This window comes from Triturus cristatus, chromosome 9 (assembly GCF_964204655.1).
Source record: "Triturus cristatus chromosome 9, aTriCri1.1, whole genome shotgun sequence".
Taxonomy (NCBI): Eukaryota; Metazoa; Chordata; class Amphibia; order Caudata; family Salamandridae; genus Triturus; species Triturus cristatus.
Genome location: NC_140592.1, coordinates 1,255,078,245 through 1,255,150,333, shown reverse-complemented (window position 1 = coordinate 1,255,150,333; position 72,089 = coordinate 1,255,078,245).

Genomic DNA, 72,089 nt, shown 5'->3' with positions numbered 1-72,089 from the left:
AGAGAGTGAGTAGTAGAGAGTGAGTAGAGAGTAACAGAGAGTAGTAGAGAGTAGTAGAGAGTGAGTAGTAAAGAGTTAGTAGAGAGTGAGTAGAGAGTAGTAGTGAGTAGTAGAGAGTGAGTAGTAGAGAGTAGTAGAGAGTGAGTAGTAGAGAGTGAGTAGTAGAGAGAAGTAGAGAGTAGTAGAGAGTGAGTAGTAGAGATTGAGTAGTAGAGAGTAGTAGAGAGTGAGTAGTGGAGAGTGAGTAGTAGAGAGTAGAGAGTAGTAGAGAGTAGTAGAGAGTGAGCAGTAGAGAGTAGTAGAGAGTGAGTAATAGAGAGTAGTAGAGAGTAGTAGAGAGTGAGTAGTAGTGAGTCTCCCCAGACAGGCACAAGCACCTCTGCCCCACCCCCACCTCAGCCCCCAAGACCATGTGGGTACTCCGGCTGACACTTTTCAAAATGCCAGTGGTTTTAAAACTTCTCAGTTAAGCATCTGGTAACTCGAGGTCCGAGCAGTCATTCCCCATTTCGGCAGAAAAAAAAACTTGGAATAGCTGGACTTCCAGGGGAGATACCAGGTGGTAATATAGATTCCGGCACCTCGGTATATCCGCACCAAAGTCAGCCCCAGTCATAATGAGTGCTTTTGGGGCAGTCACTTGATCAGGCATTAATAATATCTGTGATCTACGAGATACACGTGGCCCAGCAGCACGTGCTGAGCCTCCTGGGCTGTCTTAAGTGCCTCTCGCATTTCTAAACAAGCGAGGGGCACGCATGCTGTACCCCTGGGATGCAAGCAGGCTGTCATCGCCTGCCAAAAACAAACAGCAGAACCTTCTATGTATGTCCGAATTTCACGCATTTCCTTTAAATTATGCCAAAGTTTACCTGAAAAGTTTTCCGTTCGGTAGCATCCGAAAGTCTGCAACATTATATATTATTATAATCAACCATGTCTTCTATGTACGTGCTGCCTTTGAGAGTCGGAGCACTGAGCACGAGGCCTTCTCATCACAGCTCCCAGTTTATGCCTCCTGCCTGTCATACCTTAGAGCCCTGCAGGAATCCTGCATGTGAGGGCTAAGCGTGCCTCCTGCTGCATGTCAACAGGACTGTAGCAGGTCAGTTCTTAGATCTCAGCATGACTTCTATACGCCATTCACCTGCACGTCACCAGGACTTTAGAATGAGGTGGCCAGATAATGCCTTCACTTACAGTAACGTATCTATGTAAAACCACAATAATATAACTCCACAAGACCCCAGTGGAGTCTTTGCAGTCTCTCATGTGTTATTTTAGACATCGCAGTAGTCCAAGAGGCCAATTCCCATAGATCTATGGAACTCCACCGTTCTACGAATGCTCAGTCCCGAACAGATATCTAAGGAAGCAGCAAAAACATTCAACTGTAAGACAAGTAAGTCACGTTGCAAACCTGGATAATACAACGTACAGACAGAATTCCCATGGATCTATGGAACTCCACCGTTCTACGAATGCTCAGTCCCGAAGAGATATCTACGGAAGCAGCAAAAACATTCAACTGCGAAACAAGTAAGTCACGTTGCAAACCTGGATAATACAACGTACAGACAGAATTCCCATGGATCTATGGAACTCCACCGTTCTACGAATGCTCAGTCCCGAAGAGATATCTACGGAAGCAGCAAAAACATTCAACTGCGAAACAAGTAAGTCATGTTGCAAACCTGGATTATACAATGTACAGACAGAACCTCAACAACGTGGACTCTAGATGGGGAAAAATACACAGAGGCAAGAAAGCGCAGCAATCTCATAAAGCGCTTAAAAAGCAGAAAAAGAATAGTTGTATGGGAGCGTAGAAGCCAGCCAGTCAAGAGATTGTTAAGCAGCAATACACAGACAGTAAACAAGCTGATCGCAGCAAAAACACAGAAGTGGATGCCTGCTTGTGCCCCGGGGGAACGGCAGGACAGCTGATCGCAACAAAAACACAGAAGTGGATGCCTGCTTGTGCTCCGGGGGAACTGACAGCAAAAATAAAAGCAAAGCACACGCAAAGCGGCATTTTCGTTTCTATAGCAACAAAATGGCGGGGGACTGTCCACAGTCCCTACGGACATGCGTATGCTGTCTGCTATAGACAAATAGCAAGAGCAGCCATGTTTGTCCATGCAGGTGCGTGCATAAAAACCCTCGGCAGAATCGATTCCAAAAGGTACTTGCAATAGCGAGAGCAGCGCATGCGCTGCTTTCGCTAGGCGAGACCTAAACACATGGGTGGCACATCTTTCTCTCCTCAAGCAGCCAAACTATGGAACTCTTTCCCCCCAACCTAAGATCCACCGACAACTACCTTATCTTCAGAAAACTACTCAAGAATTGGCTCTTCCCCACATGAGCACCATACGCAAACAGAAATTTCCAACATATTCCTCGGTATATAAGCACTTATTTTCAATATAGATATGTACCTATCTTTGTGTATTGCTTTGTATAAACATGTAGAATAATGATGTTGTTTAAAATAAAAAAAAAAATCATCTTTGGTCTACATGTACTTGCTTCCATTGTGCATCTATGTACCTCCATGTACTTGGATCTGTGTGTCTGTTACTTTTCTCCTGAAAAAGCATATCCAATGCACTACCCTATTTCTCATCCTGTGCCTCTACCAATATCTTTAATCTACATATTCTTACCTCCTTTATACATCTACATAATTTCAATGTACTTATGGATCTATATATTTATCACTGTCTTCTAATTTGGCATTTCCAATGCACTACCCTATTTCTCAGCCTATACTTCTCTCAACTTATCTTCTAGCCTAACTTTCTGACTCATCTCAAACTTCTTTCTACTACACTTTCCAATGCACTACCCTATCTTGCACCCTATACATCTATCAATATGTCCTCTACATCCACTCTTTCATGTATCCCAAACCGCATACCACTACTAAGATCTCCAAAATAACCCTTTCTAGACTCTCTCCTACTCTACCCCTCCTTGCATCATCTGACACCTCTTTTACTATACCGATCCCCCAAAACAAACATTTCTAAACTCTTCCCTCTGACTCTTACTCTCCAAAACCCCTTTTTACTCATCCAAAAACCTCCTCCTACTGCTATCACCTAAAAAAATAAATAAATAAAAAATCCTTCACTCTTCTATCCCTCCACTATCCTTTTCAATCGAAATAACAGACTAACATGTTCACTTCTCAAATTCCTTATTCCACTTTACTAATTCACCACTAATCCTTTATGGGTTCCAGAGTAGCATGCTACTCGCCAATAAAGCGTTTCAACACCCCGACAGGGTTACAAGCGCTATATAACTGCAAACCTTTTTCCCTTTTCTACCCCTCCCCAACCCTTCTCAATCCAAATAACTGACTAACATATCCACCACTCAAATTAATTTCATGTTTCACCATACTAATTCAACACTGATCCTTATGGGTTCCAGAGTAGCATGTTACTCGCCAAAAAAGCACTTCAAAACCCAATCAGGGGTAGCAAGCGCTATATAACTACAAACCTCTTTCCCTCTTCTATCCCGCCACCTACCCTTCTCTATCCAAATAACTGAATAACATCTCCACCACTCAAAGTACTTCATTTTTCACTATACTAATTTTGAAAACACTAATCCTTTATGCGTTCCGGAGTAGCGTGCTACTCGCCGAAAAAGCGCTTTGATGCCTCATCAGGGGTAGTAAGCGCTATACAAATGCAATTACAATGCATACAACACTGGAGCCCTCACTGGTGTCACACAGACCGTATATATAACATTGGAGCCCTCCTTGTTGTCACAAAGACAGTAAATATAACACTGCAGAACTCTCACTGGTGTCACACAGACAGTACATATATCACTGTAGAGCCCTCACTTGTGTCACACAGACAGTATATATAACACTGTAGAGCTCTCACTGGTGTCACAGACAGTATATACAGCACTGGAGCCCTCTCTGATGTCACACAGACAGTATCTATAACTCTGCAGAGCCCTCACTGGTGTCACACAGACAGTATATATGACACTGTAGATCCCTCACTGGTGTCACACAGACAGTATATATGACACTGTAGAGCCCTCACTGGTGTCACACAGACAGCATATATAACACTGCAGAGCCCTCACTGGTGACCCACAGACAGTATATATAACACTGCAGAGCCCTCACTGGTGTCTCACAGACACTACATATAACACTGCAGAGCCCTCACTGGTGTCACACAGACAGTATAAATAGCACTGGAGCCCTCACTGATGTCACACACAGAGTACATATATCACTGTAGAGACCTCACTGGTGTCACACAGACACTACATATAACACTGCAGAACCCTGACTGGTGTCACTGACAGTACACATAACACTGCAGAGCCCTCACTGGTGTCACACAGACAGTATATATAACACTGCAGAGCCCTCACTGGTGTCACACAGACACTACATATAACACTGCAGAGCCCTCACTGGTGTCACACAGACAGTATGTATAACACTGCAGAGCCCTCACTGGTGTCACACAGACAGTATATATGACACTGTAGAGCCCTCGCTGGTGTCACACAGACAGTATATATGACACTGTAGAGCCCTCACTGGTGTCACACAGACAGTATTCATAACACTGCAGAGCCCTCACTGGTGTCACACAGACAGTATATATAGCACTGGAGCCCTCACTGATGTCACACACAGAGTACATATATCACTGTAGAGACCTCACTGGTGTCACACAGACACTACATATAACACTGCAGAGCCCTGACTGGTGTCACTAACAGTACATATAACACTGCGGAGCCCTCACTGGTGTCACACAGACAGTATATATAACACTGCAGAGCCCTCACTGGTGTCACACAGACAGTATATATAACACTGCAGAGCCCTCACTGGTGTCACACAGACAGTATATATGACACTGTAGACCCCTCGCTGGTGTCACACAGACAGTATATATGACACTGTAGAGCCCTCACTGGTGTCAAACAGACAGTATACATAACACTGCAGAGCCCTCACTGGTGTCACACAGACAGTATATATAGCAACGGAGCCCTCACTGATGTCACACAGACAGTATATATAACACTGCAGAGCCCTCACTGGTGTCACACAGACGGTATATAACACTGCAGAGCCCCCACTGGTGTTACATAGACAGTATATATAACACTGCAGAGCCCTCGCTGGTGTCACACAGACAGTATATATAGCACTGGAGCCCTCACTGATGTCATACAGACAGTATATATAACACTGCAGAGCTCTCACTGGTGTCACACAGACAGTATATATAGCACTGGAGCCCTCACTGATGTCATACAGACAGTATATATAACACTGCAGAGCCCTCAATGGTGTCACACAGACAGTATATATAACACTGCAGTGCCCTCACTGGTGTCACACAGACAGTATATATAGCACTGGAGCCCTCACTGATGTCACACAGACAGTATATATAACACTGCAGAGCCCTCACTGGTGTCACACAGACAGTATATATAACACTGCAGAGCCCTCACTGGTGTCACACAGACAGTATATATAGCACTGGAGCCCTCACTGGTGTCACACAGACAGTATATATAACACTGCAGAGTCCTCACTAGTGTCACACAGACAGTATATATAGCACTGCAGAGCCCTCACTGGTGTCACACAGACAGTATATATAACACTGTAGAGCCCTCACTAGTGTCACACAGACAGTATATATAGCACTGGAGCCCTCACTGGTGTCACACAGACAGTATATATAACACTGCAGAGCCCTCGCTGGTGTCACACAGACAGTATATATAACACTGCAGAGCCCTCACTGGTGTCACACAGACAGTATATATGACACTGTAGACCCCTCGCTGGTGTCACACAGACAGTATATATGACACTGTAGAGCCCTCACTGGTGTCACACAGACAGTATACATAACACTGCAGAGCCCTCACTGGTGTCACACAGACAGTATATATGACACTGTAGAGCCCTCACTGGTGTCACACAGACAGTATACATAACACTGCAGAGCCCTCACTGGTGTCACACAGACAGTATATATAGCAACGGAGACCTCACTGATGTCACACAGACAGTATATATAACACTGCAGAACCCTCACTGGTGTCACACAGACGGTATATAACACTGAAGAGCCCTCACTGGTGTTACACAGACAGTATATATAACACTGCAGAGCCCTCGCTGGTGTCACACAGACAGTATATATAGCACTTGAGCCCTCACTGATGTCATACAGACAGTATATATAACACTGCAGAGCCCTCACTGGTGTCACACAGACAGTATATATAACACTGTAGTGCCCTCACTGGTGTCACACAGACAGTATATATAGAACTGGAGCCCTCACTGATGTCACACAGACAGTATATATAACACTGCAGAGCCCTCACTGGTGTCACACAGACAGTATATATAACACTGCAGAGCCCTCACTGGTGTCACACAGACAATATATATAGCACTGGAGCCCTCACTGGTGTCACACAGACAGTATATATAACACTGCAGAGCCCTCACTAGTGTTACACAGACAGTATATATAACACTGTAGAGCCCTCACTGGTGTCACACAGACAGTATATATAGCACTGGAGCCCTCACTGATGTCACACACAGAGTACATATATCACTGTAGAGACCTCACTGGTGTCACACAGACACCACATATAACACTGCAGAGCCCTGACTGGTGTCACTAACACTACATATAACACTGCAGAGCCCTCACTGGTGTCACACAGACAGTATATATAACACTGCAGAGCCCTCACTGGTGTCACACAGACAGTATATATAACACTGCAGAGCCCTCGCTGGTGTCACAGACAGTACATATAACACTGTAGCTCTCACTGGTGTCACAGACAGTACATATAACACTGCAGAGCCCTCACTGGTGTCACACAGACAGTATATAACACTGCAGAGCCCTCGCTGGTGTCACACAGACAGTATATAACACTGCAGAGCCCTTGCTGGTGTCACACAGACAGTATATAACACTGCAGAGCCCTCACTGGTGTCATAGACAGTACATATAACACTGGAGCCCTCACTTGTGTCACACAGATAGTACATATATCACTGTAGAGACCTCCCTGGTGTCACACAGACAGTATATATAACACTGTAGAGCCCTCACTGGTGTCACCGACAGTACATATAACACTGGAGCCCTCACTTGTGTCACACAGACAGTATATATAACACTGCAGAGACCTGACTGGTGTCACACAGACAGTATATATAACACTGCAGAGCCCTCACCGGTGTCACACAGACACTATGGAGCTCTCGAGCACTCTGGCTGTTCCATAATTAGTGCTCCTAACACTGAAAGACTCTCCCTGTCACCATCATTAAACCCAAAGTGCTTCTGCGGGCACTTCCCGGTTAAGCGCTTCAAGTCCTCGTTTAATTTCCCAGGCTGGGGTAATTGTGCATGGTGACCCCCACAGAAGAAAAGCCCCCTTTCCTGCCCCTGCCTCCTTCCTCTGCCCCCTGAAGCTAATTCCCAATGCTAGATAATGGGGGGATGGCTGAGAAAGTTGTCGACCGTGGAAAGAAGGCCTCTAATGGGTCAAGATGGCGGAGGCCGCGATGCATGACTGTGCTGTGGAGCCGGGCCTGGCACCGAGGCGGCCAATAGTGCAGCTCAGCGGGTCGTGGGGATGAGGCAGGGAGGGTGGGGGGGGGGGGGTGCTGGAGGGGTCAGTACAGCTCTGCTTATAGAGACTCCGCCATCTGCTGTTTATTTAACACACAATGAAGGTCAAACGGCGGCACAGCCTTCAGTGGCACTGCCAGAACGAGGGAGATCAATGGATTTATCAATATGTCTGCAAAGGCCTCACCATATGATCTGATTGAATCGATATCGCGGGAGCATCGCTCATTATTATTGCACGAGGAGGCCTGGCTGGGCCAGTCACAGCGCTCCTGAGCCGCCGGCTCGAACTCGGCGCTTGCTGTAAATCAAACAGCGCTTTGGTGTGCGCCGCTCCGGGTCCGCGGTGGGAGGAGGGACCAGGGGGCCTGAGCAAGAGAAGATATGTGTTTATGCATTATTTGTGTTCCATTGAGGTGTCCTAACAAGTGGTGCCCCTCCCACCCCCTTTGTTGGGCTGCGCGAATAATATGGAAACACCGGGGCAGATTTATGACGACTGGCGCATCCCTGCATATCAGCAGGGATGCGCCAGTTATTATGCGCCACAGCTGCGCCACCATGGATGCGCCGCATTTATAATGCGGCGCACCATGGGGCAAAAACGGCACAGATGCGTGACGCATCTGTGCCGAAAAGTGGCGCATTGCTGGAGTTGCGCCGCAAGCGCGACGCAGCTCCAGCAATGATCTGGGGGGCCCTATCTGTACAATGCTGCGTCAATCCTTACGCCTGCTTCAAGCAGGCGCAGGGTTTTGACGCATCATGGGCCTAAAAGTGACTGAGTGAAATCTTGTAGATTTCACTCAGCCACTTTTAGGAGGCGTTCCTACGCCGGAACGCCCCCACCTGCCCTGGAACGCCTACATGTGGCGCAGGGCTTTACAACGTGACGCATCTGGGAGATGCGTCACGTTTGTAAATGCCCCGCACCATGGCGCAGGATTTGCGCCACTGCTGCGTCACAAAAGTGACGCAACGGCGGCGTAAATGAGGCGCAAGTGCAACATAAATCTGCCCCACCGTCTTTTCAACTCCCATGAAATGTGGCCGATTGGGGGTCCTAGTTCGTGGTCTTATTCTGGATCACATGGCTGGAAAAGGTAGAAACTCAAAGAAAGATATGGAATTCCATCAGATTATGTAAAATCCATCCTTTGTTAAAAAAAATAAAATAATAATAATCTGTAAAAAAGTGGCAAATTATTTTTGATCTCGGAAGTTTCGCCCACGTTTTGCTTCTCACCCGATTTTTCCGCCCACCGCCACTATTCAAGGAACAGATGCAGTCAGTGAGGGAGTAGGGCGTATTTTTTATACTTCACCCTATACCGCAGTTTTGTCGTTTCTAAGCACTGTAAATAAATGTCAATGTTACTCAGTTTACCGACCATTGGAAGGATGGACGACTCACTCGGTCTTGTCGGGACTCGCCCCCCCTCAACCGGCAGATCACTGAGGGGCAGATCTGCGAGGAAGTGCCGCAGCGTGGCACCGCAAGCCCTTGGGCTGCGCCACGCTGCGGCACTCCCAAAGCACAGGAATGCAACATATTTACAAGAATATGTCGGATCTCTGTGCTTCCCCCTGTGCTGGCGCAGGCTGCTGCCATGCGCCGGCTCAGGCACCAGGCCCGGCTCCAGGAATTTTTATTTGGGTGGGCCAAGAGTGCATTAGGGTGGGCCACTGCGGGCCAGATTTGTCACTTATATGTCTAATCAGGCATGCTTCAGAGCCCTGCTTCAGGGCCCTCCTTTATCTCTCCTTAGTCTTACAAGGCCCAGTAAAACGCAATATTTTCAAAATCTCTTTCTAAATATTATCACTTTCAAAAAGTGTTTTTTTCCAAGTAATGTCCCTTTGATGGGAAGAGGAGGTTTCTGGGGTGGGATTATCAGGCAAGTGACATTTCTCAGGCTCCCTTTGTGCAAACCTTCAGGGAGACTCCCTCTTCATACCTACCTCCACTTCACCCCTGACTCTGCAGCGCACCCCCTTACAGGCTCCCTCTGTGCGAGCCTTCAGGGAGAATCCCTCTTCATACCTACCTCCACTTCACCCCTGACTCTGCCCCGCACTCCCTTCCACGCCTGATTATCCACTTTTCTACCACCCCTCTCCAGTACACCTTATCTCACAGCAGAGGCGCAACTAGAGCCAAATTTCGGGGGGGGGGGCTAAGAAAAAATTTCGGGGGGGGGGGCTGAATCTTTAAGCAATAGGCAGAGTGGAGCTGCAGGGGCTCTTAGAAGGGGTGAAACAACAGCGAGGCCTCATCAACATGCAAATGGTCTTTTAAAGACCTGTGAAGTGCTCGGGTGCGGCTGTGTGTGTGCCCGGGAAGCTGTCTCATCCCGGGCTGCCACACACGACGGGGGGGGGGGGGTTTCTGAAGCCCTTTGAGTCCAATGGTCATTATTCCCGTAAAAAACATTTGTAAAATCACCTTCAAACTTAAAACATTGAAGATAGCTGTAACTATAATTAGCACGCACTTTAAGATATGTTCCACAGTTGCCTTAATGACCCAACTGCTAATCAAATAAAAAAAAACAGAAAGGCCCTGACAGGGCCGGCTTTAGCGCTGGTGCGAAAGTCTTTTTTCGTGCCCCATCAATGACCTCTTTCTCCGTAGATACCCTTACTACCACCCTCCAACAGTGCCCTTCATACCTCCGTAGCCTCTCCCCCTCAGACTCCCTCACTAACACCCTCATCCCTCCGCAGCTTCCCGCCATGACCTACTCGGATTCCCTCACTGCCACCCTCCAACAGTGCCCCTCATCTCTCAATAGCCCCTTTTCCTCAGGACCTCTTCCTTGGATTCCCTCACTTCCACGCTCCACCAGTGTCCCTTATCATTCCATAGCCCCCACCCCTCATGACCTCCTCTTTGGATTCCCTCACTGCCACCCTCCAACAGTGCCCCTCATCTCTCCTTAACCACTCTCTCATATGCATTTCAGTTGTTGTATAGCGCTACTCATATCAGTGTAGGGTGTCACAGTACTTTACATCACACACACATTATACAGAGACAATGAATCATACAAGTATGTAAATCAGTCTACAGGGAATGTCACATAAGCCAATGAGGGTTACTATGTGTAGGAATTACATGTCATCCGTACTGGTGGGTAGTATTTTTTAAGAGGTTTTGGTCTGGAGAAGCACAAACTCAGGATTTAGAGAGTGCTCCAGTGGTTGGGGGTTGGCTTTACTGATTAAAATGCATATCTGCCCAAACAATCGTTTTTGCAACATTAGAATAATGAAAGACTGAGTAAATTCTAACTATATCACAACACAAACAAAAACCTGTGAGAAAGAGCCCAGGCCCAATCATGTTACTCCTAGACCAGGAAGAAAAACAACGTTCGGAGGACCGTTTAAAATGAAAGTGGCCATTTTCTATTGGCCTTCGTGCCGTCACTGTGAGGGCCAGGCTCATGTTTGGGTGGGCCAGGCTCATGTTTGGGTGGGCCTGGCCCACCCGGCCCACCCTCTAGAACCGGGCCTGTCAGGCACCCTTGCACTATGGTGCAAGGATGCCTGCGTCGTGGGGAGATTGTTTTTCTGCAGGAAGGGGCACCTTCCTGCACAAAAACAATCACTACAGGCATTTTCCTCTTTCGATGCGTGCTGTATAATGCAGCACGCATTGAAAGAGGAAAAAACGAGGAGAAATGAAAACATTTCTCCTCGTTGCGCCTCGCTATGCAACCTCTAGGGTGGCGTGGTATTCAGACACATCTCCAGATTTACGATTCCTCGTGAATCTGGAGATGTGTCATGTTCCATGGGTGTTGCGTGGGAACACCCACAGCAACACCCATGAAACGCCCCTTCAATGCAAGGTGCTGCGTGTGAAGGGGCCGTATTTACAAGGAGAGGAAAAATCATGCAGGATGGTGGCGCAGGGGGCTTGTAAATCTGCCCTTGCATGCTTCAGCGGTGAGTGTTTAACACTGAGCTATTGGCACTAGGCCTGGGTGGAACTCGCAAAGTTACCCAAAAACTCTGCAAGAATTTTGCAGAATTCGGCGAATAAGCTTAAATAGGCACATCAAGCAGCTTGCGCTGTAATTTAGTGCCGGGAGCTCGTTCAGTGCTGAGAAATCTGCGCTAATGGTACCGCGCGGCACGCCAGAGGGCGCAGCTCCTCAAGTTTATTTTGCTGCGGCTCGAGTAGATTCACTCCCCTTTACGCTGGTAACCGGGACTTCCAACAAAACTCTGCCAACCACTGCGCGGTGGAGGGACTTTTTTGCACAAGGCTCGTCAACGGTAAATTGTCGAGTGCAAGCGAGAATCGGCATCCCCTAGTGAGATTTTCAGGTTCTAGGACGTCACCGGTGATATTTTCTCAACACAGGTCACGACCGTTCGTGGTGAGAAAGCTGCTGCTGAAGTAGAAAATCCACTGGAGCAAAGAAGTAGCCCCCTGTGGCTCGCCGCGTGGTCCAGTTTGTGCTGATTTTGCAGCGCGGGACAAGCTCCCGGCGCTAAAAAGTGACCTGAGCAGCCCAACATGCCAAATCCGCCCTCTCGTAGACCTCTGCAGAATCCCACAGAGTTTTCATGTTGCTCTTCAGAATTACGTACAGAGAACCCCTGGGAGTTCCGCCCACCCCTGCTGGTAATATGCGGTGTGCGCCTGTTAATTCAACGGAGTCCGCCCTATTCCTTCGTGCGTCCTTGCCCTGGGACCCATGCAGGTGAGTGCCGGGTGCCTGATCCATGCTTATTTGTGGAATTTGAGTGGTGATGTTCAGGGCCGGCTTTAGGGCGGTGCGACCGGTGCCACCGCACCGGGTGCTGACTCTTCAAGGGGGCGCTGTCCTTGGAAGTATTTTATAGCTTTAGAAGCACCTGCTGCTGCATTGCTGGCCTCCGCAATTCTCATACAGCAATAAAAATGTCAAGATAACTACAGTGATTCATGTTCTTCTTGGAGAGAGAAGGAGTTTTGTCTAGTGCAAGTTTTAACTCATTTTATGGTAGCACAGAGGGTTTATATGCCTGCTGCCAATGTGTGTACTATGCAGATCAGAAAGTGCATATAGTTTAAATCAGTCAGTGCTTTTGACAGAGAGATCCTTTTGTTACTGGCAGTGTAGATGTTAAAATCCTAACATGGAACAGTGAGCTAATAACTATCAAAGAGCTGCGTGCAAGCGGCAAGGTATAGATTAGAGCATTATGATTTTTCCTCTGTCTTTCATTATTCAAATGTTTCAAAAAGGGTTCATTTTGGTAAGAATAAAAAATCTCTATTACTAAATGTAACCCCAAACCATGGGGATATGTTTTCAATTCTGAGTCTGTGCTTCTCCAGACCAAGCACTCTTAAACTAAAATGTCTACCTGTATGGATGACATGTGACTCCTACACCTTGTAGTCTTCTGGCTTATGTAACATTTTCTATACACTGATTTACACACCTATGATTGATTGTCTCCGTGTAGTGTGTGTGTGTGTGATGTAAAGTGCTCTGACACCCTACACTGGTATAGGAGGTGCCATACAACTAATTAAATACATGTGAGAGAGAGTGATTATGGAGACTTGAGAGGGCCCTGTGAAAGGGTGGTAGTGAGGGAGTCTGTGGGGGGCGCCACCAGTGCTAAAGCCGGCCCTGGTGATGTTTCCTGTGATGGAGGCTGCGCGTGGGGTAGGTGTGTGGGAACAGCCACGTCTTCAGTGTTTGCAAGGGGTAAGCGGTGCTGAAGAGTCTTACCTGTCCTGGGAGGAGAAGGCGGGGGACCCTCCAGCTCTCAGTTTATGCTACTCTGGGATTTTGATTCTAAGGTGCATGTGAGAGCATGGGGAATAACCAGAGAGAGCATGCGACTGGAAAGGGGCGCAGCCAGGGGCGACCAGTGTGTGAAAGGGGTGCGTAGTTTCCCCTGAGCTGTTCTGGTCGTTAACTGCACCAGGGACTCCACGAGTATCCATCACTGTGTAAGAACAGGAGCCCGCCGGGGATGGGAGACTTATGCCACCACCGCCCACGTCGCGGAGTCGGAACACACCGTCACGACTCGGCCTGGAAGCCGCAGCCGCCAAAGACGAAGTCTGCCAAAAATCACCCAGACTTCAGGTTGCAAGGGAGGCTGCAGCCGCGTTCTCAACAGTTCAAAAAAGTACAAACGCCGCCCATGCTGGAGCAGGGCCGGTGCTGGAGTTCATCCTTCAACACCCCGAACTGCAACAGAATGCAGGTGGCTGCGGGGCTTAAAAACTGTGGGTGGAACCAAAATCTGGGTAACAGACTCAGGTCTAAGGAATGAACTTAACACTTTCATCGGGAAAATGCAAGAGGTGAAAGTGAACCCAACTGCTGGGCACATCTGTGCCACGTGGGTGTTTGAGTGAACTGCACCCAGAGGTGCTGTCAACAATTTTGAGACCAGGGAGCTGTCATCAATGCTCCATCACTGGAGTCACAGGGATTGTGAACAATCCACGCGTCACACAAAGAACATGAGTAGCCCTAACGAGCCCCGCCCATTCAGCAGGAGAGTACCAAGGGTGTGATGTGTGGCTGTGGTGCATTTTGAAGCACACAATGTCGCAAATGTATTACTGAAGCATGGTGTGGTATCGCACAGTCATTTACAGACAGCAGGTTTTCCATTGAAATGGCCACTAAATATGCGCTGACGGACATTTTTACTTATACAACGATACGGCGCACAGGCAATAATGTGCGAAAATGGAGTTTCTGCGATTCTGCATCGCCAAGTAAAGGGTCTTCATTTGTTTTGCTCCCGTTAAAATCTTTGTTTCCATCACACTTTAGAATTTGAAAAAATGTGCTTCATGTCTGCTTTCTTAACTGCTGATGTATTCTGAAATATTTGTAAAGATCATTTACAGATATTTGAATGTTGTTGTGTGTTACACAAAATGACACCCTACACTTCAACTTCTCCTTGCACACTCATGGTATCACAGCAAGATTGGCAAACAGTTCTCTTTGCAAAATACCCCCACTTTGCAGTCAGAGACAGAAAAGACAGGTAAACACCAATCTCCATGTAAAAGAACAGGAGGTCATTTGACAGAGCCCATGACATAACCTTTGACCTCTGTCTTTAAATGCACTGCAAATGGGACAAGATAAGAACAACATTTGAAGCTTTTAAAGGCCTGCTTATTGTTCATTCACCTTCTGTTCTTCAGTAAGTTATTTTGGGGGTGCCGAAGCACTCCCAGCACCCCTTCTTCCACCACATATGACCACACCTGGGCTAAACAGTTCTTTGCCCCGAGCTGCATACCTGGGAATATAGACAGTCGGGAATAGTTCTAGTGCGACGGGTACTAAAGGGTGAAAGACTGGATCACAACCCACGCCCGTTCCCCTAAACGCTCTGTGTAGTGTAGTGTGAAGCTGAGTGATTAAAATACTTTCCTTTATTTCCAAAGATAGGCTGGACAATTCACTGTATATCTATTAGCTGACCCCCAAGCTGTTGCACTCACACTACTTCAGTGAAAAGTGTTTGACCAGTTTATTGAGATCCGAGCGCAGAAAGTTTGCAGAGCACTAGAAGGACAGACACCAGTGAGAGAAAATCGCACCCACCACCGTTGAGGTCCGGTAGCCCCTGTCTTCCCTGGGGTCACCCGAACAACAATTGGCGGCAAGGCATGTTGGATTCTGCAATTTCCTTTTCCACCTGTATGATCAATGCGTTTAGCTAAAAACCTGCATTACCTGCACATTACAATGGCAGGTACAAGCTTGGTGGCAGTAGACCATGACACTGTCCTTGAATCAGGTGAAGGACTTGTGTTAGGGCAGAGGTTGGACGGCTCCTGAGACAAGGATAGGAAGAACCTTGTAGGTTGTGTTAGGGGCCACTCAGAGAAACTGGGCAGAAGGGCAGAAATTGATGGACTCTGGGGAGCGTATCGTCATAGGAACCCGGAGATGAAGTGTGGATGTGTCAGGCTCTCTTGGCCTCTTAGCAAAGTTTTGTTCCCAGACATGCCTCAAATGTGTGTTCAGATTTGCTTTTCAGTTCTCCTCTCGCTCGCCCTCAGATTTCAAGGGTACCACTGTCACTGACGCGATGACTCACTACCTTGAGTGGGGTAAGTCTGATTAAGATGCTGAATTTGCAGTTGTCACTACAGAAAGCTAAGGCTGAATAAGAGGAGATGGCCAGAGAGTTCGAGATGGAGAAGTTGAGATTAGCTCACCTGGAAGAAGAGGAAAAGAGGTGGGAGAGACAGCAAGAATGGGTCCAACAGAAAAGGTGAAGGAAAAGAGGAGAGAAGAAAGTCTTAGAGAAAGAGAAGCTCAGGATGGTGGCAGAGAGAACTATACCTGGGAAAGGAGATTCCTCCTCCAACTCTACATGAGTCCCTGCCAAGGTTCCAAAAGAGCTTGGGCACATGTATGTGGAAGGAGGCCAAGAAATGTTGGAGTGGTTTGAGATCGCTTGTAGAGTACCCACCTTTATTGATGTTAGTCACATTAATAAGTCTCTCACTCTTAGAATGAACAACACTCGGAGAACACCAGTAGGTAACCAAACGAACGATACGTGAACGAAGGACGCTCTAGTTTGGGCTTGAGTCATCTCTGAACCTCCAGAGCTTGAAACAAAGCAAGGAAGAGGACGGTGCCACATTTTAAACTTGGAGTCGTGGTGCATCGCATGACTGGAATGAGTGGGCAAGGGACAACAGAGACTAAGGACTTTCGTGCCATTAACCTGTTAATAGTAACAGAACTATTCAAAGAGGAGTGTTCTACTCCACCCTGGTGATGCCTGTCTGCCTTGACAGAGATACACCAGAGAAGCTTGTGATTAGCTACAAGGGCCAGCAAAGGCCGCAGCAGCAGCAGGGCTTTGAGCTGATGGGAAGGAGTTTCCTGTCGCTGGTCCATGACGTGCCATTAGCAAGTCACTTGAGTATTAGGAAGACCCCGGTTGGACCCTTTGTTCTATTTACCAGGAATGCACTGAGTATTAGAGAGGTTCTGCAGAACCTGTCCTACTTGTCAATTGAGTGGTAAGTAGAAGGTAAAACAAAAGCACCATTTGGGCTCCTGACAGTAGTATGTATTCCATTTCCGGCAGTGGGTATTGACATTGTTGGTGAGTTTGATCCCTTCGGCATCAGAAAACACACGGATCTTGGTTGTGGTCGATCATGACACCAGGTTGTCAGAGTACGTACCTTTGAGGAGCACAACTCTGAAGGTAGGAGCTAGGACACCCCTAAGGGTCTTTTCTAGGGTTGTGTTTCATAAGACAGTGATTTCTGGCTCGGGACAACACTTTATCTCCTCTTATATGAGAGTGTTGTGGGACCAAGCTGGTGTAACCTGCTACTTCTCCACGGCATACCACCTGCAGAGCAGTGGATTGCAAGAATGTTTTAACACTCAGGGTATAGACCGCTCACCTTAGTCAGAGATGGATGGGAAGTGTTAGAATCTGGGTTCTCTGGTTGGCACAGGGAGGTACTTGTGTCAAGCAGGGAACCTTTCCTCTAGTCAGGGTAAGGGGGTACACTCCCAAAATAACCCCTGCTCACCCCCTTGGTAGCTTGGCACGAGCAGACAGGCTTATCTCAGAGGCAGTGTGTAAAGCATTTGTGAACATATACAGTAACCAAATGACAACGCTACAAATGGACACCACACAGGTTTATATTAAAAATAAGTATTCTTTATATAGAGTTACCACAAGACCATTAAACGACTAAAATACACAATACTGTTACTTTAGATGGTAGAAGGTTGCTTAGTTCTCTTAAGTTCTTAAATGCGACACTTTAAGTCAATGTACCTTTTAGATGCGACACGCAGGGCAACGAAAGTGTTGCAACGATGTTGATGCAATGAAGTTTTTGGTGCAAAGAAATAAAGACGTGAAGATCTTCCAGATGCGGCACGCTTCTCCGATGTTGTGAGAAGACTCGACTCGATGCGTCAGCTGCAGCGGCATCACCCTTTACGTGATGCGACGACAGCGGCCTTGGCAGTGGCACTCTTCTCCGACATTTGCGAGACGCTTCCGCTCGATGCGATGTTGCAGCGGCGACACCCCTTTACGCGATGCGACGACAGCAGCTCCGACAGCGGCACGCTTCTCTGTGGAGGCGAGGCGCTTTTCTCGATGCGGTGCAATGCGACAGCTGCGATGGCTGCGATGGCGACACGCCTCTTCCTCGATGCGAGACTCTTCTCTTGATGCGGTGCAATGCATCATCTACGATGGCTGCGATGGCGACACGCTTCTTCGGCGTTGCGAGACACTTCCTGGATGATGCGAGACGCTTCCGCTCGATGCGATGCTGCAGCGGCGACACACTTTACGAGATGCAACGACAACAGCTCCGACGGCGGCATGCTTCTCCTCCTTGAGTCGCGCTTCCAGCTCCTTGCGACACGCAGTCCCTCAGAAGGCCCAACAACAGCAGCAGGCACTTCCAAAGAACTATGGGGAGCTGGGGGGTGAAGTCTGTTGTTCCTGAGACTTCAGCAGGAGGCAAGCTCTATTCCAAGTCCTTGGAGATCTGTTTAAGCACAAGTTGAAATAAAGTCTTTGTAGTCTTTCTCCTCTCCTTCAGCAGTAAGGCAACCACTGCAGGCCAATCCCCCTGGTCAGGAACAGTACTCCTCCTTACAGCTTTCCCAGTTCCTTCTCCTCAGGCAGAGGTTCTTCTTGTCAAGCAGGATCTAATTTCTTGGGAGCAGGGTCCCAATACTTATACCCCTAATTCCTTTGTTCCTCTGGGGTAGAGGGGCCTTTGCCCAGTCCAAACCAGTTCCTGAGCACTTTGTTGACATGACCCCGACTTTCTATTAGGGGGGCAGGGCAGAGACATCAGCCGCTCCACAGGAGGTGGAGCCAGCATTGTGGAGGCAGAGCACAGCCCTATTCAGAGTCCAGGTGCACTCTTCCCACCCATCTGGATGTCAATCTCTCTATTCACCACCAGGCTACCTAGCCCTGCCCCTCTGGGTTTCCCCAGCCCTGTCACTCACACAAACCAGACAGGCAGATACACATCATAGCAGAGGCGGGCTGAAATGGTTAGGCAAGCAAATATCAACTTTCTAAAAGTGGTATTTGCAAACACAGAATATTAAAATAAACTTTACTAAAAGATGTATTTTATTATTCTGAGTTCAGGCATACTAAACTCCAATTTCTACCATGTTCCCTGGGTCTGTTAGGATAATAGAATGTAACAATTCTAACAGCCCATTCTGGCCTATGGGAACAGGTAGCCTTGCAATAGTGAAAACCGAAAATGGCTGTAATTCACTATTAGGCCATGCCACACACATCAGGGCTTGTCCTACCTTATGCTTACAATGCACCCTGCCCTTGGGCCTACCATAGGGGTGACTAATATGAAGTTAAGGGAAGGTTTAGGGACTGGCAAGTGGGTGCACTTGCTCAGTCAGCATGACAGTACCAGACTTCACGCAGGTTCTGCAATGGCAGACCTTAGACACATTTTACCAGGCCGCTCCTGTGGGTGGCACAACCAGTGCTGCAAGCCCACCAGCAGCATTTGTATTTACAAGCCTTGGGCACTCCTGGTGCACTTTACTGGGGTCTGACTGTAAACCAAATAAGCCAATCATGGAATCCAACCAACATATACATTTTATATAGGGAGCACTTGCACTGTGGCACTGGTTGGCAGCGGCACAGTGCTCTGAGCAGCTAACACCAGCAAAAAACATGAGGCACAGCGATAAAAAGTGGAAGGGAGACTCACGCCAAGGTGCCAGGTCTAACAGGAAGTAACTTCAGAGTCACTCAAAAAGGATGGTTATTGGTCTCAGTAAGTTGATGCAGTAGTGCAGTCCATGAGCCACGTGAAGAAAAGACATCAAGCAAGTCAAGAGAGGATACAGGACTAGTATGACCAGAATGAGGCCCTAACTGGGTACCAGCAGTATCAAGAGGTGTTGGTTGGTGCTTAAGCCCATTTGTCCAAGAGCACTTGTGGGTAAGTGGTGTGGGCTGTACAAGGTAATCCAGAAGGTATCTGATGTGAACTACTTGGTGGACACAGGTGCAACATGGGATCCAAAGGTCTTCAGTGTTAACAGACTAAAGTCATATCTCCAGTGAAATTTTACAGTGAACATCCTACGAATGATAGAGGAAGTTGAGGAAAGCAAAGAATTACTTTGTGTCCTGCTGCACATTACGGGAAATAATGCATCTGTGGAAGGGATGCAACTTGTCCCTGAACGACTCCTGAGCACCTAAGTGAGTGTAGAGAAGTGCTGAGACAATTTTTCCACTTCTATTCACTGATTCTAGGATTGACACCTGCCACTGTGCATGAGAAAGAAACAGAAGATGGCTTGTCAGTGGAGAGCAAGGTTTACATGATGTCAGACCAAGCCCAGGAATGCATCAAGGCAGAGGTTGTGAAGAAGTTGGACTTGGGAGTAGTTGGGCATCCCTGTAGTCCTTGGGATAGTCCAGTAGAATTGGTGCCCAAGCAAAGATCCACATACTTGCTTTTTTGTGTGGACCATCAGACCCTCAATGATGTGACCAGGATGGATGCACACCTGATCCCGGAGCTGATGAGCTAGTGGACTGGCTGGGCGCTGCTCCCTTCTTGAGTATCTTTGATTTGACCAGTGGTTATTGGGAGATCGCGTTAGCGTGATAAACTTAAGATCCAAACAAGGAGAGCCTTGCTGGATCCAGAGAGCTGAGAGGGCCCTTCATGAATAAAGGGGGTACGAAGGGATACGTCCTCCCAAATTAAGCAGTTTAACCAACAAGTATCCCACCAAGTATCAGAGGGGTGGTCCTTTCCAATATAGGGGGGCATGGGAAAGAGGGGTGAGTCACTCCAAGTGGGTACACTAGCTCCACGTGACTCGTGTGGGGAAGGAAATAATTCCTTTTATATATATAACCCTCACACACTCTAGTAGTGTCATGCTTCATCATCGGGTTCACCCTGACTCCTAAAGGTCAGGGTGGGCTCAACCATATTTCAGGGAGCACTTCTCAGAAGGGAGACCAGGGGGCTTAATTAGAGATTAAAATCCCTCACCCTCTCCTAGGAATCCCTTTAGTAGTGTAGATGGTGGGGAAAGTAAAAGCAATATCTTGCGGATAATGTGGACTATTATGATCCTATGACCCTATTTCAAACCGACATGTTTCAGCCCTACTCTAAGGCTGAAAGCCAGGAGACACGGAGAGCAATTAGGCGAATAGCTGGGGCAGGACCCTTGAGGAAAGTGTGACTACAGGGCGCCCCACTACCGCTCCCGAGGTACTTGACACCCAACAATTGTCAGTGATTCTCCACAAAGACTACATACGGGCAAGTATTATCTTTGCCCCTGTAACTTGTTTGGCACTATTTAGCCATTTGTCAATTTGACCTATAATTCAGGGAGGTGCCAGTTTGTTACCCTGATGAAAGCCCCGGACCTTTTTAGTACCCTAAAATAGCATCACATTACATGACTAATGAGGCCTAAGCTAGCAACCTGCTGAATACCAAGCTGACAAGATGTGATCGTGAGGGCATTACACCATGGAATTCTTCACAGGCCTGGTGCGCTGCTGCCCGCTGGAGAGCATGAGATATAGACGATGTCCTTAGGGACTATCAGGTTTATACATCCACTGCCTGTCCCCTGCTGATGACCTCACCTGGGTCATGTTGTGCCTGCTGAGGGTGATGGAAAAGGACCATAAGGAAATCCACTGGGCAGAGGGGATATAAAGGAAGCAGCCATGCCAACCAGGTGGGCAAGTCAACTCACTTCACGTTGGAGTGACTCGTAGCGCACCTCTGCTATTTGAGGAGAACCTTTGTCATGAATCTCATAAAGGTTTCTTGTTCGTTGATCTATAGGTGGCCGACTATCTGCTGGCACTGTCATCATCCTGGGAGTAAAGAGAAGGAGACCATCTTTTGTTGTTACAGGTGTCCAGCTTCCATTCGAGAGCATTCTGGACACCATTGAGAATTAGCTCTAGGATCTTATCAATCAATAAACAGGAGTTGTACAGCGCAGCCAATCACCTGTGAGGGTATCCAGGCATAGAGAACACTGCTACGGGGAGTGTTCAGTTGAATGCCAGGTCTTCAGTCCTTTCCTGAATTTCAGCAGAGGATGAGGTCCAGAGGTGAAGTGAGAGGTCATTCCAGGACTTTGCTACGAGGTAGGAGAAGGAGCGACCTCCACTGTTGCTGCGGTGGATGCAGGGAGTGTGGGTAAGGCAGACGGAGGTGGAGCGTACGTGTCTGGAGGGTTTGTGGAAGTTCAGGCTGGGTTGATAATGCTGATCCTTGGTTGTGTAGAGCTTTGTAGGTGTGGATCGACGTATTGAACAGACTTCTCTTCTGCATGGGGAGCCAGTGGGGCTTCTTGAGGTGGGGGGTGAGGTGGGTCCTCTTTGGCAGGTCTATGATGTGTCTGACCACTGAATTCTGCATGGTTTGAAGTCCCTTACGGAGGTGTGAAGTGTGTTGCCGTAGTTCAGTCAGCTGGTGACGAGGGATTGAGTGAGGGCTTGTCTGGTGTCGATGGGGATCTTACGAACCATGCGAAGGGTGAGGAACGGGTGGATGAGACTGATCCTATTAGTGTGTGATGGTGACTTGGCTCCCCTCGCCTCCTGTCCAAGTGACACGTTGTTCCCTCTCGTAATGTCTTACTGGGAGTATCTATTGTAATGTTCACTACGACTCCTTGCAAGACGAGAGCTCAAACAGACCCTAAAGCATTCAGAGCATCACTAGCACAAAGAATCACAGGGCAGCTGTTCAGGCAACACTTGGCTTTAGGTGTCAGTTCACGATTGATGAGCTCACCAGTGGTGACTGTGGGTCTACTGACAAGATAAACCCAAAGATGATTAATTGAGTGCAAAGGTCACCTCTCCTGACAGACTGCAGTCATCCATGAATACTCTTGGCCAACAAGGAACATATCATCACAGAGGATCAACCTGGTGCAAGATGATTTGCTAGTGACCCATGGGTCTGTGAGGTTTCAAACTTCTTGTCCTCCCTAGTGTAATCAGGGTTATGGGCAAGAAAAGTTAACTACCTTCTTCTAAGGGGATTTCAAAGTAAGCCTCAAAGAGGATGCAAAGAAAGGGCCTCATGGATGGTGGATGGAGAAGTTTAGGGACAGATCTACCTGCACGTGGAAACAAAAGGAAGTGAATCCCCCTCAAATGGAGGCACCTCTTGAGGGATACCCTTTTCCAGATCATTAAAGGTGTCCAGTGGGGCATGCACTGGTGGTGCCTGATGTGAGCAGCAAGGAGCTCTCCTCCGTAACCCAACAAAAAATTTAAGTTCGGGTGTAGGGCTCGCTGCTAAAGGAGGATCACGCCACCAATCCACCAACTGAGAAACAGGAGTACAGCAGGGATCTGCTCAGGAAGGGAATGAACACTTCTGAGGGCCACAAGGTCAGAAAGCGTCGTAAGTCCAAAACTACATTGAGATGCACAAAATCCACAGAAGACGTTCACTGGACTTGCATAGCCACAGAACTTTCAAAGGCTTATGGTGGAATGAAGAGAGCAAAGCTGCTGGTCCTGATGGTGCCCGTTGTTTGACTCTGATCTCTTGACTCGCTTGGGACAGAAAATATTTTGAAGGACTGGGTAAGCATACAATTACCCTTGAGATGTACATGTATCCTTGACTATGGGGAGAGTAAGAGAAGCCTATTAGCACCTTGCCAAGATCATTAGCAGAGCAAGACTCAACTCGCCATCAGGCTGATACTAAGGGTTTGTCATAATCGTTTGAGGACCACAGGTGTACTTACTGATGGACTACTGTGGTTTCAGAAACTAGAATCAAGAAGTAGGAATTGGACTGCAGCAGCTGTGGGCAGGCACTACCTGTTGAACTAAGTACTGGTATTTCAGAAACTGGAGTTTAGAAGAAGGGATTGGAGTACAGACGTTGTTGTACGTGAAGGACTAGAACTGCTCCAGAAACCAGAATCCAGGCAGAGGGATTGGATTGCAGAAGCTGTGGTCAGGAAGCACATGAGGGACTAGCGCTGTTTCCCTAACTAGAATGCAAATGTAGGGATTGGAGTACAGGACCTGTGGTCAGGACGTAATTAAGGGACTCGCGCTGTGTCCTTCACTTACAGTGCTCCTTGTGTCTTTTGATGATAGTACATCTTGTATCTTCAAGTGGCAATGTACACTCTGTCCTACAGTGGCAGTGCACCTCATGTCCTCGAGTGCCAAGGCCCCTTTAAGTCCTCCTGCAGCAATGCATCATTTGTCCTCCAATAGCAACGTGACTTGTGTCCTCCAGTGGCAATGCACTTTAAGTCCTCCTGCGGCAATGCATCATGTGTCCTCCAATAGCAACGTGACTTGTGTCCTCCAGTGGCAATGCACTTTAAGTCCTCCTGCGGCAATTCATCATGTGTCCTCCAATAGCAACGTGACTTGTGTCCTCCAGTGGCAATGCACTTTAAGCCCTCCTGCGGCAATGCATCATGTGTCCTCCAATAGCAACGTGACTTGTGTCCTCCAGTGGCATTGCCCTTTAAGTCCTCCTGCAGCAATGCATCATGTGTCCTCCAATAGCAACGTGACTTGTGTCCTCCTGCAGCAATGCATAATGTGTCCTTCAATAGCAATGTGACTTGTGTCCTCCAGTGGCAATGCACTTTAAGTCCTCCTGCGGCAATGCATCGTGTCCTCCAATAGCAACGTAAGTTGTGTCCTCCTGTAGCAATGCACCATGTGTCCTCCAATAGCAACATGACTTGTCGTCTAGTGGCAATGCACCTTATGTCCTCCAGAAGCAATGTGTCTTCTGTACTCCTGTAATGGTGCTGTTAGTCAGCTCCAAATTTAATGTGGAAATGCTTCCTCCTCTTATAGTGCTTTTTGTGTGCTCCAGTGGCAATGTGCATCACACCCTCCAGAGGCAATGCATCTTGTGCCCTCCAGTAGCATTGCGCTTTCTGTCGTCCTGCAGCAATGCATCTTGTGCCCTCCAGTAGCATTGCGCTTTCTGTCGTCCTGCAGCAATGCATCTTGTGCCCTCCAGTAGCATTGTGCTTTCTGTCGTCCTGCAGCAATGCATCTTGTGTCCTCCAGTAGCACTGTGCTTTCTGTCGTCCTGCAGCAATGCATCTTGTGTCCTCCAGTAGCATTGTGCTTTCTGTCGTCCTGCAGCAATGAATCTTGTGTCCTCCAGTAGCACTGTGCTTTCTGTCGTCCTGCAGCAATGCATCTTGTGCCCTCCAGTAGCACTGTGCTTTCTGTCGTCCTGCAGCAATGCATCTTGTGCCCTCCAGTAGCACTGTGCTTTCTGTCGTCCTGCAGCAATGCATCTTGTGTCCTCCAGTAGCACTGTGCTTTCTGTCGTCCTGCAGCAATGCATCTTGTGTCCTCCAGTAGCATTGTGCTTTCTGTCGTCCTGCAGCAATGCATCTTGTGCCCTCCAGTAGCATTGCGCTTTCTGTCGTCCTGCAGCAATGCATCTTGTGCCCTCCAGTAGCATTGCGCTTTCTGTCGTCCTGCAGCAATGCATCTTGTGCCCTCCAGTAGCATTGTGCTTTCTGTCGTCCTGCAGCAATGCATCTTGTGTCCTCCAGTAGCACTGTGCTTTCTGTCGTCCTGCAGCAATGCATCTTGTGTCCTCCAGTAGCATTGTGCTTTCTGTCGTCCTGCAGTAATGCATCTTGTGCCCTCCAGCATTAAAGCGCTTTCTGTCGTCCTGCAGCAATGCATCTTGTGTCCTCCAGTAGCATTGTGCTTTCTGTCGTCCTGCAGTATTGCATCTTGTGCCCTCCAGCAGTAAAGCGCTTTCTGTCGTCCTGCAGCAATGCATCTTGTGTCCTCCAGTAGCACTGTGCTTTCTGTCGTCCTGCAGCAGTGCATCTTGTGCCCTCCAGTAGCATTGTGCTTTCTGTCGTCCTGCAGTAATGCATCTTGTGCCCTCCAGCATTAAAGCGCTTTCTGTCGTCCTGCAGCAATGCATCTTGTGTCCTCCAGTAGCATTGTGCTTTCTGTCATCCTGCAGTAATGCATCTTGTGCCCTCCAGCAGTAAAGCGCTTTCTGTCGTCCTGCAGCAATGCATCTTGTGTCCTCCAGTAGCATTGTGCTTTCTGTCGTCCTGCAGTAATGCATCTTGTGCCCTCCAGCAGTAAAGCGCTTTCTGTCGTCCTGCAGCAATGCATCTTGTGCCCTCCAGTAGCATTGTGCTTTCTGTCGTCCTGCAGTAATGCATCTTGTGCCCTCCAGCAGTAAAGCGCTTTCTGTCGTCCTGCAGCAATGCATCTTGTGTCCTCCAGTAGCATTGTGCTTTCTGTCGTCCTGCAGTAATGCATCTTGTGCCCTCCAGCAGTAAAGCGCTTTCTGTCGTCCTGCAGCAATGCATCTTGTGCCCTCCAGTAGCATTGCGCTTTCTGTCGTCCTGCAGCAATGCATCTTGTGCCCTCCAGTAGCATTGTGCTTTCTGTCGTCCTGCAGCAATGCATCTTGTGTCCTCCAGTAGCATTGTGCTTTCTGTCGTCCTGCAGCAATGCATCTTGTGCCCTCCAGTAGCATTGTGCTTTCTGTCGTCCTGCAGTAATGCATCTTGTGGCCTCCAGCAGTAAAGCGCTTTCTGTCGTCCTGCAGCAATGCATCTTGTGTCCTCCAGTAGCATTGTGCTTTCTGTCGTCCTGCAGCAATGCATCTTGTGCCCTCCAGTAGCATTGCGCTTTCTGTCGTCCTGCAGCAATGCATCTTGTGCCCTCCAGTAGCATTGTGCTTTCTGTCGTCCTGCAGCAATGCATCTTGTGTCCTCCAGTAGCACTGTGCTTTCTGTCGTCCTGCAGCAATGCATCTTGTGCCCTCCAGCAGTAAAGCGCTTTCTGTCGTCCTGCAGCAATGCATCTTGTGTCCTCCAGTAGCATTGTGCTTTCTGTCGTCCTGCAGTATTGCATCTTGTGCCCTCCAGCAGTAAAGCGCTTTCTGTCGTCCTGCAGCAATGCATCTTGTGTCCTCCAGTAGCACTGTGCTTTCTGTCGTCCTGCAGCAGTGCATCTTGTGCCCTCCAGTAGCATTGTGCTTTCTGTCGTCCTGCAGCAATGCATCTTGTGTCCTCCAGTAGCATTGTGCTTTCTGTCGTCCTGCAGTAATGCATCTTGTGCCCTCCAGCAGTAAAGCGCTTTCTGTCGTCCTGCAGCAATGCATCTTGTGTCCTCCAGTAGCATTGTGCTTTCTGTCATCCTGCAGTATTGCATCTTGTGCCCTCCAGCAGTAAAGCGCTTTCTGTCGTCCTGCAGCAATGCATCTTGTGTCCTCCAGTAGCACTGTGCTTTCTGTCGTCCTGCAGCAGTGCATCTTGTGCCCTCCAGTAGCATTGTGCTTTCTGTCGTCCTGCAGCAATGCATCTTGTGTCCTCCAGTAGCATTGTGCTTTCTGTCATCCTGCAGTAATGCATCTTGTGCCCTCCAGCAGTAAAGCGCTTTCTGTCGTCCTGCAGCAATGCATCTTGTGTCCTCCAGTAGCATTGTGCTTTCTGTCGTCCTGCAGCAATGCATCTTGTGTCCTCCAGTAGCATTGTGCTTTCTGTCGTCCTGCAGTAATGCATCTTGTGCCCTCCAGCAGTAAAGCGCTTTCTGTCGTCCTGCAGCAATGCATCTTGTGCCCTCCAGTAGCATTGTGCTTTCTGTCGTCCTGCAGTAATGCATCTTGTGCCCTCCAGCAGTAAAGCGCTTTCTGTCGTCCTGCAGCAATGCATCTTGTGTCCTCCAGTAGCACTGTGCTTTCTGTCGTCCTGCAACAGTGCATCTTGTGCCCTCCAGTAGCATTGTGCTTTCTGTCGTCCTGCAGCAATGCATCTTGTGCCCTCCAGTAGCACTGTGCTTTCTGTCGTCCTGCAGCAATGCATCTTGTGCCCTCCAGTAGCACTGTGCTTTCTGTCGTCCTGCAGCAATGCATCTTGTGCCCTCCAGTAGCACTGTGCTTTCTGTCGTCCTGCAGCAATGCATCTTGTGCCCACCAGTAGCATTGTGCTTTCTGTCGTCCTGCAGTAATGCATCTTGTGCCCTCCAGTAGCATTGTGCGTTCTGTCGTCCTGCAGCAATGCATCTTGTGCCCTCCAGTAGCACTGTGCTTACTGTCGTCCTGCAGCAATGCATCTTGTGCCCTCCAGTAGCATTGTGCTTTCTGTCGTCCTGCAGTAATGCATCTTGTGCCCTCCAGTAGCACTGTGCTTACTGTCGTCCTGCAGTAATGCATCTTGTGCCCTCCAGTAGCATTGTGCTTTCTGTCGTCCTGCAGCAGTGCATCTTGTGCCCTCCAGTAGCACTGTGCTTTCTGTCGTCCTGCAGCAATGCATCTTGTGCCCTCCAGTAGCACTGTGCTTTCTGTCGTCCTGCAGCAATGCATCTTGTGCCCTCCAGTAGCACTGTGCTTTCTGTCGTCCTGCAGCAATGCATCTTGTGCCCTCCAGTAGCACTGTGCTTTCTGTCGTCCTGCAGCAATGCATCTTGTGCCCTCCAGTAGCACTGTGCTTTCTGTCGTCCTGCAGCAATGCATCTTGTGCCCACCAGTAGCATTGTGCTTTCTGTCGTCCTGCAGTAATGCATCTTGTGCCCTCCAGTAGCATTGTGCTTTCTGTCGTCCTGCAGCAGTGCATCTTGTGCCCTCCAGTAGCATTGTGCTTTCTGTCGTCCTGCAGCAATGCATCTTGTGCCCTCCAGTAGCACTGTGCTTTCTGTCGTCCTGCAGCAATGCATCTTGTGCCCTCCAGTAGCATTGTGCTTTCTGTCGTCCTGCAGTAATGCATCTTGTGCCCTCCAGCAGTAAAGCGCTTTCTGTCGTCCTGCAGCAATGCATCTTGTGCCCTCCAGTAGCACTGTGCGTTCTGTCATCCTGCAGCAATGCATCTTGTGTCCTCCAGTAGCATTGTGCTTTCTGTCGTCCTGCAGCAATGCATCTTGTGCCCTCCAGCAGTAAAGCGCTTTCTGTCGTCCTGCAGCAATGCATCTTGTGTCCTCCAGTAGCACTGTGCTTTCTGTCGTCCTGCAGCAATGCATCTTGTGCCCTCCAGTAGCACTGTGCTTTCTGTCGTCCTGCAGCAATGCATCTTGTGCCCTCCAGTAGCATTGTGCTTTCTGTCGTCCTGCAGTAATGCATCTTGTGCCCTCCAGCAGTAAAGCGCTTTCTGTCGTCCTGCAGCAATGCATCTTGTGCCCTCCAGTAGCACTGTGCTTTCTGTCGTCCTGCAGCAATGCATCTTGTGCCCTCCAGTAGCACTGTGCTTTCTGTCGTCCTGCAGCAATGCATCTTGTGCCCTCCAGTAGCACTGTGCTTTCTGTCGTCCTGCAGTAATGCATCTTGTGGCCTCCAGCAGTAAAGCGCTTTCTGTCGTCCTGCAGCAATGCATCTTGTGCCCTCCAGTAGCATTGTGCTTTCTGTCGTCCTGCAGTAATGCATCTTGTGCCCTCCAGCAGTAAAGCGCTTTCTGTCGTCCTGCAGCAATGCATCTTGTGTCCTCCAGTAGCACTGTGCTTTCTGTCGTCCTGCAACAGTGCATCTTGTGCCCTCCAGTAGCATTGTGCTTTCTGTCGTCCTGCAGCAATGCATCTTGTGCCCTCCAGTAGCACTGTGCTTTCTGTCGTCCTGCAGCAATGCATCTTGTGCCCTCCAGTAGCACTGTGCTTTCTGTCGTCCTGCAGCAATGCATCTTGTGCCCTCCAGTAGCACTGTGCTTTCTGTCGTCCTGCAGCAATGCATCTTGTGCCCACCAGTAGCATTGTGCTTTCTGTCGTCCTGCAGTAATGCATCTTGTGCCCTCCAGTAGCACTGTGCTTTCTGTCGTCCTGCAGCAATGCATCTTGTGCCCTCCAGTAGCATTGTGCTTTCTGTCGTCCTGCAGCAATGCATCTTGTGCCCTCCAGTAGCATTGTGCTTTCTGTCGTCCTGCAGTAATGCATCTTGTGGCCTCCAGCAGTAAAGCGCTTTCTGTCGTCCTGCAGCAATGCATCTTGTGCCCTCCAGTAGCATTGTGCGTTCTGTCGTCCTGCAGCAATGCATCTTGTGCCCTCCAGTAGCACTGTGCTTACTGTCGTCCTGCAGCAATGCATCTTGTGCCCTCCAGTAGCATTGTGCTTTCTGTCGTCCTGCAGCAATGCATCTTGTGCCCTCCAGTAGCACTGTGCTTTCTGTCGTCCTGCAGTAATGCATCTTGTGCCCTCCAGCAGTAAAGCGCTTTCTGTCGTCCTGCAGCAATGCATCTTGTGCCCTCCAGCAGTAAAGCGCTTTGTGTCCTCCTGTGCAATGTGCATTACCCTCCTCGGTTACAGTCCCTCTTGTGTCTTCTGGTTGCAGTGTGCCCTGCACCCTCGTGCAGAGGTCTGTGAAGATTCATTTGCTCATTCATCCTTCCTCCTCATGGTAACACTGACTCTTTTGCATTGAAAGTGCTGACTTAGTCATGCCTTCGCCAAGTTCCTGAAGGAAGATTCCATATTTCCACCCCCCCCCAGATCTCGCACCCCCTGGTATCCTGTCTGTGCATTGCACGGCAAGTGCATCCCTTTCACAGGTTCATTCCGTTCACAGTTCCTGTTTTAATTGGGCTCCACAGTAATTAGTTTCTGCTAAACTGTGTTTTTTCTTTGTCTCTCTTCCCTTTTACCTAATTACATACTTACAGTATTATGTGTAATTATTCCACCGAGACACATTAACTTTTGGTGGAATATGTTCATTACACATCATATGTAAACAGAATATGCTTTGGGAAATTCGTATGTATATTTAAACAATATTGTTTTACATAATTGATCCTGTTTGTTGCAGCTCTTCGCGGCATGTCTGCAGGGTGAAGGAACCGCGCGCACAACAGATCCCTGCAGGGGGTTGTGTGGGCACCGAGGGTGCTGGCCTCGCCCTCACCCCATGTCCCTGCTCCCTCCTCTCTTCTTCTCTCTATCTCTTACTGACCCTCTCTCCCTCCTACCCTCCCTGCTGCTCTCTCACCTTGCCTCTCTCTCTGTCTCTACCTCTTTCCCTCTCTCCACTCCTCTCTATCTCTCTCTGTGTCTCTCTCCCCTTCGCTCTCTATGGGCCTCTCTCTCTGTCTCTACCTCTTTCCCTCTCTCCACTCCTCTCTATCTCTCTCTGTGTCTCTCTCCCCTTCGCTCTCTATGGGCCTCTCTCTCTGTCTCTACCTCTTTCCCTCTCTCCACTCCTCTCTATCTCTCTCTGTGTCTCTCTCCCCTTCGCTCTCTATGGGCCTCTCTCTCTGTCTCTACCTCTTTCCCCCTCTCCACTCCTCTCTATCTGTCTCTGTGTCTTTCTCTCCCCTTTGCTCTCTATGGGCCCCTCTCTCTCTGTCTCTACCTCTTTCCCTCTCTCCACTTCTCTCCATCTGTCTCTGTGTCTTTCTCTCCCCTTCGCTCTCTATGGGCCTCTCTCTCTCTGTCTCTACCTCTTTCCCCCTCTCCACTCCTCTCTATCTGTCTCTGTGTCTCCCTCCCCTTCGCTCTCTATGGGCCCCTCTCTCTCTGTCTCTACCTCTTTCCCTCTCTCCACTCCTCTCTATCTGTCTCTGTGTCTTTCTCTCCCCTTTGCTCTCTATGGGCCCCTCTCTCTCTGTCTCTACCTCTTTCCCTCTCTCCACTTCTCTCCATCTGTCTCTGTGTCTTTCTCTCCCCTTCGCTCTCTATGGGCCTCTCTCTGTGTCTCTCTCCCCCTCGCTATCTATCAGCCTCTCTCTGTGTCTCTCTCTCATGTTGCCTCGAGTTGTCTTTCTTTTTCTCTCTGGCTCTCTTTTTATTCCTCTCCACCTCTCTCTCTCGCCACTACTCTTGTCTCCCTTTAGCTCTCGGTGTTTATCTCTGCACCTCACAACGGGACATATTTGCAAGAACTGATGCATCGGCATTGATGCGTCAGATATCTTGCGTCTCCCACCAATGCCCTAAGAACACTGTGGATGCGCTGTATTTACAATACAGGGATCCAAGGCGCAAGGATTTACGAATGCGTCAGAAATGTTGACGCATCTTTTGGTGCTAAAGTGACGCATCGGCATTGATGCTTCAGATTTCTTGCGCCTCCCACCAACGCCCTAAGAACACTGTGGATGAGCTGTATTTACAATACAGGGATCCAAGGCGCAAGGATTTACGAATGCGCCAGAAATGTTGACGCATCTTTTGGTGCTAAAGTGACGCATCGGCATTGATGCTTCAGATTTCTTGCGCCTCCCACCAACGCCCTAAGAACACTGTGGATGCGCTGTATTTACAATACAGGGATCCATGGCGCAAGGATTTACGAATGCGTCAGAAATGTTGACGCATCTTTTGGTGCTAAAGTTACGCATCGGCATTGATGCTTCAGATTTCTTGCGCCTCCCACCAACGCCCTAAGAACACTGTGGATGCGCTGTATTTACAATACAGGGATCCATGGCGCAAGGATTTACGAATGCATCAGAAATGTTGACGCATCTTTTGGTGCTAAAGTGATGCATTGCTGGAGTTGGTCGTAAGACTGATGCAACTCCAGCAATGCATCAGAACACAGAGGCGAGTCCCATGTTAAAAGCCCTGCTCAGAGCAGGCGTAGGGCTTTTCACACAGTTAAGTCAAAGAGTGACGTAGTGAAGAGCTGCACATTTCACTGTATCAGTTCTACGTGGTTTTAAATATGGGAACGTCTACCCTGCATACATTATACCTGGCGCAGGTATAATGTGATTCAGGCCCCTACAAACCGATGCAGTGGGCCCAAGGCGTCAGTTTGTAACTATGGAGCTGTGTGGAGCACTGATTACACCGCCACTGTGTACAAAAAAAAAACAAAAAAAATGACGCTGCAACAGCGTTAGCTCCTTATAAATATGCCCCAACATCTCTACCTGTCTCTGTGTCCTTCTCTCTCCCTCGCTCTCTAGCGGCCTCTCTCTGTGTCTGGCTCTCTCCCTCGCTCTCTATCGGCCTCTCTCTGTGTCTGGCTCCCTCCCTCGCTCTCTATCACCCTCTCTCTGTGTCTGGCTCCCTCCCTCGCTCTCTATCGGCCTCTCTCTGTGTCTGGCTCCCTCCCTCGCTCTCTATCGGCCTCTCTCTGTGTCCTTCTCCCTCCCTCGCTCTCTATCAGCCCTCTCTGTGTCTGGCTCCCTCCCTCGCTCTCTATCGGCCTCTCTCTGTGACTGGCTCCCTCCCTCGCTCTCTATCACCCTCTCTCTGTGTCTGGCTCCCTCCCTCGCTCTCTATCGGCCTCTCTCTTTGTCTGGCTCTCTCCCTCGCTCTCTATCGTCCTCTCTCTGTGTCTGACTCTCTCCCTCGCTCTCTATCGGCCTCTCTCTGTGTCTGGCTCCCTCCCTCCCTCGCTCTCTATCGGCCTCTCTCTGTGTCTGGCTCTCTCCCTCGCTCTCTATCGGCCTCTCTCTGTCTCTGGCTCCCTCCCTCGCTCTCTATCGGCCTCTCTCTGTGTCTGGCTCCCTCCCTCGCTCTCTATCGGCCTCTCTCTGTGTCTGGCTCCCTCCCTCGCTCTCTATCACCCTCTCTCTGTGTCTGGCTCCCTCCCTCGCTCTCTATCGGCCTCTCTCTGTGTCTGGCTCCCTCCCTCGCTCTCTATCAGCCTCTCTCTGTGTCTGGCTCCCTCCCTCGCTCTCTATCACCCTCTCTCTGTGTCTGGCTCCCTCCCTCGCTCTCTATCGGCCTCTCTCTGTGTCTGGCTCCCTCCCTCGGTCTCTATCGGCCTCTCTCTGTGTCTGGCTCCCTCCCTCGCTCTCTATCACCCTCTCTCTGTGTCTGGCTCCCTCCCTCGCTCTCTATCGGCCTCTCTCTGTGTCTGGCTCTCTCCCTCGCTCTCTATCGTCCTCTCTCTGTGTCTGGCTCTCTCCCTCGCTCTCTATCGGCCTCTCTCTGTGTCTGGCTCCCTCCCTCCCTCGCTCTCTATCGGCCTCTCTCTGTGTCTGGCTCTCTCCCTCGCTCTCTATCGGCCTCTCTCTGTGTCTGGCTCCCTCCCTCCCTCGCTCTCTATCGGCCTCTCTCTGTGTCTGGCTCCCTCCCTCCCTCGCTCTCTATCGGCCTCTCTCTGTGTCTGGCTCTCTCCCTCGCTCTCTATCGGCCTCTCTCTGTGTCTGGCTCCCTCCCTCGCTCTCTATCGGCCTCTCTCTGTGTCTGGCTCTCTCCCTTGCTCTCTATCGGCCTCTCTCTGTGTCCGGCTCCGTCCCTCGCTCTCTATCATCCTCTCTCTGTGTCTGGCTCCCTCCCTCGCTCTCTATCGGCCTCTCTCTGTGTCTGGCTCCCTCCCTCGCTCTCTATCGGCCTCTCTCTGTGTCTGGCTCCCTCCCTCGCTCTCTATCAGCCTCTCTCTGTGTCTGGCTCCCTCCCTCGCTCTCTATCGGCCTCTCTCTGTGTCTGGCTCCCTCCCTCGCTCTCTATCGGCCTCTCTCTGTGTCTGGCTCCCTCCCTCGCTCTCTATCGGCCTCTCTCTGTGTCCGGCTCCGTCCCTCGCTCTCTATCATCCTCTCTCTGTGTCTGGCTCCCTCCCTCGCTCTCTATCGGCCTCTCTCTGTGTCTGGCTCCCTCCCTCGCTCTCTATCGGCCTCTCTCTGTGTCTGGCTCCCTCCCTCGCTCTCTATCAGCCTCTCTCTGTGTCTGGCTCCCTCCCTCACTCTCTAGCGGCCTCTCTCTGTGTCTGGCTCCCTCCCTCGCTCTCTATCGGCCTCTCTCTGTGTCTGGCTCCCTCCCTCGCTCTCTATCGGCCTCTCTCTGTGTCTGGCTCCCTCCCTCCCTCGCTCTCTATCGGCCTCTCTCTGTGTCTGGCTCTCTCCCTCGCTCTCTATCGGCCTCTCTCTGTCTCTGGCTCCCTCCCTCGCTCTCTATCGGCCACTCTCTGTGTCTGGCTCTCTCCCTCGCTCTCTATCGGCCTCTCTCTGTGTCTGGCTCCGTCCCTCGCTCTCTATCATCCTCTCTCTGTGTCTGGCTCCCTCCCTCCCTCGCTCTCTAACGGCCTCTCTCTGTGTCTGGCTCCCTCCCTCGCTCTCTATCGGCCTCTCTCTGTGTCTGGCTCCCTCCCTCCCTCGCTCTCTATCGGCCTTTCTCTGTGTCTGGCTCCCTCCCTCGCTCTCTATCGTCCTCTCTCTGTGTCCTTCTCTCTCCCTCACTCTCTATCGGCCTCTCTCTGTGTCTGGCTCCCTCCCTCACTCTCTATCGTCCTCTCTCTGTGTCTGGCTCTCTCCCTCGCTCTCTATCGTCCTCTCTCTGTGTCTGGCTCCCTCCCTCGCTCTCTATCGTCCTCTCTCTGTGTCTGGCTCTCTCCCTCGCTCTCTATCGTCCTCTCTCTGTGTCTGGCTACCTCCCTCGCTCTCTATCGGCCTCTCTCTGTGTCTCACTCTTGTGTTATCTCTAGTTGCCTTTCTTTTTCTCCATGGCTCTCTTTTTGTTCCTCTCTACCTCCCTCTCTCCACTACTCTTGTATCTCATTATCCGTCATTGTTTATCTCTGCACCTCACAATGTCTCTCTCTCTCGCTCTTTTCATTGTCTACTGTTCTCACTCTTTGTTTCTCTTTCTCTCCAGGGCTCTCTTTCTGTCTATCTCGGCCTTTTTCCCTTTCGGCACTACTCTACCTCGTACTGTTTATTCACCCTCTCACAATCTCCTCTCTCTGCAGCTCTCCATCACTCTCTGGTGGTCCCTTATGGCTCTCTTTCTGTCTCTTTCGATCAGCCTCGTTCCCTTTCCATGCTGCTCTATCTCTTACTGTTTATTTTCCCTCTCATAATCTCTCTCTCTCTCTCTCTCTCTCTCTCTTCATCTGTCTCTCTCTCTCTCTCTCCCTCTCTCTCTGAAGCTCTCCATCACTTTCTAGTGGTCCCTCAAGCTGTCTATCGGCCCATGGCTCTCTTTCTGTCTCTTTCGATCAACCGTGTTCCCTTTTCCCGCTGCTCTACCTCTTACTGTTTCTTCCTCTCACAATCCCTAACTCTCTGTCTCAGACTCTCTCCATCGCTCTCTATTGGTCCATCTCAATGTCGTTCTCTCTGTGGCGCTCTTTCTCTCTCCTTCTCTCAGCCTCTTTTCCTTTCCGCACTGCTCTCTCTCTTACTGTTTATTCTCTATCTCTCTCGCTCTCTCTCTCCTGCTTTGTCACTGACCATTTCTCTCCATAATTCACTGTCTCTCCTGATTTCTTGCCCACCACCTTTCTACCCCTCCATCTCTCTCCCCCTTTCTCTCTGTCTGTCTCTTTTTGTCTTGCTCACCCCTTTCCCTCTCTATTTTCTCTTGTTTTCTCTCAACTGTTGTCTATGCTGTGCTCCCCATCTTCCTCTCTGTATTTCCCTCTCTCTCATCTCTTTCTTCCTCTCTAATCTGTTGCTTGCTGTCTTTAATTTACTTTGTCTCAATGTCTCTCTCTCTCTCACACACACACACAAACACACACACACACACTTACACACTCACACACCTCTCCTAGTGGTACCATATTTCTTTTTTTGACATATCCGTCTGTATTTAACCACATTTATATTTTTCTAATTTTATCTGTATTTTTCCATATTTCGTTCCATTTTTACTTTGGGTTTTAAAAAAAAATGGAACTGAAAGTAGTATATTTCCACAATTATGTAACCAATAACTGTACACGCTTACTTGAATTCCTGGCAGATTTCAATCATATGAACACCTACAGATGATGAATCAATACACTTATATGAAAACATGCCCATTTTAGTACCAACCATGTGCATATTTACTGCTTTTTAAACCTCATTACTAACATATCTTTCATTTTTTAATCCCCTGATCTGTCAATCCTACAGCTTTTGGCCTGGCAGTCATGACTGACAGCATTTAGAACTATTCAAAAACCGACCTAGCATCCATTTTTTCCTCATTTGGAAAGAAATACAGGCAGGAAAAGAATTGCTTTTCTGTCTGTATTCATCTGTAAAAATCAGTAAAAACTGAAAGCAGGGAGCCTTAATGATCAATAACTGAGTCACTTCCTGGGGCATATCATCACTAACATAGTGATGTGATCCGTCGTCATTTATGACTTCAGCAATATCAGATATCTTGATTAGGGGTGAGCGGTAAACTCCGCCCTGCCGGGGGCGTTCACAGAGTTTTGGCACTCCACGCTGCGCTTGAAGAGGGGTGAAACTCCGAAACCGGTCCTAGGATGCGTGTTTCCGGACCAGGGAGGACCTGGCTTAGCAGTTCGGGCTGGACTGTACCCATGAGGCACACGGTCAAGACTGATTTGCATATGGCTGGGTCCAAACTGGAATGGCATGGTGAGCAAAAAACGATGGATTTAGGCCCAGATCTCTGTACTGGGGTGAATGTATGACATTGTTCTGCATTCTGTCCATCAACTGTTGTTTTTGCGCTTGTAGTGTGGCAAAAACTCCTCCTACCGCCGATGGAGTTTACCAGTGCTGTGACACACGCGCCTGGTCTCCAGGGCGCGAGGTCTTGGCCGCAGTACTATGAAAAAGCTGACATTGGGGCAAGTAAAAAAAGCCTTTGTTTTGTGTGTTTTTAAAAAAGCCTGTGTTTTATAAACAGCGCAGCAGAGAGATAACAGACTAATGATAAATCAGTGAGAAGTAATTCAAGTGCATTCCTTCAGAGATTACAGGAAGGGAGTTCTGTTGCAAACAATACATGCTGGTTATGAGTTGGGGGCAGCAAGTGCGAAGTCAGACCGAAAGGTTTATTGCACCTGTTTTTATAATAGCACCTAGCATGAGTACAATGTGCACAGCACTGTCTTGTTACAACCATCCTTAGCTTGTAGTAAAAAAAGGAGAGCAAAGTCTCTGAAACAGACACAAATCATATTCTTTTTACCGCAGACCAACTAAGCATATTCGTACTTTCTGAACTATCAAACATGTCAAATGCCAATGCAAATAAGTAATACATTAATGAAAACTAGAACAAAACGTAACTTTTCTGATATTATACACAGTTAGAACAGGAAGCAGGAGAGACTGAAAAATAATGAACAGTAAGAGTAATACAAATATTCTCTGGCCCAAAGTTGTGCCCAGCACTGACGGGGAAAGGGAAGGGGGGTGTTTCTACCTGTGATTGTGTACAATACCATCGGTCACCATACTATTACAAAACACATTTTGGAAGTGCTTCAGCTCTTTGTCACAGCTCTTAAACAATCTTTTGCAATGCAATAGGTCTCTCATTTGGGAGACTTGGAGCTACTGGCATTGTAAATCACAATGTTTGTTACCTATGTGTTTTGCTTTGCAGTGTAGTGGATGTATGTGGTGTGGAGTAGCATTATCTGGGTTGTATTGAAATTGATAGCTGTGGAATTGTGTGGGTTGGGATTGTGTGGTGCGGAGCGTATTTGTGTAGTGGAATAGGGGTGAGAGCTGCGCAGACAGAAAGGAAGATCGAGAGGGCTAGGTAGTTTGTGTAGGAAGTGGTGAGTGGACTCCAGACAAAGGAGCAGAAAGGGTGTGTGTGAAAGAGCAAAAGAAGGAGAGAGCAGGCCAGAGACACATAAAGAGGGAGGACCTGTGTACAATGAAGACACCCCGGGCCCGATTCACAGAACTAACTTAAGAAAAAATCCTAAACTTACTACCATTTTGGTATTCACAAAAGGCACTTACTCATTTTGGTATTCACAGAAGTTAGGAGTCCTAACTTTAGGACTCCTAAATGCCTTCTGTGAATACCGAAAGCCTTAAAATTAGGATTATTCTCAGTTTAGGGGTAGTAAAGTTAGGACTCCTAACTTTAGGACTCATATATGCCTTCTGTGAATACCGAAAGTCTTAAAATTAGGATTTTTCTCAGTTTAGTAGTAGTAAAGTTAGGACTCCTAACTTTACTACCCTTAAACTGAGAAAAATCCTAATTTTAAGACTTTCGGTATTCACAGAAGGCATTTAGGAGTCCTAAAGTTAGGAGTCCTAACTTTACTACTCCTAAACTGAGAAAAATCCTAATTTTAAGACTTTCGGTATTCACAGAAGGCATTTAGGAGTCCTAAAGTTAGGAGTCCTAACTTTACTACTCCTAAACTGTGAAAATTCCTAATTTTAAAACTTTCGGCATTCACAGAAGGCATTTAAGAGTCCTAAAGTTAGGAGTCCTAACTTTACTACTCCTAAACTGAGAAAAATCCTAATTTTAAAACTTTCGGTATTCACAGAAGGCATTTAGGAGTCCTAAAGTTAGGACTCCTAACTTCTGTGAATACCGAAATGAGTAAGTGCCTTCTGTGAATACCAAAATGGTAGTAAGTTTAGGATTTTGTCTTAAGTTAGTTCTGTGAATCGGGCCTCCCAAGAAGAGGAGAGGAGCGTAGGTTTGAGGGACGGAAACCTTCCAACGGCATGGGAAGGAAACTGTGCTTAGTATGTGTGAGCCCGCAGGATAGAGAGTGTGAGGGATGAGAGGAGTAGTGACAGTGTGAGGGAGAGATAAGAGAGGCAGTGGGTGTGTGGGTGAGAGTTGACAGGGTTGGTGGAAATGCAAGGGAGAGATTTGTTGGATTGGAATTGTTTGCTGTGGAATTGTGTGGTGTGGGGTTGTGCCGTGGAAATGTTTGGTATGTCAGTTACATACCTTTGAATGTTGATTAGGATTTCCTTTTGGATTATGTTGACTTTTCTTCTACACAAAATGTTTAAAAGATGCTTTAAACAAAAATACACACTTGAAAGCGGTTGGTCAGTTGGAAGAATAACAAACTGCATATCTGTATCCCAGAGGAGAGCCGCCCAATCCCTGAGGTGGGTTCAGCTGTGCTCATCACTCGTATCCTTTAGGGGTACACCTGGCACGAGGAGAAACCAGAGCCCACAAAGAATGACATGAGCTTCACTCAGAGGCCAGTCCTTGGACCGGTCTCGGTGAAAGAAAATGTCCACTGCCCAGGCTCTGCTGGCAGCGTCCAGTCTGTCCGAAAACTGCTGACTCTGCAGTTTAACTCTGTGCCCATGTGTATGAAATAACACAAGAACAGCATCACTTGAACCATAGGAACAGTATCACATGTACAGCATCACATGAAACATAGGAACAGTATCACAAGTACAGCATCACGTGAGCCATAGGAACAGTATCACATGTACATCATCATGTGAACCATAGGAAGAGTATCACATGTACAGCATCACATGAGCCATAGGAACAGTATCACATGTACAGCATCACGTGAACCATAGGAACAGTATCACATGTACAGCATCATGTGAACCATGGGAACAGTATCACATGTACAGCTTCATGTGAACCATAGGAACAGTATCACATGTACAGCATCACATGAACTATGGGAACAGTATCATAAGTACAGCATAACGTGAACCATAGGAACAGAATCACATGTACAGCATCATGTGAACCATAGGAACAGTATCACATGTACAGCATCACGTGAACCATAGGAACAGTATCACATGAACCATAGGAACAGTATCACATGTACAGCATCACGTGAGTCATAGGAACAGAATCACATGTACAGCATCACGTGAGCCATAGGAACAGTATCACATGTACAGCATCACATGAGCCATAGGAACAGTATCACATGTACATCATCACGTGAACCATAGGAACAGTATCACATATACAGCATCATGTGAACCATAGGAACAGTATTACATGTACAGCATCACGTGAGCCATAGGAAAAGTATCACATGTACAGCATCACATGAGCCATAGAAACAGTAGCACAACTACAGCATCATGTGAACCATAGGAACAGCATCACATGAACCATAGGAACAGTATCACATGTACAGCATCACGTGAGCTATAGGAACAGAATCACATGTACAGCATCACGTGAGCCATAGGAACAGTATCACATGTACAGCATCACCGTGAACGATAGGAACAGTATCACATGTACAGCATCACGTGAACCATAGGAACAGTATCACATGTCTACTTGTGCATACCATTCCACACTACTCATATGTATCATGTCCCTTAGTGCATCACGTACAGCATCATGTAAACTATGGGAACAGTATCACATGTACAGCATCACGTGAGCCATAAGAACAGTATCACATGTACAGCATCACATGAGCCATAGAAACAGTATTACAAGTACAGCATCACGTGTACCATAGGAACAGTATCACATGTACAGCTTCACATGAACCATAGGAACAGTATCACATGTACAGCATCACATGAACTATGGGAACAGTATCACAAGTACAGCATCACGTGAACCATAGAAACAGTATCACATGTACATCATCACATGAGCCATAGGAACAGTATCACATGTACAGCATCACGTGAACCATAGGAACAGTATCACATGTACAGCATCATGTGAACTATGGGAACAGTATCACATGTACAGCATCACATGAGCCATAGGAACAGTATCACATGTACAGCATCACATGAGCCATAGGAACAGTATCACATGTACAGCATCACGTGAACCATAGGAACAGTATCACATGTACAGCATCATGTGAACTATGGGAACAGTATCACATGTACAGCATCACGTGAGCCATAGGAACAGTATCACATGTACAGTATCACACGAGCCATAGGAACAGTATCACATGTACAGCATCACATGAACCATAGGAACAGTATCACATGTACAGCATCATGTGAACCATGGGAACAGTATCACATGTACAGCTTCATGTGAACCGTGGGAACAGTATCACATGTACAGCATCACATGACCTATGGGAACAGTATCATAAGTACAGCATAACGTGAACCATAGGAACAGAATCACATGTACAGCATCATGTGAACCATAGGAACAGTATCACATGTACAGCATCACGTGAACCATAGGAACAGTATCACATGTACAGCATCATGTGAACCATAGGAACAGTATCACATGAACCATAGGAACAGTATCACATGTACAGCATCACGTGAGCCATAGGAACAGAATCCCAAGTACAGCATCACGTGAGCCATAGGCACAGAATCACATGTACAGCATCACGTGAACCATAGGAACAGTATCACAAGTACAGCAGTACATGAGCCATAGGAACAGTATCACAAGTACAGCATCACGTGAACCATAGGAACATAATCACATGTACAGCATGACCTGAACTATGGGAACAGTATCACAAGTACAGCATCACGTGAACCATCGGCACAGTATAACATGTACAGCATCACATGAGCCATAGGCACAGAATCACATGTACAGCATCACGTGAACCATAGGAACAGTATCACAAGAATAGCATCACATGAGCCATAGGAACAGTATCACAAGTACAGCATCACATGAACCATAGGAACAGTAACATATGTACAGCATCATGTGAACTATGGGAACAGTATCACATGTACAGCATCACGTGAACCATAGAAACAGAATCACATGTACAGCATCACGTGAGCCATAGGAACAGTATCACATGTACAGCATCATGTGAACCATAGGGACAGTATCACATGTACAGCATCATGTGAACTATGGGCACAGTATCACATGTACAGCATCACATGAGCCATAGGAACAGTATCACATGTACAGTATCACATGAGCCATAGGAACAGTATCACAAGTACAGAATCACGTGAACCATAGGAACAGTATCACATGTACAGCATCATGTGAACCATAGGAACAGTATCACATGTACAGCATCATGTGAACTATTGGAACAGTATCACAAGTACAGCATAACGTGAACCATAAGAACAGAATCACATGTACAGCATCACGTGAGCCATAGGAAGAGTATCACATGTACAGCATCACGCGAACCATAGGAACAGTATCACATGTACAGCCTCACATGAGCCATAGGAACTATATCACATGTCCAGCATCACGTGAACCATAGGAACAGTTTCACATGTACAGCATCATGTGAACTTTGGGAACAGTATCACATGTACAGCATCACGTGAGCAATAGGAACAGTATCACAAGTACAGCATCATGTGAACTATGGGAACAGTATCACAAGTACAGCATAACGTGAACCATAGGAACAGAATCACATGTACAGCATCATGTGAACCATAGGAACAGTATCACATGTACAGCATCACATGAGCCATAGGAACAGTATCACATGTACAGCATCACATGAGCCATAGGAAGAGTATCACAAGTACAGCATCACGTGAACCATAGGAACACTATCACATGTACAGCATCCCGTGAACCATAGGAACAGTATCACATGTACAGCATCATGTAAACTATGGGAACAGTATCACATGTACAGCATCACGTGAGCCATAAGAACAGTATCACATGTACAGCATCACATGAGCTATAGAAACAGTATTACAAGTACAGCATCACGTGTACCATAGGAACAGTATCACATGTACAGCTTCACATGAACCATAGGAACAGTATCACATGTACAGCATCACATGAACTATGGGAACAGTATCACAAGTGCAGCATAACGTGAACCATAGGAACAGAATCACATGTACAGCATCACATGAGCCATAGGAACAGTATCACATGTACAGCATCACGTGAACCATAGAAACAGTATCACATGTACATCATCACATGAGCCATAGGAACAGTATCACATGTACAGCATCACGTGAACCATAGGAACAGTATCACATGTACACCATCATGTGAACTATGGGAACAGTATCACATGTACAGCATCACGTGAGCCATAGGAACAGTATCACATGTACAGCATCACATGAGCCATAGGAACAGTATCACATGCACAGCATCACATGAACAATAGGAACAGTATCACATGTACAGCATCATGTGAACCATGGGAACAGTATCACATGTACAGCTTCATGTGAACCATAGGAACAGTATCACATGTACAGCATCACATGAACTATGGGAACAGTTTCATAAGTACAGCATAACGTGAACCATAGGAACAGAATCACATGTACAGCATCATGTGAACCATGGGAACAGTATCACATGTACAGCATCACGTGAACCATAGGAACAGTATCACATGAACCATAGGAACAGTATCACATGTACAGCATCACGTGAGTCATAGGAACAGAATCACATGTACAGCATCATGTGAGCCATAGGAACAGTATCACTTGTACAGCATCACATGAGCCATAGGAACAGTATCACATGTACATCATCACGTGAACCATAGGAACAGTATCACATATACAGCATCATGTGAACCATAGGAACAGTATTACATGTACAGCATCACGTGAGCCATAGGAAAAGTATCACATGTACAGCATCACATGAGCCATAGAAACAGTAGCACAAGGACAGCATCATGTGAACCATAGGAACAGCATCACATGAACCATAGGAACAGTATCACATGTACAGCTTCACGTGAGCTATAGGAACAGAATCACATGTACAGCATCACGTGAGCCATAGGAACAGTATCACATGTACAGCATCACCGTGAACGATAGGAACAGTATCACATGTACAGCATCACGTGAACCATAGGAACAGTATCACATGTCTACTTGTGCATACCATTCCACACTTCTCATATGTATCATGTCCCTTATGTGCATCACGTACAGCATCATGTAAACTATGGGAACAGTATCACATGTACAGCATCACGTGAGCCATAAGAACAGTATCACATGTACAGCATCATATGAGCCATAGGAACAGTATCACATGTACAGCTTCACATGAACCATAGGAACAGTATCACATGTACAGCATCACATGAACTATGGGAACAGTATCGCAAGTACAGCATAACGTGAACCATAGGAACAGAATCACATGTACAGCATCACGTGAGCCATAGGAACAGTATCACATGTACAGCATCACGTGAACCATAGAAACAGTATCACATGTACATCATCACATGAGCCATAGGAACAGTATCACATGTACAGCATCACGTGAACCATAGGAACAGTATCACATGTACAGCATCATGTGAACTATGGGAACAGTATCACATGTACAGCATCACGTGAGCCATAGGAACAGTATCACATGTACAGCATCACATGAGCCATAGGAACAGTATCACATGTACAGCATCACGTGAACCATAGGAACAGTATCACATGTACAGCATCATGTGAACTATGGGAACAGTATCACATGTACAGCATCACGTGAACCATAGGAACAGTATCACATGTACAGCATCATGTGAACTATGGGAACAGTATCACATGAACAGCATCACGTTAGCCATAGGAACAGTATCACATGTACAGCATCACATGAACTATGGGAACAGTATCATAAGTACAGCATAACGTGAACCATAGGAACAGAATCACATGTACAGCATCATGTGAACCATAGGAACAGTATCACATGTACAGCATCACGTGAACTATAGGAACAGTATCACATGTACAGCATCATGTGAACTATGGGAACAGTATCACATGTACAGCATCACGTGAGCCATAGGAACAGTATCACATGTACAGCATCACATGAGCCATAGGAACAGTATCACATGTACAGCATCACATGAACCATAGGAACAGTATCACATGTACAGCATCATGTGAACCATGGGAACAGTATCACATGTACAGCTTCATGTGAACCATAGGAACAGTATCACATGTACAGCATCACATGAACTATGGGAACAGTATCATAAGTACAGCATAACGTGAACCATAGGAACAGAATCACATGTACAGCATCATGTGAACCATAGGAACAGTATCACATATACAGCATCATGTGAACCATGGGAACAGTATTACATGTACAGCATCACGTGAGCCATAGGAAAAGTATCACATGTACAGCATCACATGAGCCATAGAAACAGTAGCACAAGTACAGCATCATGTGAACCATAGGAACAGCATCACATGAACCATAGGAACAGTATCACATGTACAGCATCACGTGAGCTATAGGAACAGAATCACATGTACAGCATCACGTGAGCCATAGGAACAGTATCACATGTACAGCATCACCGTGAACGATAGGAACAGTATCACATGTACAGCATCACGTGAACCATAGGAACAGTATCACATGTCTACTTGTGCATACCATTCCACACTTCTCATATGTATCATGTCCCTTATGTGCATCACGTTGCCTCACTAGTATCACAAGTCCTGTACATTCACTAGCCTTATATTCACCGCTGCTCCCAAAATTCAACACGTGCCCTATAAGTCTAATGGCACCCTATATGTTTCACGGTGCCCATTTGCATCACATATGCTATGTATATATCACTACCCTACATGGATCACAAGCTTGTTGTGCATCAGGACACACAAGTTGTTTCCCCTCTCCTAATCCCCGCATCGCCTGCTGGACATGTGTTTGGATCGGCTTTCTGATTCAGAGAAAATTCCTGGGTGTTAAAAAATCCTCCACTAAAGGTCTGTGTCTCTCCTCTCCAGTTAGATTCAAGCCTCTCAGACAGGGCCTTTGTAATGCCCACAGCACACAGACTACGGAGACCCCATCTGCTGGAAGGTGCAACATTAAACTGCACTCTTTCACAACACATGAATGTTACTTTGGGTGGAAATCAAGCGATTTATTTTATGAAATGTAGGACATGAAAAACCCAAAAGCTGCATTTTGCACTGCGGTTCAATAAATGGCACGAACCAGGCGGGAAGGCAGGTGCCTCGTGTGTGAAGTCTGTCTTCAGGGGTGTGGATAATTCACAGTTTGGCAGCAGCGTGAGTGCCTGGAGGCTGTCGGGTGAAGTCTGAGCGCTTTACCCAGAATACAGAATGACTCTGGAAGACGGAATGACATCCACACAAGCGTCAGACCCCGTCTGGAGCGCTCCGTGGAGGGCGTTCACTGCAGAAGTTCTGGCTATAGGTGTATCTAAAGGGCTTTTATAAATCTGCAACACTGATCAACATAGGAGCGTCAAAGAAGTTTAGTAGTTTCTAATTGTATGGACGTAAACCGTAATATAGCATGTATGATTCAGGGGAGAAAGTCACATGTAAAGCAGAGAGAGCCGCTTGCATTCAATGGTGCTTTGATGTTTTGGGAGTAGACCTGGTCAAACCGTTGGCTCCCGGCTAACAATGTTTTCGGTGACATTTTTTTCTCCTTCTAACTTAGCTCGGTATGCGAAGAGTTTTTTTCTCACAGTTTTTGTTTTACTTGCAAGAAACACAGGGGCATATCAGCAAGGGCCGGCGATAATTATCGCTAAGCGCACTTAGCGCTAGGATAATTATCGGCGGCTATCGCTGCTTTCTATCGTGGAGATAGCGTGCTATCAGCAACGCTTATCTCCAAAGCGATAGAGATGCAAGCGTTAGCTGAAAAACAGTGTTATTTAATCGCACTGTGACCGGCGATACCTTGCTGATAGGGCAGAGTGGTTTTAGCCTTGTAATCCACCTCCCATTGGATTACATGGCTAAGTCAGAACTAAAGCAGGCGTAAGGAAAGTAGCGATAACCAGGCTTAGCGCTACTTTTCTTATAGCTATGCTTGTTATCGATTCTCTTGATTATTGGAGAAATTATGGTTAGCGACATTTCTCCAGTTATTTCAGGAAGGAACGCCCACTTTGCATCTCATTAGAGATGCAAAGCTGGGCGTTCAGTGAACAGGCGCTAAGGCAAGGATTCACGCGAAAGCGTGACCTTGCAGATATAGCGATAAAATTATCGCCGCTTTTCGTCCGAAAACGGACGCAAAAGCGGTGATAATTTTTTATCGCCGCTTTGTAGATATGCCCCACAAACGTTGGAAAGTTTTACGTGAGGTGGCCTTTTGCCTGCACGTTGGGAATGCTTTTGGGTCCTCTAATTTGCTATACATTTCGCTGGTGAGTGTTGAGACATTCATAAAAGCTCTGCAAGGTATGCAACCCTACAGAACACTCACGAGTTACCCGCAACATGATTTTAAGGTGCTTGCTATCAACACAACCGGCGATAGTTCCAACTATCTCTTGCGACCGGAAAGTACTATCTGAGCCCTGGGAGGAGGGGAAGCTCTGTGAACCGCATGACCGCCAGTACTCACGCACTGATTGACATTCTACACAGGGCTTTAAGTGGGCCGGGTCTCACCGGGGCTGAGCACCGGCAGTTTTTTAAAGGGGGCCTCGAAATGGGTTTCTATCGGACCCTCTGTTTTGTGCCCTGGCACAGGCCCTCCATTTTTTTCTCGGACTGCAGGGACAGCAGGCACATCGATGTGCGCGTGCTCACACTGCTCACTTCTCGCAACATAGTCGTGGTGTCACTAAGGGCTTTAAGTGGAAGTTTTTTCAATATTATATACAAGCCATAGTATCCGCTTATTTATCTTATGCAACTAACTATTGACAAAGCCAATAGTTCTGACTTGTAGGTATAATGTGACTTGTTGTATCATATATCTGGATGCAATGAAACAGCAAAATACAAGTCGGGTGGCACACTATGCTAAGCACAGATATTTAGCTTATGTGTTTTTAAGCCACGCCCTTAATTACATTGACCACACCCATTTGAGAGGCCCTCAGTTTTTTCATCCCACTTAAAGCCCTGATTCTACACAACCCAAACTCTAAATTACCCGCATTGTATGACTGAGTATTAAAGTACTGAGCTCACAGTCCTCTATTTGAAATCGGCTGCAATGTTAAACAGGCAGGGGGAGGAGGAGACAGCCACAGCCTGAGGAGAGGGAACGAGCGGCAGTACCAGGGAGCCCAAGAGAGCAGGGGGAGGAGAGCGAGCGTCTGTGAAAGTTAAAGGCGCTGAGCCAGGGAAACACTAGTTGAGAATAAAAACAAGTATTTAAAAATGCCTGCTGTCTTGGCAGGGCGTGTGGCGTAACATCCAGAGCTGCTGACTTTGGAACTAGGGAACTGGGGTCAAGCCTCAGCGTTGGCTCTCCCATGGTGAAACATAAAAGTGGGCATGCCCATTCCAAAAGCAGACACGGTACCTCCTCGGAAGTAATGAATAAAATGAAACATGAAGCTCAGCACGCGTCCGTGAAGCAGGCACTGTGCTGATAAATCAAAATAAAGTTTGTTTACACACTGGTTAGAAAATGCAAGCGTGGCGTCTCTGAAGCTGGCGCCATGCAGATATACATGTTGAGGCAACCCAACCCCCCCCAAAAAATAGTGCGCATGAAAGAACATAAATAAAAACAAGTAGAAGAGAACAAGTCCCAGGGGCAACCAATGGGAGTCAACAATTGAGATAAAAGGTGGGACAAGTAGGAACCATTATCCAATTAGAAGCAATGTTTTTTTAAAGGACACTTACAAAGCCAGTCAGGAGCTGGGGGAGGGCTCTAAAACTGAATACAGATTGTCGAGAGACAGCACCTGCGCTGGCTAGGCTCGACCTACAAACCCACTCACTGTGGTAACGGAGAGGAGCAGTGAACAAGTCTACAGGAAGTGACACACTTGTTTTGATGCTTTATCATGGAAGAGGGCTTTTGGCAGAAATGTATTTCTCTGAACTGCAAGATAACGGGGAGGTGGCCATAGGAAGTGATGCCCTTGTGACGTGAAGTGTTGGGTAACTCTCATTGATGGAAGTCTGGCGGTGCCAGTGATGTGGGGGAAGTGGGCTGGAGGGGGTACAGACTGCTCCCTAGCAGAAGTCCCCATCATAGGCCCGATATAAGGGGTTTTCCAGCTGCCTTAGGATGGGATGACGCTGAGAGGAACTGACTGAATGTGGGATGCATTGCAGCTATATTCTGTTCAAAAAGTACATTTGTTAGGAAGCGGAAACAGGGCACACTGCAGGAAGCCCCAGACTTGTTCTCCCGCTCACACTACAGCAGATCATCGATGCCAATGTCAGGCCGGGTCACATAGCGCACGGCCCCCTTAGTTACCTCAGTGTGTCTACCGCGTACCCCAGGCCCGAAATGATGTGTTTCATACCTTTGTCTTGCCCACTTCCACAGAATGAGCGGCCCTGTTGCTAGTGCATTGCTCAAAGTAAAGGGTCTTTAGGCCACATGACTAACATCTCAATCTCTGTTAGCTTGCACTCACTGATTGGAGGTGGCCGAGCAATACTCCGCCTGCTCCAGGAAATCCGCAGCACTTGGCGGAGTTTTTCGGTGACCCCGCGGAATTCCGTGGAGTGAAACTCTGCAAGATCCGTCAAGGACGAATCTTGATAGAAAGGACAAAAAGGATTCTTTGTTCCTAGTGAGAAGATTGATGGAGCACATTCAAACAATGTCATAGAACAACATGAGTGTGACAACGGATGCCACAATGATCTCTAATATCTTTACCCCCAACCTTTCAAACACGCTCTTCAACTAAGACCAAATTCTCCGACCATCAAATTTAAAGCAGCCATTACTTGCGTGGAGTTCCTTAACACTGTCAAGGAAATGCTGACTTTTTTTCATGTATGGTTAAAGAAACATTTGGTGTAAATTAGAACATTGCTACAATCACACTGACTCCATCTTGGCATCCAGGAGTGAAGTTAAGGCCCATTAAATTTAGCAAAGGTACAGTCCTTTGGGCCTCATGATTGCCAGGTATCGAGACTAAGGGATAGCGGAAGAGATCACAACCTCTTCTACCATCTTAGCGACCATCCAAATTGCCCCTACGACAGTTCTATTTCATTCATGGGAAACAAGGCTGCTTTTTGGTCACTTTTATTGACACACTGGTGGCACAAAGTGCAGACCCATACCTATGAGGCCACGCAAAGGGAAAACGACCTTTACAACGCGGTCAAAACACCGCAATACAACTACATTGCTGTTTTTACAACGCAAGTCATTACAATGACTTGTGCTGGATGGCGCTCTAAGCTAAGGAATAGAATGATTTCCTACACCAACACCTTCTCTACTGTACGTAGACTGGAGTTGGAATAGTAAATCACACTATTCCTAAGTCCAGCGCCCTCCAGCGCAAGTCGTTGTAACAACTTGCTTTGTAAAAGCAGCGATGTAATGTACCGCGATCTAAATGCTTGCGTTGTTTCGTCATACATCCCACACAAAGACACTTTGCCTGGCTTTTCATGGCCTCGTAGATATGGAGTAAGGCAAATCAGTGCAAGTCGCTGCGTTGCCTTACTCTCCATCAAAGAGGCGTTCCATCGGTGTTGCGATGGGTGTTTCCACGCAAAACACAGGGATTTTGACGCTTTCCCAGATTTACAAGGACTTGCAAACCTGGGAATGTGTCAAAAGCCTACGCCTCCCCAGGGGAGGCACAAGGAGTAATAATGTCATTTCTCCTTGTGTTTTCCTCTGCGTTCTGCAGCACACATAGAAGGAGGAGAAAGTCTCAACTGATTTTGTGCAGGAAGGTGTCTCTTGCTACACAAAAAGCAATCATTTCTACAACGCAGACACCACTGCGCATGGTACAAGTGTGCCTGTGTTGCCAATCATTCCTACAACGCAGGCACCACTGCGCATGGTACAAGTGTGCCTGTGTTGCCAATCATTCCTACAACGCAGGCACCACTGCGCATGGTACAAGTGTGCCTGGGTTGCCAATCATTCCTACAACGCAGACACCATTGCACATGGTACAAGTGTGCCTGGGTTGCCAATCATTCCTACAACGCAGACACCATTGCACATGGTACAAGTGTGCCTGGGTTGCCAATCATTCCCACAACGCAGACACCACTGCGCATGGTACAAGTGTGCCTGGGTTGCCAATCATTCCTACAACGCAGACACCACTGCGCATGGTACAAGTGTGCCTGGGTTGCCAATCATTCCTACAACGCAGACACCACTGCGCATGGTACACGTGTGCCTGGGTTGCCAATCATTCCTACAACGCAGACACCACTGCGCATGGTACACGTGTGCCTGGGTTGCCAATCATTCCTACAACGCAGACACCATTGCGCATGGTACAAGTGTGCCTGGGTTGCCAATCATTCCTACAACGCAGACACCATTGCGCATGGTACAAGTGTGCCTGGGTTGCCAATCATTCCTACAACGCAGACACCAATGCGCATGGTACAAGTGTGCCTGGGTTGCCAATCATTCCTACAACGCAGACACCACTGCGCATGGTACAAGTGTGCCTGGGTTGCCAATCATTCCTACAATGCAGACACCACTGCGCATGGTACAAGTGTGCCTGGGTTGCCAATCATTCCTACAACGCAGACACCACTGCGCATGGTACACGTGTGCCTGGGTTGCCAATCATTCCTACAACGCAGACACCACTGCGCATGGTATAAGTGTGCCTGGGTTGCCAATCATTCCTACAACGCAGACACCACTGCGCATGGTACAAGTGTGCCTGGGTTGCCAATCATTCCTACAACGCAGACACCATTGCGCATGGTACACGTGTGCCTGGGTTGCCATCATTCCTACAACGCAGACACCATTGCGCATGGTACAAGTGTGCCTGGGTTGCCAATCATTCCTACAACGCAGACACCATTGCGCATGGTACAAGTGTGCCTGGGTTGCCAATCATTCCTACAACGCAGACACCATTGCGCATGGTACACGTGTGCCTGGGTTGCCATCATTCCTACAACGCAGACATCATTGCACATGGTACAAGTGTGCCTGGGTTGCCAATCATTCCTACAACGCAGACACCATTGCGCATGGTACAAGTGTGCCTGGGTTGCCAATCATTCCTACAACGCAGACACCATTGCGCACGGTACAAGTGTGCCTGGGTTGCCAATCATTCCTACAACGCAGACACCATTGCGCATGGTACAAGTGTGCCTGGGTTGCCAATCATTCTTACAACGCAGACACCATTGCGCATGGTACAAGTGTGCCTGGGTTGGTGCAAGGCAGCCATAACGGCATGAGTGCAGTGAGAAAGGGCAGGAATGCTCCATATATCATAAATACAACGCATTCCTGCTCCTACCTTTTGGCGCAGGGCAGCGCAGCAAAGTGACTTACCGCGCTGCGCTGCTCCAAAAACTTGCGATTGAGGCCCAAAATGTCAAAGAAGCAGACAGTTATGGATATTTCTATGGGAAGTCTCTTCTGGAGAGGAGATTTAGCAGGGGTGTATCATATTGCAGGACAATTTAAGCAGGATGGCAGGATGCAGATAAGTCCTTGGCTAACCAGGTATACACCTGGTTGCTACAAAAAAGAATGTGCTGGTTGTTCACTGGAGCAGCTGTGGGAGTAAAGGAATCCCGATGGTAGCTGGAAAAAGTACGGACTGAGGGGCAGATTTACAAGCCCCTTGCTCCACTTTTGCGTCACTTTTCCCATGTTAAAAGTAACGCAAAAGGGGCGCGAGGGGCTTGTAAATCTGCCCCTGAGTGTATAATGAGGTTGGGCATTAAGGGAACCGGATCAATACGTTCACCCCCTTGGGCACCAGTGGGCAAGAGGGTTCAGTTCCAGCAAGAAGAGAGGCTAAGATTTTGTCAACACTGTTCTTATAAAATGCTACAATATGTATCCACAGTACAAAGATCGTCACGCTCGAGGCTGGGTGGCAAGAAGGGTAGCGCTAATTTCCGGATGCCCAACACTTGGGGTTACTAAACAGAGCTGCACTGTAGGCTAGACTCCCTGCAGCAAAGAAAACCAGCCAGACCCATCTTGGAGTGAACTAGTTGAGAGGCTTCATGCTACCCTGGTCGTAAGTTGTACTTGTTTGCAGGAAGAGGTGTTGCACCACGGTGGGATGACACGTGTGGCGGGTGCTGGCTGCAGGAGACCCTCCTTGAGCAGGGATGCTCGTAGTAGCACCACCTGGCATGGGCACAGAGCAGGAGCAGCAGGGATGGGACTTGTGATCTGTTTACAGTCTGGGGCCTGATCCCAGGCTGACACACTGCAGCACTTCACACCAGTGTTCATGGTGAGCAGCACTTGAGAGAGCTCACACCAGTGGAGCTGGTCAGCTGACCTGTCTTGGTGCACTTGTTTATGGACCCAGTCCCATGTCTGTAGATCATTGCGGGCTTTGCTCGGGCGAGCAGGTAAGACAGCTCCAACCTGAGAATGGAAGCTGTCGATACTGCGAATAAATTGTAGAAAAAGTTTAGTGTCACATCATCATTCAGGTGCAAATTGAGCGAAGCAAATCAGAAGATAATGGCAGGTTAGGTAGAAGCAGCATGAGCCGTCCCACCACAATTAAGTAAGTGCTTGTTTTAGTCTTCTGGCTAGTTAGAGCTCAGGATGATCAGAGGAATGCCAAGACTAGAGCATTGACCTACTTGAGTCTTGCTTTTACACAAATCTTAGCTATCTTGTGTTTCAAGGTGGCGTTGAATCGCTCCACCTTTCCAGATGACTCGGGATGGTACCCACAGTGGGAGTGTTGTATAATCCCGAAGCCTATTGGATAGTTCCTAAATTGAATTGGCAAGTGGCCAGGAGTGGCAATAATGTTTAGCAATAGAAGGCGAAGGAACTGGCCAACTAAGAGGCTGTCCCTAAGAGACTAAGGGTGAAAGCTGTTGTATGACAATAGGGTGTTGCGTGCCCTGTCTCTCAGGGACAACCTCCCATCTGACCAGCTCCTCGGCCTGAGGCGGAAGTGCTCTCAAGTTGGTAAAATCAAAGAACATGCCAGACCTCTTGCTACCTCACTACTAGGCAGGCAGTACCCTGCATCACTAGTACATGCAGCAGCCAAAAGAGCTAGAAATAGTAATCGAGATGCCCTTTTGGAAACAAGGCCTCCCAAACTGCCCTTATCTTTTGCAGTCTCTCTCACTCCATCAAGTATATGAAGCAATTGCCACATGTTGACAAAGTTCACCAGATCACCCTGCGCTCCCCTTCGCAATCAAATGCCATCAAAACTTGAGGGACAAGCAAATACATACCAGAGCAGGTCTCCCGACAACCATCAAACGAGACACGCTCTGGGGTCTACCACCAGTGCAGGGATATTTCCCTTGTGGCTCCAGTGGGGTTTGCGCTCTCACTGAACACACTACCCACATTAACATTTGAACCCACAGTCGCTGGGAGCTGAGACAACATACTAACTGTAATAGTGATGAGCGTATTTATCTCATCACTTGACCTTGTGGCTTGCGATATTTTGGCATGATCACACACAAAGGAAGAACCCGTATTACTGAGCACCAGAGCACCCCAAGATGCGAAATCTCATTATTATGCCCAGGTATGTGGTCGCGTAATCTAAAAATCCACCATTATTCTATTACAAATTGGTGACCTCTTTTGCAATTCAATTCTATGTACATCAGGCTCATCGTGTGATAGTGTTGACAGTTTACAATTTTTGAAAGATGGAACATGTTTATCTATTCCAAAAGATAATTACAACAGAAGAAATGCTCAGTGCTTTTCACAAGATATATATCATCCTTATTAGTTACATCATATAATCATCTCTTATAGAGGATCTCATTGTCTATTGCCTCTCAAGAAGACAATATGTAATGGATTGGCAATTGAAGAAGCTCTATCTTCTAGTTATCACCCTCAGTACAAAGGGCAAAAAGAGCAAACTAATCAAAGTCTGGTGCAGTATTTGCAATTTCACTGAAAGATACACAGGATGACTGTATTTCTTGTGTTCCAGTGGCAGAGTTTAGTTATAACAATTCTACTCATAGAGCTCCTAAGGCATAGACATTCTGTTGAGTGCAAGATTTTCATCCGACAGTTTTTCGTCTCCTCATCAAATTGAGTTTTTGATTCCTGCACCTTTAGAATATTTTGAGTCAATTGAGGAAACACAGTCAACTTAGTTTACATCATTCTAAAATCATTATGAAATAGCCTGTTGACAAGTCAAGATCACGTTCCACTTCTTTTTGTCGAGGGAAGAAGGTTTGGTTGTCTACTCAGTTTATTTCAGTCCATACTTTGCCGGTAAAGTGTTTGCCAGATTTGTTGGGGGCATTTCTGTTATCACGTTAAGTTAATCCTTTGGCTTTCCAGTTGAAGTTACCTCATACCTAAAAGATTCATTCTGTCTTTCATTCCTCTCAACTGAAGCCACACGTGTCTGATGCTTACCATCAAATGCCACCTAAGCCTCCACCAATCATGGTGCAAAGACAACCTGAATATGAGGTTCAAGAGGTTTGTGATCCTAGAACGTTTTGAGGAAGACTTCAGATTCTGTTCCTTCAGAAGGATTGCCCCTCCCCAAGTGAACGTTATCACGAAAATGCTACTTTGGTTCATGGTCCAGTGTTATTCGTTGTGTTTTTCACAGATATCCAGATAAACCCAGAGTTTCTGAAGGGGGCACACATTTATATTCATGCCCAGATTTCAACAAAGAACTGGAACTTTCTCAAGTTGATGTAGCTTTCAGAAGAGAAGTCTTGGACATGTTCCTCTTGATCTGCCAAGTTCAGTGTAGGGCTTTCTGTTAACTGGAGTGGCTCTGACCCCTCTGTGCCTGCCAGAGGAGTTCCTCGTGGGTAGCAGGCACTGATGATTGTGCGCCTCCAGATTACTGCATAGCATGCAGAATGTCAAACTTGGACTTCTTCTTTGTGGGATCATGAATCCCTTGAGTTTCCGATGGGAGGCGGCACTCGATCATATAAAGTGTGCAGTTCTAGAAGGAGGTCTCTTATAAGGGAATCCAAGATTTAGGAGAGTGTCTGAGGTCAGTTTCTGTATTGGGCATATAAAATGCAGTTCTTGGAAAGAGTGGATGCGTCACAAGCATTTTGTTTCCTAATTTATCATTGCATGCATCGCCTTCTTGCCACACATTTTTGCCCCAGATCATTCTCAGTCACCCCACTGCTGAAACGAAGCAGGCAGAAAAAAAATGAAATTGACAATAAAACTATTTTATTGTAATTTTATTTTTGACTTCTAATCCACAAGTCTAGGGTGGGGCGGGCCATGTTGCATCAGCATTAGGAGGGGGAGTGGTGGTATGCACTGAAAGTGCGCATGTCGGTGGCCGGCCAAACCGTCATGCACACTTGGATATCTCCAGGCCGTTCCCTTGGAGATATTCCCAGTGCTCAGAGCACAGGCTCCCACTCCCTGCTGGAGCGTGAGACCGGCCCGCTCCGCCCAATCCCAGCGCTGCTCTCATGCTGGCACTAATAGCATGAAAGGAGTGTTGGGATTGCGTGGCGAGTCTGGGGGCCTGTGCTCCTGGGTATTGAAGTGCCGGGAGCCGAGGAGCAGAGCGTCGCAGGAGCAGAAGATCATGGCGGCTGGCCGCAAAAGGTATTATAATAAAAAAAAATGTTTTTCCTGCGCGATGCCCCCCCAGGTTGGATTGACAGCAGCCCCCGCTGTCAACTTCCTTGAGGATCATTTAGCAACACAACCGACATCATCAGTGAAGGTAAACACAGATTGCAAAGGGGGCTTTCTCTCTTGTGGGCTTTCTCTCTTAATCTGTGACCCTCTAAAGGAGACAGCTGCCACCTTCCATGTATAACATTCTGTGCGGGGTGGCACCGTGGCTCCTGGGAGGAGTCAGCCTTTCAACGGGCATGCTCGAAGGGAATTGACCAGACCTACATTGTGACCAGTCCTTGGCAGAAGCCCAGTAGCTGCACAATTCATCATATCATCCCAAAAAAGGACAGGTAGTCACAGATCCCAAAAAGTTGGTGAAAGTTACAAGGATGGTGGTGGGAACAGCACTCTCACAAGAGGCACACTGGCACACTGGCACACTGGCACACTGGCAGCCAGGCCGAGTCCAGGCAGTTCCTCACTCTGCACCTCTATCACTGGGGGAACCTAACAGCTGCCCAGCTCCTCTGGGCTCTGACAGCACAGCCCCCTAGGGAGGGAAATGGGAAGTTACCTGTGGACTGTCTCATGATGGCTTGAAGCCCCCCCCCGCCCCCGTCTCCCCCCTTTCCAGGTCCTGTTCTTCTCCCTCTCGTTACTTGGCAATCACTTTTGATATGAAACATATTTTGAAGAGTGCTTATGTCTCCGTTGCAAGTAATCAGGGAATCCTCCCTATTCCCCCTGTAGGTTTTAGCAAACAGTTGTGCGGGTGCCTGGATCCCTGTAAGTCCCAATGTCAGCACAGGATAGAACATGGCCAGACTGCAGCTCAGGTATCCAGATGCTGGGGCTTGTCTTACTCTTGGGTTACCAGAGCGCTGCTCGATCACAGGTCTGGTGTAATGAGAAGTCTCAGATTCAGGTTTCAAGACTGTCCTGCTGTGGCGGCTGGTGACGTTTGATAGCAGTGGGGCATTAAGTGTCCACCAAAAGTGCAGCATGTCAGTGTTAGCTCAAGCTGATCATGGAGTGCTTGCTGGATACAAACCCAAAGATCTTTTTGTAAAAACGCAGGGTAAAATGGTGTCTTTTCTCAAAAATACTCAAACAAAACACAAGGGTTCATTGCATGATCCCTGGTAACTACAGCAGAAGTGTTTAGTTTGTACTCAGAAACAATTCTGATTCACGCATGATGTTTCGAGAAGCACATGCATAGAGACCTGTAGAAATACATTTACGTTTGCATAACAAACTACACATGTTTTACATATATACAGAAAGGCATGCATATGCACAAACATCAATGCATAAATTGATGCATACTTTTAAATCTACATAAATATTCACAGGCATGCCACAGACACATGCAGTGTACACGTGTCTTTGTAAAGAATCATTTCTTTATACATTTTGTTCAGTGCTATATTTCTATACGGTTGAGCTGTTTGGCTAGTGTACGCCATCTTTGTTTATTACCAGATGTTGGGGGCTGGAACACGTTTTGGATTTCTTACAAGCATCTGAAATTGACCTGTTGAAGTCATAAATACAATTATTCCGTCCTATTTTTCTTTGCCTCGTGCTCCTTGCAGCTCTACATTTGTAGTAGAAAAGAACGGATATAATAAAATGACTGGATAAACAGCTCCCACCTGGGAGGCTGAAGAGGCAACCCTCTGATTAACTGGGCGCTATGAACCTGCCTTTCAGTAGAACTTCGCTTGGACCACATATCAGCGAGCTGAAATAAATTATGACCTCTGGTCCTAGGGGTCAAAGGTAGGCCCAATTGCTGCCTGAATTGTTTTTAAATTAATTCAATTTCCTCCGCCAGGTTGGTAATCAATGGGCTCAAACCCTATGATTGCTCAGTGAGTTATGCACCCCCTGCTGCAGTTGGTAGGCCAGAATCTCACAGGGTTAATTGGACCTTACATCCACAATAATTCTGATAGAGAAATAAAGACTAAAGAAGATAAAAATATATATAGTTTTCATTGCAATAAAAGATCTGCCAAAGCGCCCTGGAGTTCCTAGAATTCTGATGTGAAATGTGCACGTTTTAAAGCGTGGTGTGCGCCTTTGTTTAACTTTAAAGAGTAGACACTACGCTCTATAAATGTACATGCAACGGTGTTTACTCATGACCTGCCACTGCAGGGCGGAACTGAGTGCTAAAAAACACGATCACAGAACACATTATTTTGCGCTGCATTTCCCACAATAAATTCAGCGAAGTGTCATAAAGTTCCCTGGTTCGTCTCTTCCCAAAGTTGCTCCTGTAATCGCAGCGGTTGACCCCTCTTAAGGTGCAGGCCGGATGATGGCGGTGTCCGTGGCATTAAGAACCGAGACGGGCCGCACGTGCCTCTTTTAAAGGTCGCCGCCGGGGGCTGATTTTAGGTTTCAGGAACCGCGAGCCCGAGAGGCGGGAGCAGCGCGCGCCTTAAAATGTTAACAGTAATCTGAGGCAATTCAGCCTCTTCTGCAGGCGAATCACTCCTTATTCAGCCAGGAACTGCTGCTCCCGCCACTGAAACTTCTGCTGTACTCGGCACAGCCTCTGTGAACCTCCCTGGCACCCAGGAGCTGGAACCTCCCTGGCACCCAGGAGCTGGTGCACTCAGCTCATAAATGTACTCTGTACTCGGCACACCCTCTGTGAACCTCCCTGGAACTCAGGAGCTGGAACCTCCCTGGCAGCCAGGAGCTGGAACCTCCCTGGCACCCAGGAGCAGGTGCACTCAGCTCATAAACGTACTCTGTACTCGGCACACCCTCTGTGAACCTCCCTGGAACTCCGAAACTGGAACCTCCCTGGCACCCAGGAGCTGGAACCTCCCTGGCACCCAGGAGCTGGAACCTCCCTGGCACCCAGAAGCTGGTGCTCTCAGCTCATAAACGTACTCTGTACTCGGCACGCCCTCAGTGAACCTCCCTGGCACCCAGGAGCTGGAACCTCCCTGGCACCCAGGAGCTGGAACCTCCCTTGCACCCAGGAGCTGGTGCACTTAGCTCATAAACGTACTCTGTCTGTACTCGGCACACCCTCTGTGAACCTCCCTGGAACTCAGGAGCTGGAACCTCCCTGGCACCCAGGAGCTGGAACCTTCCTGGCACCCAGGAGCTGGTGCACTCAGCTCATAAACGTACTCTGTACTCGGCACACCCTCTGTGAACCTTCCTGGCACTCAGGAGCTGGAACCTCCCTGGCACCCAGGAGCTGGAACCTCCCTGGCACCCAGGAGCTGGTGCTCTCAGCTCATAAACGTACTCTGTACTCGGCACGCCCTCAGTGAACCTCCCTGGCACCCAGGAGCTGGAACCTCCCTAGCACCCAGGAGCTGGTACTCACTGCTCATAATAAACGTACTATGTACTCGGTACACACGCTGCTAATGTCCCTGGCACCAAGAAGCTGGTGCACTCAGCTCATAAACGTCTTATGTACTCGGTACACCCACTAGTAATATCCCTGGCACCCAGGAGCAGGTACACTCAGCTCATGAACTTCTTATGTAGTTGGTACACCCGCTTCTAACGTCCCTGTACCCGGAAGCAGGTACTCTCAGCTTATAAACTTCTTATGCACTTGTTACACCCGCTGGTAATGTCCCTGGCACCAATAAGTGGGTACTCTCAGCTCATAAACTTCTTATGTACTCAGTACACCCTCTGTGATCCTCCCTGGCATCCAGGACCTGGTACACCCAGCTCAGAAACTTCTGTACTCAGTTCACCATCTATGAACATCCCCGGCACCCAGGAGCAGGTACTCTCAGCACATAGATGTATTATGTACTCAGTACACCCGCTGTTAATGTCCATGGCACAAGGAGCTGGTACACTCAGCTCATAAACTTCTTATCTACTCGTTACACCTGCGGCTAATGTCCCTAGCACCAAGGAGCTGCTACTCTCAGCACTCTTATGTACTCGGTACGCCCACTGCCAATGTCCATGGCACCTAGGAGCAGGTACTCCAGTACTGCCACTACTAATGTCGATGGCACCTAGGAAATGGTACTAGTGTTGAAATGAGTAAACACAATGTCAATGATTACCGTGATATGTGCAGGCCCGACAACGGAAGTACCAATAAATGCAATGTCAATATATGCCATAACCTGCACCTGCACAACTGTATTGATACCGGCAGTAACAATGCCAATGTATGCCATAGTCCATGCATGAATGACAATGTTGTTACGAGTAAAAGCCATGTTGATGTACGCCACAATCTAGGGATGCATAACCATGTCACTATCAGTAAAGATAATATCGATGTACACTATGACAACTGTACGCACGATGGAAGTGGTCACGGTCTTCTTGTGCTAGGATCCAAATGACACGTTTTGATTGGTTGCTTTTATATATGGACCAGAGAGGGAACCTTTTCCCAGACTGAATAGTTTCTCCTATGATGTACTTGGAGTTTGCAACAAGCTTTTCCATTGGCTGATACAACATATATAAGGGACAGAGAAACCATCACAATCCTCAATGGATAGACAGACGGCTTCACATATCCGAGCGGATAACATGCTAGGTGAGTCCTACTGAAGGAAGGGACCTCTACGGGGCGGCTGGATTTTTGTGATCACTTGGTAGTATTTTAGACGTGTCGACAACTAACCTTGCTGGTCCTTGGACCCTTATATTTGTTCCGAAAGATTGTTATTAAGGGGAAACCATTTGTGGCCATGAGACTATTTTTAATTAGTTACTATTCCCATCTGTCATAATCTTAAATGGACTTTTAGTAAGGTATACTACCCCAAGTGTAATCTTGTTCAGATCACTGACGTACCACGATCACTACTTGATTCACTTCGCACTCGTACAGCAATCCTTCTTCAATTCCCAAACCTACATAAGAAGAATTCTTCAATTAATCCCATACTTGAAGTGAATGTTTCATAAAAACTTAAAGTGTATATAATCCTCAAATAGTGTTTAAGATCCAAATTTTAAAAATCACTCATGTTCACTGCGATAGGTGAAATTCCAAAGCGTTCTAAGTTACTTCATCATTGGCCCCTGTAAAATGTTTTCTGCTACATGTTTGAAGGCCGGCGGCGGGTCGAGGGACTCGGCGTCCTACGGAGGCCAATGATGAAGTAACTTTGAACGCTTTGGAATTTCACCTATCGCAGTGAACATGAGAGATTTTTAAAATTGAAGAATTCTTCTTATGTAACTTTGGGAATTGAAGAAGGATTGCCGTACTAGTGCGAAGTGAATCAAGTAGTGATCGAGGTACGTCAGTGATCTGAACAAGATCGGACTATTCCTATTATTGCCCTGAGGAAGCCCTGTGCAGGCGAAATGCGTTGGCTGTATTGCTGCTGCTGTGCATGATCATCTTGCGACATTAATAGAACATATTATATATCAATGACAAATTTGGACTGAATCACTTACTGTGTAGTCTATGCATTCTTTAGTGTTGCCTCTCTGTGTGTTCTTTAAATGTGTTAGATGTGTATGGTCCCAAGGCAGTGGACCAGAGAGGTGGGCAACTTGAATCTACAAATTTACTTACATTTTGTGTATAGTAGGGTAGTGCATATGTTTTTTCCCTAATTGCCTATTTTGCTGTGTATATACTCCCCCAAGTGAATTAGACATGTGTGATCCATGGAGGGTGGCACCTCAAGGGACTGACCTAAAATTGGAATTACATTTGGGAATGCCTTATTTAACTCCACTTTTGGAAGATTGATATTTGATCCTAAATTGCAAATGAAATTCTCTTGTCTTTTAGCAATGATCTAAGGCAATTATCCTTTTAAGATTTTGTTGAACGGACGCGACGGTGGTCACCAGTGCATTGACACTACATCTGGCAATAAATTAAGGTTCTGGGTGATCATCAATACGATAATCTAAAGCGAGTCTATTTTTGAGAGATTTATTTGGGTACTGATATCTTAGTCATAATGAAGAGAACCCTTAAATCTGGGTGCTGCAATCTTAGGGGTGCATTAGGATGGCGGGCGGAGGCACAACCCCGGTGCTGGCGGAAAATGTCCTTTTCCGCATGCCAGCAGCGGTCCTCGCGTCCGCCATATTACAATGGGCAAACATAGCCCATTTTCCATCCGCTGCGGCGTTACGTGAGCCGCCAGAAATTTGCACCCGCCACCACGGCGGAGGGAGCCAATAGAGACCCACTGCCGTGCGGAATGGCGTCCCGTCCACCGTACAAATCACGATGCCGGAAACAGCCCATCACACCGCAGCGGAGAAACCACCCAACCGGAGAGGGCGGAAGCACTACTGCGAAGAGCAAAACTAGAATCCTGGTCACCTCCACCAGGTCCTGACAGCAATGGATCCAGCTCTGCAAGCCTTTATGCTGCTGTACCTCATCCACTACCAGCAAATAATGCTGCAGGTACGCAAATACACAACTACGCACACAACCACGACACACAACTCCTGTGCTGACATACGGTTCCTGCCCACATCAGACACTCTGGTGGGGACAGGAACATATCTCCCAGTGTACCCACACATGTCCTACCTGTTAGAAACCCGCACCTCAGCAGCCGGATCACCCATCAACCGCGAAATCACTGCAATCTCCCGGTCACATCACCGCAGCGGTGAAGACGCGGGAAAACCTGCGCACAATGTAGTAGGCAGGGCCTGCGCCAGGCATGTGCAGTCCACCAAGATTCACAGGGCTCCACCTTCACCCTTCCCACACTACGCTTCCCACACCCATTTGGGAACATGCTGTGGGCTCTTGCTGTACCCCCCCTGCACAATTAATCTGCCAGGTGTAGTCAGACCTCACACCTCCCACATCAAAGGACAAGGGAGATTTACTGGGAAGGTGGGGGTAAAGAGGAACACCCTGCACAGAAGCTCAAGAACAGGGCATCCCTCCTCCTCACACCTACCTTCCACTCATGTCAAGCAAACTGAGTATGATTACAAAATGAAGACTCACACTGCATATGAACATCCACTGAACTGTTCACACTGCCTGTCAAGTCACTCACAAACACCCAACACTGACACCCAGCCACATACTCATACCATAGCTCAGCAGCAAAGGAGGACAATAAATGGGCCAGCCAAAAGAGAAGTGGACAATTCTGGGAAACCATGGAGCAAGCCACATGGCATCTGTACATCACATGCAAGAGAAGGAACATATCACACCACCCTTAAGCCATCAAATCAGACATGGGTGGCACGGTGAGTGAAATTAAACCACAGTGACCTCTGTGCAGCAAATCAGGGAGACATCAAGGCAAGTCATGCATAGGCACAGGGATGATTGGAAGTGTCTGAAGTCATACAGTGACCAGCCACACATCTGTGTCAACTTACTTGACATGTGTATGTCAGCAGCACAACACACATGGCTCATTGTCACACTCCCTGACTGTCAAACACAAGTAGGACCTTCACACATACCCCTCCTCTACCCACCTCACAACTACAACACTCAACACCTGTGAGAAACACACATAATGGTCAAAATGATGTCCTTTGAGTTCAATGACAACCAATCACACTCCCTGTGGTGCATCCACAAGCATCACACTCACACTCAGTGATGCCTGAACCAATGCTGACACAAAAACAATAACCAAACACAAAGCTCACAAACAACATCCACAGAAGTCCAACAAGGCCAGACATGTGCAGCCAAACAGTGGAAAGGCAATGTGACCCTAGACAGAACAGGAGAGGAGGGCACACCATTGTCACTCAGTGCCAATGCACAGACACAATACCCCAACACAAACAGGAATTGCATCATCTCAAAACAACGTTGAACACTAACTGGGATCAATGGGACAATCAGGTAACACAGACAGAGACTCAACACCAGTCATCAAGTGAACATGGTGTCATAGTGTACCACAAGCATGCACATGCACAATCCTGACAAATGACAGGTCAAAAATAGGAGAACAAACCACCAATGTGCACTCAAAACAAGCTCAGGAACAAGAATCCCCTTTGCTGCATGTGACATACACACAGGAAATGCAGACTACACTTGCAACACACATCTGAATGTATCACACAGCAACAGCTACTCACACACAATGTCATGTAAATAGAACATCACACACATATAGCATCTGTCAGTAGAAAGACCCAACAAAGGCCAAACACTGCACACATTCACATCAAACACACAACAGATGCACATGACAATCCCTCACATTGCAAACACAGCTGGACATCAGGGGATGCACACCAGGCAAGTACAAGGCAACATACTCTCACTCCATGCGCAACAAGCAGTGTGTGCACACCAATCACACCTGTAGCACACACATCTGAGTGCCACACCATTAACCCTCACAACACAAATCATCACAGCACACAGACAACATCACACTCAGGAAAGGTAGCAGTACCTCAGCAAACACAGATACAGCTAACCCAACACTCACAGATGCACAACTCAGGGACACCCAGGTGCAAACAACATGACCAGAGGACTGTGCAGCACAAACAGTTGCACTGCCCATGAGCAACCATGACAGCAAATCAATAGAAGAAAAGAACACATAACTAATTGGGAAACTGTCCTGAGTAGCACATTGGTCCTGTACACAGTCCTGCCTCACACAGCATAGTGTCACACTATGAAGTGGTGGGGAGGCTAACACACTGGCAAGCCATGGGGTGGAAGACATGAGATTGAAGTGGTGTGCATTTCAGTAGTGGGCAGGTGAGGAGTGTACAGTACACACACACATAGAGGAGTTACTCACAATGTGTATGCATCAGAAGCACATATAGGGGATGGCAGGACTCCACATACCATCCTGGAGCCAAAAATGGGTCAAGTGACAGCAATGCATGAAAAAACTCGCAAATAATGTCAGTGTGGCTGTGCAGGTCAGCACAGTGAGCATAAACAGTAACAAGACACATGGCTGATCAAAAAAGCACAACACAGATTTAGTAGTCACACACCCTGCATACTCACAACTGGCAGCAACAACAAGTAGGTGTCCCCCAGGAGTGCATGGACACACCGACACACTGCACAGTGCCCAACATACAACTCCTACATGTGTCCACAATCTGAAGCACATGGCAGACAATTGAAACAATCAGGCACTCATTACCTAGATCCCACATATGTGCAGTTGGCATTGCAGGGGCACACACACATCACCACTACTGACAATGACAGGTCATTCACAGTGTATGACCACTCAAGCTCACATATTCAAATGTAACCATGTGACTTGGAAGACAGACCTACACCAGATGACCACACATCAACACTGCTGTTCAGACATCAAGAAAGATCACACAGATATGATGGACCCTGGCCACCCCACAAGTAATACTGTGGATAGAATTCACCTCTGTTCTGGTATGGCATCCTAACATGACATGTGGACAATTTGGCAAACCTGACCATAGAATGATTAGGAGAAGAGTAGATCATCACAAACAAACATCATTGCACCCCCAAGCCTCAGAGTCAAGAAGAACTGAAGTGCCTATCACCTCTGGCAAACTCTGAAAAAGTAAAACAAGCAATTGTCAATGTTAAAGTGGCATACAGAGCATGTGTCACATGAAACCATACCCATACATAAAACCTTTTATTTAGCAAGGACATAGACAAAGCAGACAACAGGAGTAACTGTCTTTATTACATATCACCCAGATAGGCATCAAAAGTAGAAAACAGCAAGGCCATTGGCCAGTCCATAGTGCAAAGTATGTACATGTGCTCATGAGAAACTGCACAGGGAATGGGCATCCAAAGTGACAAACAGCAGGCTGTCAAAGTATTCTCGGATCACAGTACCTCTCAAGGCACGCATGTGCCTCTCCTCGAGCTCGTCAGCTCAAATGGCTCGAGGGAGCCTTTTAAACAGGAAACCAATGTGGTGTCACACCACGGGGCCCAGGCGGTCGCTACCGCAATCGTGCATCTTTCAATTGTATCTAATGACTGGCCCCGCGGTAGCGGAGCACGCCTACCGTGTTTTTCAAATGTGTATGTCACTACCGCGATTGCAGCTCCCATTGGCTGAAAGGGCATGGGCATTGGCGGCGTCACATCGCAGGGGCCAGGCGGTCGCTACCGCAAATTGGCATTTATAAATTGGTGCCAATGGCCGTGATTGCGGTGGCGGTGCACGCCTACAGCGATGTCGAAATGTGTATTTCGCTACTGCGATTGCGGTTCCCATTGCCTGAAAGGGCATGGGCATTGGCGGTGTCACATCGCAGGGGCCAGGCGGTCGCTACCGCGAATTGGCATCTATAAATTGGTGCCAATGGCCGTGATTGCTGTGGTGGTGCACGCCTACTTCGATGTCCAAATGTGTATTTCACTTCTACGATTGCGGTTCCCATTGGCTGAAAGGGCAGGTGCATTGGCGGTGTCCCATCGCAGGGGCCAGGCGGTCGCTACCACGAATTGGCATCTTTAAATTGGTTCCAATGGCCGTGATTGTGGTGGGGGTGCACTCTTATGGCACCTATGGACCCATCATGCTGTGGCAATGGCAATGGCCAGTTCTCAGCATTGAACAGTAGAGACTTACTATGAATCATGCCACCAGACAGTGTAATTCAATGCTAGTGTGACATTTAACTCACTGATGACTACACATGCCATGTCAGTGCACAGGATTACATGCATTGGCATGTACTCCCTCACATGTCACTTATGATGTAGTTGTGCATGTACACAGATCTATTGTGTGATGGACTCTCAAATATGTACACATGTCAATGCGTGAGATGGCTATGCAACCCACAGTAATGATAGACTGACTCTATAATGTGCCTATTTAACTGTGTAGATTGTTGAACTCATGTTCATACTTGATCTTTATGCGCACACTGTGAGAAGTTGGCCTGGTGTATGATGTTCACTAGTTAAAGTGACCACCTTGTACCATGCCAAGCAACCCTTATGGTGTGGTTGTAAGTCAACCTTTTCAGACTAGCTGCCCTAGTGGTAGCGTAGGCTAAGCAGTCTTTGAGGCTAAACTCGTTAAAGCGTGTTAAGCAGGCTGTTTTACCATATGTAACCCCCCTTTATACCAATGAAAGGACACCACACAGATATATATTCAAAATATATATGTATTTATTACTCAAAGTATCCCCTAGACTCTTTATGAGCACAGGAGCACAAATCGTTAAACAAGAAAGTATTACAATATATAGAAGTTGCACTTTATATGGATGGGCCCTGGTGGCCGCTCAAACCATATACTAAAATAGTGGTATAAGTACCACGAACAGGAAAGGGAAAAGGCCTAGGGCCTCTAGAATTGCTGGGCCTACAAGGAGCTAACTTCAGTTATTGACCAGGAGGTCCACGGGTCGCGTGTGCAGTGAGGAAAGTTACACGTGGGCTCCCATAGGTTTTTAATGGGTGCGTAAAAGGTCAAAAGTTACTACTAGAAGGGTATTCTGGATGGACTACGAACTTAAGACGTAAAACACAGACACTAGAGATGTTTCTCTACACTTGGGCACTGGAGTGCCAGCTTTACCTCACCCACAGGAAGCGGGTGCATAGGTCTCGAAGTGCGTCGGGTTTCGTCTATCGATTCAATGGAGCCTGATGACAAAGATGCTGCAGGCGGTCGGTCCAGAAGAGATGCGGTGGATCCAAGAGTGGGTCGGAGTTGTAGAAGACCTGAAAGCAGAGGGGACAGTGTTCACAGTCACTAGCCAGTGACCGGCGTGGCACCAGGTAGGTACCAGGCGATGTCGGGTGCAAACAGGTGATGAGGTGTAGCTTGTCTCCGCAGCCACGTGGACCCTGAAGGTCGACGACGTCCAGGAGTCAAGTCACGAGCTGTCCCACGCAGGTTCTCGCTGTCGGCGGTGTCGGCGACTCAAAAGAAGCAAACAAGCCTTGGCAAAGGCCGGAGTCGTGGAGAGTAAAGAAAGCTGATTGTTCTGACCAGCAAGGTCAGAGGGGCTGCTCCTTTGGAGAGCAGCTGGGGCCAGTCTGGAGCAAACAGACCAGCATCGTAGATTTCAAGGTTCGCTGCCAAAATGGCCAGTAGCCAACGGGCCAGGGACCGGGCAGGCGCATCGAGATGCAAAGTGCAGAGGGGCCCCACGCAGATCGTGGAGATGCTGGAGGGCTCACCTTTGGTGCAGATGCTGCTCGGGTGTTGGGCTTCTCAGGACCCAAAGCACAACTTGGAGGGAGCCTCTGTTGTCGCGCTTGCAGCTTGTCGTGGGTCTTTCAAGATGGCTGGCTCCACGTGTCTCGGTGCCTCCACGGGTTCCTTCTTTTCAGGGACTGTGGATCGGGCGGTGAGAGGTCTGGAGGCCCAGGTCTTGTTGGGCTCTGGGCTCGGGCTCCGGCAGGAGGCGGCGGCAAAGCAGACGTCGAGTAGCTGGTTGGTGCTTGCGTTAGCAAGATGGTCACTCCCTGACCATAGGGGAGATTTCCTTCTGTCCTCTGTGCAGCAGAGCGTCGAAGTTCCCGTCTTCTTCTTGTAGTTAAGTTGATTCCAGGATGTCTGAAGTCTTAGGACACAGCTCCTACCTTTAAGCGGATTCTAGGGGCCGGACTACCTGCGAGGTCCCTCCCTAAGGGTGGGACCAGGAAGGGGGGTGGTTACACCCCCAATCCTTTGTCCAGCTCGCCCCAGGTCCGGGGCTGGTGTGCCCCAGGACCGGTTCGAACTGGCAAATGTGCCGAGGCTCCTTGTGAGCCTCAGGCATGTCTGATTCCATTCAAGCCCTACCTGACCAATACACAAAATCCTGTCTGGGGTGGTGCACGCACCTCCCCTGGCAGGAAACCCTTTGTCCACATCTCCCAAGCTGGAAGGACTCCCAGCAGCAGGAGGGCAGACTTGTGTCTGTGGTGGCAGCATCCATTTTGTGGAGCTGAGGCTATGTCTGATTTTACCCGGGTTTCAGGTACTGTACATGTCGTGTCCCTCTAGAAGGGTGGAATGCTAACCCCGTCGCCAGAATTGGCGAGGGGTTAGTATTCCAATTCGTATGACACCTTACTCGACATGTTTTGATAAAGCCAAACCAAAGATAGCATTTAACCGCGAGGTTCATAATGCACTTAAGAGTCTATGGTATGACGATATCTGGAAACGGTAGAAGGAAGTTGTTCCGACCACTGCAGACAGGCTCAGCTCATGCCAGAGCACCATCTCACATGGAACCAAGCACTCTGCCTTCAGGATTGTTAAGGCCTGCCATACGAGTGACTTATAGGTTACCAGGTGTCCCATTTAAGGTTAGGTATAGATATACTACACCTAAGTAAGAGGTGGTTACACCAACTTACCCCAGCTGAGTGATCAGCCAGTTGTGTCAAATTTGTTAGGCCAGGCCAGGGGTGGCATAATACATGCTTCAGCCCCTGGTAGGCCTTAGATACACCAATGCCCTGGGTACCTAGTGTACACTGGTACAGGGGCTCACAGGGTGATCCAATTCCAATAGGTTATGCACCTAGGGTGCACAGTGTCAATTTAGTAGAGAGAACAGCAGGCTGTGGGTCTGATTAGCAGGCCCACTGCCTCAATATGTCAAAAACCAGTGAAGCAAAAAGCACAAATTTGGGGTGACCATAGGATAGCAGACCCTACACAACCCCCCCCCCCCCCCAAACGCAGGGACATTAAACTAGCCTTGACCAGTCTCGTCTTCATGTCCTAAGTGGAAGTACCTGGAGAGACCATCTGCATTCCCATGGTCTGTGCCTGGCCGGTGCTCCACTGTAAAGTCCATCCCCTGTAGGGAAATGGACCACCTAAGCAGTTTGGGGTTTTCACCCTTCATCTGATTTAACCACAAGAGGGGCTTATGGTCGGTCTGAATCTTGAAGTGAGTGCCAAACAAGTATGGCCTCAGCTTCTTCAGGGCCCACACCACAGCAAAGGCCTCCCTCTCAATAGCTGACCAATTCTTCTCTCTGGGGGTCAACCTTCTGCTAATAAAAGCAATGGGCTGGTCTTGACCATCTACATTAAGTTGTGACAGCACAGCTCCCACACCCAACTCAGAAGCATCTGTTTGGACAATAAACTCTTTGGAGTAGTCAGGACTTTTCAGGATAGGTGCAGAGGACATGGCCTTCTTCAGGTCATCAAATGCCTTTTGACAGCTTACTGTCCACTGAACCTTTTTGGGCATCTTCTTGGATGTCTCAGATCAGAGCACTGCATGCTTCTTGGGGACCTCAATATCCATATGGATATTGTAGTGGACCCTGATGCAATGAAATTGAGTGACATTACTAATACCTTAGGTCTGTCCCCGTTTCTTTTAAAGCCAACGCATAATAAAGGCCATACTCTCGACCAGATCTTCTCTACTAAAACTATTGTGATAGAGTCCTCACAACCGGTACTCTGGTCTGATCATTTTTTGGTCTCTTTTTCGATACTTGTCGCAGCTCTCACCCGGGTGAGAGAATCTATACAGACCTCGCGATCCTCGCGCCCTTTCCATCTTCTTTCGGCTGAGATGCTATCGGAGGCTCTTAATATCTTTCCTTGTCCTCTTTTGGGCACGTTGGAGGAGAATCTTAATCTCTTTCAGAGTTGGCTGACAGCAAGACTTCAGACCCTAGTTCCCGAAAAGAAGCAGAAAGGTGGCGAGCACAGATTGTCTGCCCCGTGGTTCACCCCCCAGCTAAGGGAGCAGCGTCAGGGCTGTAAAAGGGCAGAGAGAGTCTGGCGACGGGCCTATGACCTGACTGAGAAAGCAAAATTTCGAGGATTAACTAAAGCCTATCATCAGTCAATTTGGAAGGAAAAAAAATCATACTTTGAGCGTCGAATTGATGAGGCTGAGAATGGCTGTAAGGAAATCTTTAAAGTCGTTTTGGATTTTATGTCCCCTGCTGTTTGTACTCCATCTCATATTCATTCTGAAGAATGGTTAAAACAGCTTGCAACTTTTTTTACAACCAAAATTACAACTATTCAAGCCTCTCTTCTCGACCCTAGCTCACACGTGGCCGCAGGTCTCCCGTCTCCCCCTGTTTTTAGGGAGAGTCTAGGCCCTTCTCTCTCACATTTTCCTCATCTCTGTCATGACACCTCCCTGGAGCTTCTGTCTGGTTTGAAATCAGGTTCTCCACTTGACCCGTGCCCAGCTAAACATCTGGGGAGGGTAGCACCTGCTTTAAATGCTTTACTGAATCCACTCTTGAATTCTTCATTGATTACAGGAGTGGTTCCACAAGCATTGAAGCATGCCTTGATCCTGCCATTGATCAAGAAGCCTACCTTGGACCCCCTCATC